This window comes from Nicotiana attenuata, unplaced genomic scaffold (assembly GCF_001879085.1).
Source record: "Nicotiana attenuata strain UT unplaced genomic scaffold, NIATTr2, whole genome shotgun sequence".
NCBI classification, from domain to species: domain Eukaryota; kingdom Viridiplantae; phylum Streptophyta; class Magnoliopsida; order Solanales; family Solanaceae; genus Nicotiana; species Nicotiana attenuata.
The window spans coordinates 141,194-213,282 of record NW_017671919.1 but is presented as its reverse complement, the minus strand read 5'-3'; the positions used below and the strand labels follow the sequence as shown (position 1 = coordinate 213,282).

The 72,089-nt window shown below is 38.4% G+C and overlaps 2 protein-coding genes across 2 annotated transcripts; one reads left to right on the top strand and one right to left on the bottom strand.

The window, feature by feature from the left end:
* Positions 1-20,655: 20,655 nt before the first annotated feature.
* Positions 20,656-43,285, bottom strand: LOC109210887 (prolyl 4-hydroxylase 1). Its single transcript, XM_019374364.1, has 12 exons — positions 43,071-43,285; positions 40,010-40,057; positions 37,359-37,424; positions 36,077-36,129; positions 34,874-34,939; positions 33,896-33,970; positions 28,730-28,804; positions 28,407-28,477; positions 28,260-28,311; positions 28,027-28,116; positions 21,930-22,022; positions 20,656-21,067 (listed from the first exon to the last, which is right to left on the bottom strand). Exons 1-12 carry the CDS (start codon positions 43,132-43,134, stop codon positions 20,960-20,962), a joined length of 861 nt encoding a protein of 286 aa, XP_019229909.1. The 5' UTR covers positions 43,135-43,285; the 3' UTR covers positions 20,656-20,959.
* Positions 43,286-48,648: 5,363 nt separating this feature from the next.
* Positions 48,649-49,721, top strand: LOC109210886. The gene is made up of 3 exons (XM_019374363.1): positions 48,649-48,706; positions 49,029-49,071; positions 49,181-49,721. Exons 1-3 carry the CDS (start codon positions 48,649-48,651, stop codon positions 49,719-49,721), a joined length of 642 nt encoding a protein of 213 aa, XP_019229908.1.
* The last annotated feature ends 22,368 nt before the right edge of the window (positions 49,722-72,089 follow it).

Sequence of the window (72,089 nt, the reverse complement as noted above, 5' to 3'; positions counted from 1 at the left end):
TGTGAAAAAGGTGGATCAAGTTTATTTTATCAGAAAATTCAGGCCAAGGGGGAGAATTGTTAGGTGTTTGCCATAATTTTCTTACCATATTTGGTTTTCCTATCTCTTGAAGGGAAAGGGCAATATAATTACCTTAACTGGGTTTTTCTTTTTTGTAAAAGGAAATTATAAATCTCCAATATTTAGCTAGTCCTTTTTCTTGTAGGGAAAGGTTTGGACTTCTATAAATTGAGAATCCTTCCTTCACATTCATTAGCATCCACAATGTAGCCATAGGGGGCTTGAGAGTCGTGTCTAGGGGAGAACTTTACGGGACAAGTGTTAGTGTGTCACTTGTGTTTGCCTCTTTGTGAGGTTGTTCTCTCGGTATTTTGTACTCTTTTTTATTATAGTGGATTGCTCATCTCCGTTGTGGACATAGGTCAGTTGACCGAACCACGTTAAATATTTGTGTCTCTTTTGGTAGATTTCTATTCTGTTATTTGATTTATCGTCGTTTAAGGTTTGCTTTGCTAGCTTCCGCATGACACCTAACTATTTTCGGTCCTAACAAAAAGTTCCCTCAATAATGTGTAAAGGTGCGTTAAAGAAATGAGCCGTTAAAGAAAGACTGAAGTTACTCTCTGCTAGAATCCCAAACCCAACAGTTTGTAACGACACACCAGTTATCATCTCATGCCGCTTCGGTACTCTCCGTAATGAAAAACAAATTAAAAATTGCAGACCAGTTATCGTTTACTAACTCAGGAATGAGTACAGTTACCATTACAAACGTATCTATAAATATTTCATGCAGTTTCTCGTCATAGGCATCGGTTCTCCTTTTGATCACAATAAGTCATATCCTCTCCTCTTTAGAATCACCACCTAAGCATCTACTTTTGGCAAGCCTCTAATTCACAGTACCAAGCGCAAACCGAAATTCATGTCACTATTTGTCTATTTCACATCTCCAGGCAACAAGCTTTTGCAGAATTAGAGGTGAGCCGCCGGAAAGAGAAGTAGAGAATCGGATCTTTGCTTTATCTCTAAATTCACATTTGTTAGGAGTTGTCATGATTTTCTTACCATATTTGGTTTTTAAACTTACAATAAGTAAGTTTAAAAACGCTTTCTCTGATGGTTGCTTTTTCTCTCGGTGCATGTTAGCCAAACCTGCGCCTACCATGGGTAAGCGAGCTCGCATTCCGTCACAGAAGGCATTATGGTGAAGGAAGCATTGACCTTGCAGAGTAACAACCAGCGAGGGCACAAATCACAATTAGAAATTGGAAATTCAGAGGGTTCCAGCTCAACTAACCCTAAAATCAATGATACAGTAACGCAACAATAGGAAATTGAGAAATTGGATCAAATTGAAGCTGCTCGTGTATAGAATGAGGACGTACTGGCCTCACCAAGTAGCAAGCAATCAGGATCAGCAAGTAGTGGGAAGAAATCATGGGCGGACGAGGTCGAAGAGGAAATAAAAGCACAAAAAAGTAGAATTTAGTCTGGGACGGCTTTGATATAGCAAAAATTGCAAATGCAGGTTACAAATTGGAATACGTTGCTCCTTAAAAACAAGGTGATCCCTCAATTAAAGAAATTGAATTGGATGACATTAGTTCTAAAATTGGGGGTGGGTGGATGAAATGGAGGTTAGCGTCTGGAGTGCTGTGTGACAAGAATGTGCCACCGAAACTAAAAGGTAAGTTCTATAGAGCGGTGGTGGTTAGACCGGCCATGTTGTATGGAGATGAGTATTGGCCAGTTAAGAATTTACATATCCAGAAGATGAAAGAAGTAGAAATGAGGATGTTAAGATGGATGTGTGGGCACAATAGGCTGGATTAGATTCGGAATGAAGATATTCGGGAGAGGGTGGGTGTGGCTCCCGTGGAAGACAAGATGCAGGAAGCGCAGCTTAGATGGTCCGGGCACGTGCGGAGGAGAAGCTTAGATGCACTGGTTAGGAGGTGTGAGCATTTGACTTTAGTAGGTACGAGAAGAGGCAGAGGGCGGCCTAAGAAGTATTGGGGCGAGGTGATCAGGCAAGACATGGCGCAGCTCCAGATTACCGAGGACATGGCTCTTGATAGGAACATGTGGAGATCGAGCATTTGGGTTGTACGCTAGGGGGTAGTCGAGAGTTCTTCCCTCATTTGTACCGGGTAGTCTGATAGAGCTTCGTGTAGGTTTGTTAGCGGTCTATGTTGTGTTCACGTTGTTGTTTTGCATAGTTTTGTGTTATTGTCCTTTCACTTCTTCGTTGTTGTTATTTTTTTTCTGGCATCTTTTGTTGTTAAATGCCTTTTCTTTTGTTTCTTTTCTGATATTATTGTCTCTGCAGTTGAGCCGAGAGTCTCCCAGAAATAGCTTCTCTACCCTTTTCGAGGTAGGGCTAAGGTCTGCACACACTCTACTCTCCCCAGACCCCACTAGTGAGAGTTTACTGGGTATGTTGTTGTTGTTGTTGTAGTTCTGAAATTATATATTAGGGGAATGCAGTAATTTGCTATGTCCTTGGGGCACATCCTCCTTTTGCGGTTATACAAGGATACATTTAGAGGTTATGGGAAAAGTATGGTATAGATAGGATTGATATGCTAAAAAATGGAGTGCTTGTCGTTAGATTTGACACAGAGATAGGAAAATATGAGGTGATTCAGGGTGGAATTTTCCATTTTGACAACAAACCACTTATAGTCAAAGCATGGACACCAGATTTGGAATTTACTGGAGAGTGATAATAGGTGAATTTGACTATAATCACACCTTAAATAATCACCTTCTTGTGTAGTTTTAATGCTAAAAGTGATAACAAAATGCTCTTATTAGTGCTTTTCATGATTTGCAGGTGATATGTGTACAAGGAAGGCTAAGGAGCAGTTTTGGAGTCAAAAAAATTGGAGAAAAGAGGCCAAATGTGTAAATTCCCAATGAAGCCACGCCCTGCCAGCCCTTAGAATTCAGAGAACTGGTTTGGCCGCGGTTCTACCGCGACCGTGGCAGAACCGCGGTGGAAAGCAGCTGCAGAACTTCAGTGATTCCGCGAGGGTGATTGGCCGCGGTTCTACCGCAAACGCGGCAGAACCGCGGCAGGCGCAGAAAGTTCAGGGGTCAAAGTGTCAAATACGGGATTTTTAGACCTAAACCCTATTTAAAACATTAGACTTCGCCCAAGAGAGGCATGTATGAATTTTTAAGGTTTCTTAGCAAGGAAAACCATTGTGAGAGAATACTCTAAACATCTTTCTTCTTTTCTTTTGATTTTTATGATGAATTCAATCTTAGTTTATTTTCCCATAGTCATGAGTAGCTAAATTCCTTGTCTAAGGTTTTGATGGAACCTATTGGGTGATGAACTTCTTATTTATGTGAATACAAATTGCTAGTTTAATCTCTATTTGTTCAACTTCGTGTTCGTTGTAGTTAATTGACAGGATCCTCAATTAGCTGTGCCTATTTAGTGTGCATAACTTGGAAAAGAGTGCATATTTAGGGTATTGTTGAACAACACCACTCCTAGATTATTAGAGGGATCTATAATTGCGGGTTTAAAGGCGGGATTAGGGATAACGAAGCCTTGGGTGTAATCTAAAGTGAATCGTGCTAAATAAAGTAAGCTAGTGTATCTCGGGAGAGTGCAATAGTAAATTACTGTGATTACTCGGAAAAGATTTGCGGTAAGATTAGCGTTCATGATTGATAGAGAGGTGTTGGTAAATTTGTATGAATATAAACAGAAGGGATTCCATCAATAGGGGAAATCATTGCCTTAGCTTTTCCTCATAATTGTTTACAACCTTATTAGTTTAGTTTACAGCTATTTAGTTACTTGCAAGCTAGTTGTTAAAGAACACTCAACTGAGATTTGAATATTTGGGAAGCTGGTTCTGAAGAATTAGTGGGTCTGAAGATAGTGGTTGATAGGTTAACTCTCTGTGGATTCGACCCTGGGCGTAATACTCGGGTTATATTTGCAACGTCCGCATTATCCTTTTTAGAAGGCATAGTTGGGCGTGATCTAATTTTGGCGCCGTTGCCATGGACTTAACGGAATTATCAATTGCCATTGACAGAAATACAAAGATTCTTATTGTAGTCAGTTTTCTCTCTACCAACTTTTTCATTGAAAATTTGACGGTTGTTGATCTGGGTGCACAGGTGTATGCCTAGAAATTCTACGAGGACTGGAGAACTACTTGAAGGACTTTCAGACCCCGAGAAAACATTTCGGGCATTGAATCGTGCTAACAAAAGACTTCAACAACCCCAACAAACACATACATTCGAAATTGACATGGGCGACATAAACGACCCCAACGTAAACGTCAGGAATGAGCAATTGGCACCTCCCGTGCCTGAGGGTGCACTATATGACTGGGCACAACCCACAGCTGACAATCTGGTCACTGCCATTGTTGTGCCCGCAATACAAGCTGAATCGTTCCAGATCACGAATAAAATGCTACACTTGTTGCAGAACAAGGGACTCTTTTCTGGGACACAAACAGAAGATCCTCAGCAACACTTAAAGAACTTCCTGTCTATATGCAAAACTCAAAGGCAACCCAACGTGACTCCGGAAGCAATCAAGCTATTATTGTTTCCATTCTCGGTGACAGGAGCTGCTCAGGTCTGGCTTAACTCGCTCCCCATAAACTCTATAGAAACGTGGGCTGAGTTGGTCAAGCAATTTCACAAGAAGTTCCATCCGCCCAACAAAACTGCTCAACAAATTGATGAGATTGTGAGNCTCTTTCCACTTCATCTCATCTGAATCAATGGCGAAAACCTCCAAAATCGTCCCTCAAAAAGAGAAAGCCACTTTTTCTTCTTCCCGGCCAGTTGATGACAAAACGCCGGTGGAGCCGCTCCTTCACGAGATTGTTCCCGGCCCTTGTGTCCTAAAACACGACGTCAAAGTCGAGAACCCTCCATTGGTCCCTGGCTGATGTGAACACGTATCGAGGTATATTTGCTCGATAACGACAAAACAGCTCGAAGACGTGAAGGAAGACTGCAACTGGGGGCCCGAGGTCGTGGTACAGATCCCCGCCCCCGAAGAATGTATCACCACTCATGTGGAGGGGTTTCTAAGTGTTTGCACTTACCCCTTCACATTGTGTCCTCTTGACCCAGTTATCATCGACTTTTGCAAGATGTACCAGGTTACCCTCGGCCAGGTGCATCCCTCGTTATGGCGCATAGTGATTATGCTCCGCTTCTTCTCTAGTTAGGCCGAGGGGTTGGAATTCACTCTCAGCCACCTTATACGGTTGTATCGACCAAAACTTTATCGAGGATTGATCAAGCTTCAACGCTGATCATCGAAGTCCTTTTTTGCAAGTATCAATGAGGACAAGGACCGAGGTTGGATGAACCGGTTCGTGCGGGTGAGGACCTGCAACCTCATCCCCAAGGAGAAGCTACCGTTCCCCGAGAAGTGGAACCCCGATCGTAAGTATCAGCCATTAATCTTCGTACTTTATTATTTGCCTTGTGTAACACTCTTATTTGTTATGCAGCGGTTTCCTGGATGCCTCACACGGTCCCCGACCTTGAAGACTGGGTTCGGAAGCTAGCTGCAACTTCTTCCCATGCCGAGCGCTGCTGGCGTGACTTGGCAAAGGGCAGATGGGAGGCTAAAAATCATGGTAAGTTTATCTCGTATGCTTAAGACGTCCCTTTCTGAAATATTTCCTTTCTAACATACTTGACCCCATTTTACGTAGGCCTCGGGGATATTGCTAAATGGAGGCGGGCCCCGCCCGGCGAAGAGGTGGTTCCAAAACCGGCTAAGGACAAGAAGAGGAGAAGGGCCTCGCCTTTTGATACCTCGGAGCCTAAGAAGAGTAGGACTCGTAAGTCGAGGGGCGACTCTGCTGCTCTTTCTGTCGACGTAGCCCAAAAGCTACGAGATGAAGAGGAGGAGGAGGAGGACGCCGGTAGTGAGCTGGTGCCTCGAAAGAGGGGGAGTGTTGAGGCTCCAAAAATAGTTAGGCCGGTGATGGTCGAGGATGATAGGTTTTCAATATCTTTGTTTTATGTTTTGATGATCTAACAAACTTACTGTCAAGGACCAGATAGGGATCCTGACACACTTGGACTACATTGCCAGTAAACGGATTCCAGCTAAATGTGAACTGCTATAGCTTCAGGAGATAGGAAACCAAATAAGGACCCGATACCCTTGTGGTTCCCTCATAGCAGTACAAAGTCAATTGGACACAGCTGGAAGCGACGTGACCGCCTTGCACTATTTTTGCCTGCATTGCATTGCTTCCAGTGCCCACTTATTCCTTGACCAACTAAAGTGCTTACATCATGTCAAGTGATGTCATCAAGGTGTATCAACAATGAGTTTATATCAAAACATCACTTGAACATTTCTGATCCTTATTCAAGCCTTTGCAAAACAGAGATATTAATTCTCATGAGCTTGAAGAACAAAGTTAAACGCTGCTACGGACCAGTTTCTAATGTTGGTATGTTGTTGTCCTTAGTTGAGTCGTAACTTTGTTATTGTTCTTATTGTATCTCCTAAACTGCTTAGCCAGAAGCGTTGATTAGGAATCCTCTTGTAAAATTCGTAAACTTTTAGAGTTTATGTTGTAACTAGGTTTAGTCATAAGTTAAAGTCTTTGTTACTAGAGTGTGGCAAAGTGGCTTGTGGTGAGAGTATCACAAGTTAGTCAAAACCTTTGTAACTAGAGAGTGACAAAGTGGCTTGTGGTGAGAGTACCACTAGTTAGTTATGTTGAATTCTTTGTAATGGAGTCATTATAAAGTGGCTTGTAATAGGTGTTTACAAGTTAGTAAAGTTGAAAGGCTACAGGTGTAGGTCGTGGTTTTCGTCCCCTTGAGTTGGGATTTTTCCACGTAAAAATCCTGTGTCTCATTTACTTACTGTTTTGTTAGCATTCTCAGCATAACCTTATAGAGGACCAGGTATTATATTGTTTAGTGGACTCATACAAACTAACAATTGGTATCAGAGCAGGTTCCTCCTATCAGGCTAACACCTAGGAAGGATCCTTATGGCTGCTCCACCAAATTTTGAAGAAGTTCAATCTACATATCGACCACCTAGGTTCAATGGACAATACTATGGGTGGTGGAAAACGAGAATGCATGATTTTATCATGGCTAAGGATTCTGGGTTATGGGATGTCATATGTGACGGTCCTTATGTTCCAACAAAGGTATTGGAAGAACTTCCATTTTCAATGATAAAAACCAGTAAAGAATACACCGACGTAGACAGGAAAGGTGTGGAGAAGAATTTTCGTGTGAAGAAGATTCTGGTATGTGGAATAGGACCTGAAGAATATAACAGAATCTCTACCTGCGACACTGCTAAGGAGATATGGGAAGCTTTGCAAACAGCTCATGAGGGAACCACCCAAGTAAAACAGTCTAAGATCGATGTGCTTACTACCGAGTATGAACTCTTTAGGATGAAGGACGATGAATCTATTCAAGATATTCACACAAGATTCACTTCCATCATAAATGAGTTACACTCACTTGGTGAAACCATTCCTAGAAACTAGTCAAAAGAATCCTCAGTATTCTACCTAGCCCTTGGGAAAGCAAGGTGAATGCTATTGCTGAATCAAAGGACTTGCAGGAGCTGACTATAGAAGAGCTAGTTGGAAATCTGAAGACCTATGAGATGAAGAGGAATATAGACATTGAAAGAAGAGAACCAAAGAAAGAAAAGAACCTGGTACTCAAAGCTGATAGCAATGACTCAAGTGAGGAAGACAGTGACATGGCTTACCTAACCAAAAGATTTCAGAAGATGGTTAGAAGAAATGGAGAAATGCTAAAAATGGGTAGCTCTAGAAAACCAAAAAACTATGACCTCTGTCATAAGTGTGGAAAGCCTGGACACTTCATCAAAGACTGTCCTCTCTTGAAGCAAGAGTTCTCCAAGAATAAACTTGAAAAAGCAGCTAAGAGGAACCTGGTGCCTTTCAAGGACTTCAAAAGAGAGAGATCTGCTGACAATGTGATGAAACAGGCTCTTGCAGCATGGGGAGATTCGTCTGGTGAGTATGAAGATGAAACTGATGCTGGTGATATCTCCATGATGGCAATTGAAGGCGAGGAAAATGTAGATGATTCAACCTTTGCGTTGATGGCCCAACCAGATGATGATGAAGATGATGACAACAAGGAGGTAAATTTCAGGGATGTTCAGAGAAATCTAAAATCCTACTCTCCTAAGAAACTCATTTCCTTAGCTAGTGTATTGATTGATGCCTATCATAGTCTTGTGGAGGATATGGATTTCGTGACCTTAGAACTAGGAGAAGCTGAACAAACTAGAGATGACTTAGTGGCTGTAGTTATTGACCATAAGAAAACCATTGAAAACATCAAAGAAGAAAGAAATGATCTCTTGGCGGTAATTGCAGACCTAAGGTAAACAGTAGAGAGACCAGGGATTAAGTCAAAACCTGGAAATTTTGGAAAAGGAAAAGAGATAGCCAGTGAGGAACACATTAGGCTTGAGAATGAGTTGAAAGCTGCGAGAACTAGGATATGTGTTGAAATTGAGAAAAATAAGCAACTCTAAACTGATCTGGAAAGAGTAAAAAAATGATCTTGAAAAATTCCTAACGTAAACCTGGTCCTCAGAAGCTATCACTGCCATGTACACTAATAATGGTGGATACAGGCAGGGAATAGGGCTCCAAAGGAAGAAAACTCCTTACAACCCTCACAGCAAGTACGTTACTGTCTCTGATAACTGGCTTTATACCCACTGTAGGAACAATGGGCACTTCAAAGAAAATTGCCAGGCCAGGGTTCAATCTGTTCAGAAAAACAAAGTGTTTGCTGAAAAAGTGACTACTAAAGAGGGAACAGGTCCCAATCACAAAAAATGCACATTACCTGCATGGACTAAGAGAGCTCTTATTTATCCTCTTGCCTACTACAAGGGACCCAAACTTGCTTGGGTTCCTAAAACTAACTCTTGATCTTTTTGTGCAGGGAACAGTGAAAGGAAGCGGTCAACAATGGTTCATGGATAGAGGGTGTTCAAAGACATGAATGGGAACACCATGGACTTTCTTTCACTAAAAGCCCTGCAAGGAGGGAGTGTATCCTTTGGCAATGGGAAAAAGGGGTACATTCTTGGAGTTGGAAAAGTCGAGAAGTCACTTACTCATTGTATCGAAAATGTGTACTATGTCAGTGGCCAGAAGTACAGTCCCTTGAGCGTCTCTTAGATCTGTGATAAAGGAAACAAGGTGGAATTCTTGTCCAAGATATGTACAGTTACTGATCTTGTAACTGGTAAAGTGGTACTTGTGGCTAAGAGATACAAGAACATCTATGTTGCTGAATTCGAGTCCTTACAAAGTGGTGATATAAGTTGTCTGAAAGCTGTTGATGACGATGCTGAACTGTGGCACAGAAGACTGGGGCACGCAAGCTTTTCTCTTCTGAACAAACTAATTCAGAAGGACCTGGTCCATGGTCTGCCTATGTCAAAGTTCAAGGTGCAAAAAAATTATGATGCATGTGCTAGAGGAAAACATGTGAAGTCCTCTTTTAAGTCTAAAAGGGATGTGAGCACCTCAAAGCCACTAGAGCTTTTGCATATGGACCTATGTGGTCCCATGAGAGTACAAAGCAGAGGAGGAAAGAGATACATTTTTGTGATAGTGGATGACTACTCCAGATTTACATGGACTCTGTTTCTTAGAACTAAAGATGAAACCTTTGAGGGGTTCGTGGCCTTTGTGAAGAAAATCCAGGTGAAGATGGAGTCTAGAGTAGCATGTATTTGGTCAGATCATGGAACAGAATTTGACAATGCCAAATTTGATGAGTTCTGCAATGAAAATGGCATTACCCACAACTTCTCATCTCCCAAAACTACCTAGAAAAATGGAGTTGTGGAAAGGAAGAACAGAACTCTGGAAGAGATGGCAAGAACAATGCTAATCGACGGTGGAATTGCAAAGAACTTCTGGGATGAAGCAGTCAACACTGCCTGCTACTTGGTGAACAGGTGCATGATTAGATACCTCCTAAACAAAACCCCATATGAGTTACTGAATGGAAGGAAACCCAAGCTGACTCACCTAAGAACATTTGGGTGCAATTGCTATGTTCTCAATAATGGAAAGGATCAGCTTGGTAAATTCGATGCCAAGAGTAATGAAGGAGTATTTCTGGGCTACTCTTCTCAAAGAAAAGCGTACAAGATATTTAATAAGCGGACTCAATGTTTTGAGGAAAGTGTTCATGTTATTTCTGATGATCTTATCCATCATGTGAGAAGAGTGCTGAAGAAGATCAAGATGGAGAACCCTTACTAGTCCATGGTGAAGTCATTGACATGACAAATGGCAGATATGATGGGCCAAGTAAAAGAGCTGAGTGAAGACAATACTGCCTCATCTTCAATGGAATCAGGTACTTCAATTACAACCACTGAAGCTGAAAAAGAGTGGTTGATGTAGTTCAGGGTACTCCACTAGCACCTGAGAGAAGAGTACAAGAAAACCAGTCAAATGTACCCACACTCCCTCTAAATGAACCTCAGACATCTAACTGGAGACACAAAAGCTCTCATCCTCTTGACAACATAATTACCCCTCTAGATTCTGGAGTATAAACCAGGTCAAAAGCCAGAAATTCACTTGTCTTCTCAGCATTTCTCTCCCAAATAGAACCCAAGAATATCAAGGAAGCCTTGAAAGATGCAAATTGGATTACAGCCATGCAAGACGAGTTACATCAGTTTGAAAGGAACAAAGTCTGGCACCTGGTACCCAGACCCTCAGATCGAACCATTATAGGAACCGGGTGGGTATTCAGGAACAAGCTTGATGAACAGGGAAATACCACAAGGAACAAGGCCAGGCTAGTGGTTCAAGGCTACAATCAGGAGGAAGGGATTGACTATGATGAAACGTTTGCTCCGGTCGCTCGCATGGAAGCCATTAGAATTCTAATCGCTTTTGCATCTCATATGGAATTCACCTTGTTCCAAATGGATGTCAAAAGTACATTTCCGAATGGACTACTTAGGGAAAAAGTCTATGTGAAGCAACCTCCAGGGTTTGAATGTCATGAACACCCTGAATATGTGTTTAAACTGGACAAAGCATTGTATGGGCTGAAGCAGGCTCCTCCAGCTTGGTATGAAAGGCTGTCAAAGTTCCTCTTGGAAAATCGCTTTAAAAAAGGAAAAATTGACAACACTCTGTTCCTAAAGAAATGGGGAAGGAACATGCTCATTGTTCAGGTCTATGTTGATGATATCATTTTTGGGGCAACAGCTGATTCTCTGTGTGAAGAATTTGCAAAGCTTATGGGAAGTGAGTTTGAAATGAGTATGATGGGGGAACTGAACTTCTTCCTGGGTCTTCAAGTAAAACAGTCCCCAAAGGGTACATTCATCTGTCAGCAAAAATACATCAAGGAGCTCTTGAAGAGGTTTGACATGGATGCATCAAAGGTGATAGACACTCCCATTGCTACGGCTACTCGACTGGACATGGATGAAACTGGGCCTCCTGTGAATCAAACCATGTATAGAGGAATTATTGGGTCTCTTCTCTATCTTACTGCCAGTAGACCTGATATTGTTTTCAGTGTGGGGCTATGTGCAAGGTTTCAATCAAATCCCAAGGAATCTCATGTGAAGGCAGCCAAAAGAATTCTGAGATATCTTAAAGGAACACAGGACCTGGTCCTTTATTATCCCTCGGGTGACAGTTTTAATCTCATTGGATATGCTGATGCTGACTATGCAGGTTATCTTATAGACAGGAAAGCACTTCTAAAATGGCTCACTTCCTAGGTTCATGTCTCATCTCTTGGGGCTCAAGGAAGCAAAACTCAGTGGCTCTTTCAACAGCTGAAGCAGAATATGTAGCTGCAGCATCCTACTGTGCGTAACTTTTGTGGATTAAGCAGCAACTGGAGGACTTTGGGGTACTCACTGAGAGTGTACCCCTTCTATGTGACAACACCAGTGCACTCAACATGGCCAAGAATCTAGTTCAACACAAAAGGACCAAGCATATTGATGTGAGACATCACTTTCTGAGGGACAATGTGGAGAAAGGGTTGATATGTATGAAGTTCTGTAGCACAGAAAACCAAATTGCAGACATCTTCACCAAGGCATTAAGTAGAGAACATTTTGAAAGAAATAGATTGAAGTTGGGGGTTTTAAAGCCTAATTGAGAACCTGATTCCTCACTAGTTGGCTATGAAAATCACATTCAAAAAAAAAACTGGCTAAAAGTATTTTCTAGCCATGTCTAACTCACTTCAATACCGTTGTAGGTAAACACGCATGATGAGTATAGAAGTTGTAGATGCCTTGAATGGATGATAAAAGAGGATTGATACTTTCAAATAATAGGTCAAGAACCTGGTTCTTGTACCAAAGGTTAGTAGTTCTGTGCATTCTTTAATACACGTCTTAAAAAGGGTACAAAACACAACTGCCATGTCATCCAACTTTTCAGACTCTGTTGTCACGTCTCTTCACTTCAAATCATTCCATCTCCCTCTGAAACCTTGCGCTTCTCCATGCCTAACCGCAGTTTCAGAACCGGTCCCTATCTCTCTCCTCATAATTATCCATTCTTCATAAAACCCTCCTCTGTTTTCCACAAACCATAAGTCCTCTATTAGAACTTCCCAAATCACCTTCACTCCATCTTTCCATGGCTGATACAAACCCCGACCTCTCTGCCTCAGTGATCCCTATTACTGAAAGACCTATGGAGTCCTCCGTCCCTTCTGAGTCTTTTATGGTCACTCCTACTTTCCCTGCTGAAATCACACCGCACCCAAATTCTCGTCTCTTTCCATTTCAGAAACCCCTAAAAATACTAATATGTCCCTTCTATCTTCTGCTATACCCACTAATCAAAGAACAAGTGGAGAACAAAGTAAAAGGCATGAGGTCGCAGAGGGTTCCACCATTGTTGCTACAGATTTCGTGGTGGCAGAAGTGCCGATTGAGAAAGACAATGTTGTAACCATCTTTGTGGTATCTGCTGACGGTGTCCTTCAGGAGATAATCACTCAGAAAAATACGGTACAGGGTATGGGGGATAAAGGAGCTATAGTGCCAGTTGAGGACGCTGCACTAGTAGACGCTACTAGGCTCTCACATAAGGAACCTAATCCCTCTTCGGAGGACCCAGGTCAGGATTCTCATTCCTATGATAGTTCTGCTCCTGCATTTGATGTTGCGCCTCTGGACATTCAAGCTCCTGAGATGAGGTTCAGTGATGACGAGGATCTAGATAACCTGGCTCTCGATACGTTCATAGTTAATCGGAGGGTTGTGTCCACTCCTAAGTCTTCCACCAAACGACCTACTACCAGGTTGTAGGCTAAGGTAGCATACGACTCTGCCCTTCAAAAGAGCAGAAAAAGTAATAAGAAGCAAAGGAGGAAGCTGGTGAAAGATAGTGTGCTCGTAAGTGATAAAGCAATCCCAGTGGTAGAGGTGGAAGAGGAAACACCAGATGAACCTGGTTCATTGGTTAGACGGTATCAGAAAAAGAAGCAGCCTACTTCAGTAGAGAAGGTTGCAACTTCTAACTCCAAGTTGAAGGATGTTGTGTGTGAGTCTCCATTAACTGATGAGGATATGTTAATCAGATCCAAGGGAAAAGGGAAATCAAGTGGTGGGAAGTCCAGCAAACGCAAGTCTGAAATTGATCAGGAACCTGGTTCTTTGAAGAGAATGAGAAGTGAAGTCAGCTTTGGTTCAGAACGCCTAAGACACCAAAAGGTTCTTCTGATGGGTCACACGTTTGACCCTACAATCTTTGAGATGGCTGGTATGCGCCAAATTCTTGAAATGGTTGAGTTTCAACAATGGGGGCATCTATTCCAAATAGATGCACCCGAGGTATATGAGGATGAGGTACAAAGCTTCTTTGCTAGCCTCTTTCCTGTTAAGACCGACCACATCTGCGCTTTGGTGAATGGCAGAGACATTGTGGTCGATGTAAAGTTGCTTGGAGAAATTCTTGAAGTTCCAACAGTTGGTGTGACAAGTGTAAGGGATGTGTGTCAGTTTAACTTCAGAAATGCCGTGGTCAAAGACAACTCGAACCAAAAGGGGGACCAGATCCATAAGAAGGCTTTGCTTCCTATCTATCAGCTACTTTTCGAATTGCTAAACAAAGTTCTCTTGCCTCGCGCTGAGAGGAGGTCCGTCACCTCTAAGTCTGACTTGTTCTTGATGGAACAACTGGATAGCTTTGCTCCTGTAAGCCTGCATGCCATTATGATTGAACATATGCAAAAGGTAGCCACATTCAAAGATGGTAATCATGGTCTTCCGTACGGGTTCTTGCTTACGCGAGTGTTTCAGTTCTTTGATGTGCCACTAGGGCAAGGCAAGGTGGGGACTAAGAAGTAGACTTTCTCACAGACTACTTTGGAAGAATGGAATGCATAGAGAAGAATGGGGGGTAGGAAGTACGTCAACCGTCTCACAGCTCATTAACGCTCAGAATAGTGCAATTGAAGAGATCCGCCAGTTGAAGCTAGGAATGCTATCCTGGAAGGTAAGCAAGACCAAGGGGCTCTTGTGTCAAATGATGAAGTAGCTCGTTTGACAAAAGAGAATGTTGATTTCAGGGCACAAGTAGAGAACCTGAAAGCAGAACTGCTCAATGAGCAAAAGTCGGCCAACGCCCGAATAGACTTGGTTCTTCAAACACTTGCTGCAGCATCGAAGCCCGCTACTCCTAGTGCCTCCTAAGTACCCCCTCGGTGATCAGTGTCTGGACATGTCCTTTAAGTTTGTTTTTTTCATTGTTTTGGCAGATGTTTAGTTTTCTTTTTTTTTAAGCAAAGGCATACTAAATTTTATTAATATCAAATCTATCCTCCTTTATTATTTTATTGCTTAAAGTCTATGTTTCTCTTCTTTATCATGATTGTGTGCACATATGTGGCATGAGTTAGCTCGGCTAGACTTATTTCTGCAGTTTATCTGTCTGTGTCTTTTTAATGATGCCAAAAGGGGAAATAATAAATAGATGTGTAGAGGGGAAGGCATAAATTCAGGGGGAACTACTTATAGAACTGGTGATGTTATAATGTTATATTTGTCATCATCAAAAAGGGGAAAATTGATAGGTTCTCAATGTCTTTGCTTTATGTTTTGATGATCTAACAAACCTACTGTCAAGCACCAGATAGGGAATCTGACACATCTGGACTACACTGCTAGGTTAACGGATTCCAGCTAAATATGAACTGCTATAGCTTCAGGAGACAGGAAACCAAACACGGACATGATACCCTTGTGGTTCCCTCATAGCAGTACAAAGTCAATTGGACACAGCTGGAAGCATCGTGACCGCCTGCACTGTTTCTGCCTGCACTGCACTGCTTCTGGTACCCACTCACTCCTTGACCAACAAAAGTGCTTACATCATGTCAAGTGATGTCATCAACGTGTATCAACAATGAGTTTATATCAAAACATCACTTGAACACTTCTGTTTCTTCAGCCAAGCTTTTGCAAAAATAGAGGAATTAATTCTCACGAGCTTGAAGAACAAAGTAAAACGCTACTACGGACCAGTTCCTAAAGTTAGTATGTTGTTGTCCTTTGTTGAGTTGTAATCTTTGTTGTTGTTCTTATTGTATCTCCTAAACTGCTTAGCCAGAAGCATTGATTAGGAATCCTCGTGCAAAATTCGTAAACTCTCAGAGTTTATGTTGTGACTAGGTTTAGTCATAAGTAAAAGTCTTTGTTACTAGAGTGTGACAAAGTGGCTTGTGGTAAGAGCATCACAAGTTAGTCAAATCCTTTGTAACTAGAGAGTAACAAAGTGGCTTGTGGTAAGAGTACCACAAGTTAGTTGTGTTGAATCCTTTGTAATAGAGTCATTACAAAGTGGCTTGTAGTAGGTGTTTACAAGTTAGTAAAGTTGAAAGCCTACAGGCGTAGGTCGTGGTTTTTGTCCCCTTGAGTTGGGATTTTTCCGCGTAAAAATCCTGTGTCTCATTTACTTACTGTTTTGCTAGCATTCTCAGCATAACCTTATAGAGGACCCGGTACTATATTGTTTGGTGGACTCATACAAGATAACACCTTTACTAACTTTCGTGTGACACGTGATTTTTTCGATCCTAACAACATTTTGTTGTAGTTTGCTTTTATTCCTATGGTCAATAGCCCTTTTATTTGGAATTCCTGTCATACTATTATTTTCATATTGACACTTTGGCTTTCATCACTTTCACTAACCAGAATTAGATTATATTAATGCAAATTAAGTTGGTATCTACTGTGTGGAAACCCTTTTCTTAGTCTAATGGGTTTCGTAAAGTATGCAGTTGAGTTCGTGAATAGGTGTCAATCAAGAGATTTTGCTAAGTAAGGATCAACTTTAGTTAAAATTACCTATTTTCATAATGATTGCGGTTACATTTTGCCGGTTACTTTTATCATAATCTTGGTGTGTTTGTCTAACTGTTAAAACATCTTTGACAGAATGCCATTTGCTATTATAGAAAAAAAGGACAGCATTTTGTCGTTGCCTCATGGAAAGGTTGAAGTTAACAGTTTATAAAACTGGTAATGTTGATTATGATGCGGTATTTGGGAATATGTTTTTACCGCAAAAATATTGGGCAGGCAGCAGAAAGTTAACATTTTATGATGTTGCGGTGTTTAGGAAAGCTTCTCATTAGGAAATGCAAAGAGTAGTAGATGTGTACTTACCAACACATAGTGATAGCAACAGAGGTGTTCACAGTAGTTGGGGCTTGCAAGACCACAATGTCAACTTCATATGATATCTTTTAAATATTGAATATTTTGTTTTGGGAATAAGTGTAGTTCGCGATCTAGCAATAATTATTCTATTACTCAAATGGTCACTGAACTAACCCAAATTATCTCTTAAAGTTACTTTTCTTTCGCTTGTAACAACAAAGTCACTGAACCGTATCTATTGCACTCAGAAGGTCACTCAACTAGATTTTCCAAATTTTGGATTGCCAAATACCTATTTTACCCTCTAAATTATAAACATTTATCTTCTTTTTATTATTTTTAAACTTTTTGATATTATGATTTTTCCCTTTTTAATTCATATTATGGACTTACCTATAGAATATAAATATTATTTATAAATTAAAAAATAAAAGTATTTAAGCATTATAATGCTGGAATAATAAAATAATAAGCATAGTAAAAAAATAATTAGAATAATTTGTTAGTAATAATAAGTTTAGTATTAACATAAAAGTTCAAAAATTTATTTACTCAATTCAGAATAAAAGAAAATAAAGGTTGTAAAATATATATTTCATGCACGTAATATAAAATAATTGTTTAAATAAAGGTACTTTTTAATATACATAATATATTCTTGAAATTATGCTCAATTATGTTGTATATATTCCATGCACGACTTAACATAGCATATTTTAACCTATACAGATAATCCTCCTGCTTTCCGATGACATAACTTTGTGTCGTCAAAAAGTTGGTAGAAACATAATAAAATAATTGAGCATAATTTCAAACATATATAATGTATATTATAACAATACCCTTATTTAAATAATTATTTTGTATTACGTGCATGTAATATATATTTTACAGCCTTTGTTTCTTTCATTCGGAATTGTGTAAATAATTTTTTGAATTTTTGTTGTTAATACTAAAATTATTATTACTAACAAATTATTCTAATTAATTTTTTTTACTATGCTTGTTATTTTATTATTCTAGCATTATATATGCTTAAATACTTTCTATTTTTTTAATTTATAAATAATATCAATTTATTCTATAGGTAAGTCCATAATATAAATTAAAAGGGAAAAATTACAATATTAAAAAGTTTTAAAATGATAAAAAGAAGATAAATGTTTGTAATTTAGAGGGTAAAATAGGTATTTGGCAATCCAAAATTTAGAAAATCTAGTTGAGTGACCTTTTGAGTGCAATAGACATAGTTTAGTGACTTTGTTGTTACAAACGAAAGAAAAGTGACTTTAGAAGATAATTTGGGATAGTTCAGTGACCATTTGAGTAATGGACTCGAGTACTTGATATTTTTTACTCTTTAAATTGTTTCCCACTATCTTTAATTCAATATACTCAACTAAATGTCTATCTCATAATGTCAATTCTTTAATTTCATTATTAGCTTACTATTTTTTTCTTTAATGTATTGATTTCTTCGTATTACCGCGAAGCGCGGGTAAATTTACTAGTTACATATATTTGTCTATAATAAGCAGCAAATAACCTGAAAAAGATAATGATCAAACCCCGAACGCTTGATAATTACCCGAACGTATTTTTCTGAGATCGTCTTTTTTTCTTAAGCAATTGTGAATATTACCATAACAAATAAATTAGGGCTTTTTTCACTTTTAATCCTCGCCGGAAACTATTTACATTCGGTAGCCAAAAAAGTGTGTAAAATCTGTATAATTCTTGAATATAACATACCTAATGAATATAAATACAAAAAATATATATATTTTCGGCTATTATTTTGAGAGCAGCTATACAATATCATTTTCCCATCAAGTTAATCAATACAGCTAAAAAGCACTTAGTTCCACAACCATCTTCTAGGAAAAGTAACAAAAACACTAGGCCTCTAATTGCAAGCTAATTACAAGTGATTCTTTGAATAATATTCTGACATCAACGAGCTTTTGACAATTGGGCACAGAAAATTATGATTTTCTTTTCCTCGTGTCAAATTATCAAAAATGCAACAATCACAAACTGAATTACTCAGATAAAGCACAAAACACTTTTGATTTTTGTCGAATTAAATATATATCCATATGCACAATTCCTGGAAATTCTGTGACATAGCATTGACCAAGTAATCACTTAAATCGGATGAACAGAAACACACTATTCAGTGCTTTCCTTCCTGATCTCTTTTTAGCAGTCAACCTGAAGTTTTAAATGAAACAGTTATGTGTAGTTTTATATGACTGTTGGCAATTTGGCATCCATTGGTTTGAGTTTCAGGATTAATCTGAAGTTGTTTGGTACGAGCGATAAAGGATAATTAGTCCCGGAATTACATTTAAAATGAGTTTATCCCACGTTTGGTTTGGATAAAATCGTGGTATAGCTAATCCCTGGATTAGTTATCCCGGGAATGTAGTGTTTTTTTTATCTCTATGTGAGGGTGGGATAACTAATTCCTGGATACTTAATCATGTGATAACTTGTTTCCCAACCAAAAGACTCCTCAAGGTGTAAAACATTTTTTTGATCAAAAGTTGGTGTGGATTATTGGATGTTTCTTGCTCATTTATTTTTCAAACACTTTCACAAATGCAGACTACAAAATACATATAGAAACAATCTTGTTGGTTCATTATCTACTTCACCATGTCATCATACTACGACTACACAATATACTCTTAATATTTCACATAACAAAATCTCCAACAAATTTAAAGTGTGTCAATATCTGTATATACATGCCACTCACTCTATCATGTATGATATTAGTTAGACCATACATAAAAAGTACGACTATATAAGTGAATTATCATGCCTAGCGTGGGCTAGCAGCTAGTTCAGAACTTGAAAATGTATTTTATATGAAGTTGATTGAAATGTTCTGGCTCAGGTTTCTAATAGCCTAATACCTAACACCAAAAAAATTCATTGAAATGTTGTTAGTTTTATTGAAGAAAAAAGTGAATGTTTTGAGACTTAAATAATTCATTGAACGGTTGCTAGTTTTTATTGAAGAAGTCCAACATCAACAACGTATAACTAACTATATATATATATATATATATATATATATATATATATATATATATATATATATATATTGCGACTTGAAAAAGTATGTAAAAGGATTGATGTTGACCAGAAATGAAGTTAAAAGTAGCCAGCAAAGGCATTGGCTTTACTCAGTTGAGGCCACTCTATTTAGGTCTTGGACACGTTCACACAACTTTGCCTTAAAGTTGGTATGATACTATGATTTGTAAGTTAGAAGAGGAAGTCATATCTATCTAGTCACTAGCTAAGTTAGCATTTGAGTGATAACATGATAATATGCTTCACGCTCGCAAATTTGAATGAGCATGAGAGATTTATGATACACACTTCCTGGTCACTAGCTTAATTAAAATGTCTTAAGTTACAATTCATGCCAACTTTAAGGGGGCTATATTGCCCTTTATATTACACAAGTTTGTCAATTTTGCACATATATCTTTAATGTCATGTATAACCTAGGCAAGTGAAATCACTCAATACTTGAAATTGAGTTACTCTACAAATAGAAGAAAAGAGCACTTAGGTTCATTTGCTGTAACAATCATTTTTTTATTTTATTAAACGGAAACGTAAGCTTCAAAATGGACTATAAGCATAAAGTACAGAGTGCGGTAAGCAAACCATACTCTAATTACCCTTTCCATATTTAACATTACATTTTCAATTACAACTTCTGTAATTTGTGATTGTGTTAAAGCAGAACAAAACATTCGATTTGAAAAAACTAAATTTATGACAATCGACTAAGGATTAATACTAACTCCCACCTTATCTTCGCTTAATATCATCTTAAAACGTTTTTTTAGCGTGTTTAGACATGAAAGGAAGGAAGAAGGAACAGAAAATAAAAGGAAATAGAGAAAATCAACAACAACAATTTTCCTTTCTTTGTATGGTATAAGGGACAGGACAGGAAAAATTGGCAACCTTTTCCTTTCACATGCAGTAAAAGCAATCTCCCTTGCTATCTCTCCCCTATTCTGCTAGTCATTTACCAGGATGGCTCAAGTTTACTTCAATGAGTAAACTATATATGACTGTATTTCCTAGTTCGTTTGTTGCTAATTTTACAAAAAGATATTTGAAGTCCCCTTTCTTACTTTTTTTTCCCCCTATCAAGATACACTATAGAACAAAAAAATTTTAAGATATATCAACAATTTAGGATACAAGTCTTTGCCTCATCCATTTAGTAGCTGACCACTTCTCTCCTGAGAGTACTTCACATCCTCCATGTAAACTCTCAGGGTCAGATTGTCCATCAAGCCCCTGCATTAAAAATAACACAGATACCATCGTTCAATCATGATTAAATGGAACGCATGGTTTCATACAACAAAATAATTTTATAAATATAGAAACTAAAGCACTTAATGTCCTGAATTTAGTGGCATGCACAAGTGTCTAGATGACACGCCTAATATCCACTTTTTCAGATTCCTTCTTTTCCTCCTTTTTTCTGATGAAGGAATTCTTTGTTTACGCTGGGGGATCAGCGATGCAGGAAAGCCCGGGGATGGGGAAAGGAGATAGTGAGAATTGAACCCCCACGACTTACCTATCGTATAAGAAACTTACACTCGTGCTATTTTTTTTTTCCAAGAACTAGGGAGATGCTATTGGGCTAAGTGATTATGTGGAGTCAACCATTTTACATACAAACATGAAAAATTATGTGTTTGTAATTTTGTAGGACTTAAAAGCACGTATGTTAATAAAATTCTCAGTTAAATTTTTAATAGCTCATGGTTTGGCTATAGATAACCAAAGAAACCTAAGGCAGAAGCTTTCATTAGTTTAATATATGTACAAAGATTTAGTAACCCTGTCACCTTCAATCAAAGATTAGTAACCCTGTCTGTATCCGGCAAATAAATGAAATAATAGTCTCATATCCCCTCATGTCAGGATGATACATAAAGGAACTAGATTCAACTAAGGAAAGTACCGCTCTAAATACTGGACATGTGACAGATTACGGATGCCAAGTCAAACGACTAACAGGATATGCAGTAATTAAAATCTCAAAAGCAACTAGGCCAAAATCTTTTGGAGTAATTTAGAGGGTTTCATAGACGAAATCTTTGTGAAAAGTTCCAGCAAAAAGGTTATAGTAGGTGAAGACACTAACCATGCTCCAAAAGAGAACAGCATCTCCTTTAGTAGGCTTTACACATAACCCTTTGATCATTTTGCCACCGCAGCTACATTCACCAGTGCCAGCCTGAAGACAGCATTGCCAAATTGAAACAGATAGCATGAAACTAGAAATGTGGGGGAAAAAAGTTAAAATGTGCAATAGAGACAGAAAAGGAACCAAATTTGGAAGAATCAACATGCATGGTCACAGGTGCACTGAAGAAATTGGAATAAGAAGCATGCATTGTCAGGTATCACAAGCAGTTTTATCTTAACAAATACAGAGGCGAGAAACTTAAGTTGACCTATCATCTTCATCGTCTTCGGAGAACATACATAACTAAGACAAACTCAGTTAAGGCATTTAGTCCCAAAATTATAGTTTATTTTTTTGTTATTCTCCCTGAAATACTATGCTCTACAGATTTTATACGCAGTTCTATCTGAAATAAGCCAATTTAGTCCTTTTCGAGATAGTGAACAAAATCAAACAAAAAGATAGAATCAAACAGTAAGTTAACTCAATAGAATTTTTACACCCTCCACCCCCTTCTTTCCTTCTATGCTTGCCTCTCTAGACCCTACAAATTACTCCTACGTCCTACAACCATTTCAGAATTGCAAAACCACCATAATCCGCATTAGCTATTAGGAATGCAATAATTTGTAGGGGGGGAGCAATAGGATTACAGGGTGCCGGAGAAGGTTAAAGGCTATAAATTTTGGTTTGATTCACATGGACGATTTTTAGAATCATAATTCATTTGCTCGGACAAAAAATGGTTAGATGTTCTGGCATAATAACACAAGGGCATAATTTTAGCCCAACATATTCTCTAAGAATTACATGATACAGAGTAATGCTAAAATTGCTAGTAGTTGAACTTTCAATTGTCACATCTTTCAACTATGAAATGAAAAGAAATCAAGTTTCCAAACGTTTGAGAACTTGGACAAAAGATGAACACCTACTGACTCTCCAACATAAGATCAACAGCAACTATCTTATAAAATAAAATTTAAAAAAAAAAAAAAAAAAAAAAAAAAAAAGATAAGTGAATCTATCATTCTTATTCACTGTAGAATATGCTGAAGAAAGTTGCATCCATTAGGGTAATTCTGCTGGAGAGCGATTTCATTATCCCAAACACTAACAGCAAGTTATAACGAGCGTTCAAGCAACATTCACAAGACATATTATCCTGGTGGAAGCATCATACATGGAACATATAATACAAAAAAAGACATTAATGGCAGCAGAAAGCTCTTGCAAAAACCCTTCCAGAAACTGAATATTAGAATAACTAATTCCTCCAGAAACTACTATTCAATTTTTCTCTTTTTGTAAAATATCTTCTGCTAATCATCTAATTGACTGAATATGATTGAAGGCATCCCATAATAGATACATTTCAAACAATCCAAGTGGAATACTCTACAACAGAAAATAAAGTGTCAATCATACAGGATGTTAAGATAGTTATATTAGTCCGAGTCCCATATTGAACAGGGAGTAGGATCTGTATTATGTATAGTAATAAATAGGGAATCATCGTATTATAATTAATTGAACAATAATAGATTTTTCTCTCATGCATTCTCACATGGTATCAGAGCTATCATGAGATATTTATCGTTGTGCATGAATTCCAGCGACTCCTGAAAGAAAAAAAGTCTTTTTTCTGGCAAATCAAGACTGTCCGCATAAAAAAAAAGTTCATATCCGTCAGTGTTGTGCTAAAACCAACACCAACACGAGGTAGATCAGTTTCCAGCGACCAACCCGTAAAAAAATTTCCGGCAGACCCCCTCCCACGCACCCTCACGCGCCACCGGAAGAATATTTTCCGACGACACTCCAACGTCACGCGCCGGCGCGTGAGGCTTCTTTCGGCCATTTTTTGGCCGAGCTTCTTCAAGACAGACTGTTCGCACAGCAATTCCGAGTCCACTAGTACTGGTTCCGACAGATTCCGACAACTTTAAAATTTTCCAGCGGCCTACAGTTTTTTCCGGCGTGACCAGTGTTCTCCCAGATTTTTTTTTTCTCTGGTTTTCTAGGAGTTACTAATTTCCACTATTTCAAGTTAACCCTACAACTTTTGGTGAAGAATTTGAGAAATTAATTGTAGCGACATGGGATCCAATACTATGAATAGTTGGATGGATTCTCTACCGGATTATATTGAGTTCCTTCAGTACAAAGCATGTAAACAGACATCTTAAAAGACAGCTTCCGTTGTTCAAACATGTAATAGCGTGACTTGTGTCTCCCAATCTTCATCCTCCAATTCATGGGTCATTGATTCAAGTGCATCTGATCATATTTCTGGCAACAAATCTCTTTTCACTACTATCTCATGTTCTCAATCTCTTCCAATGGTCAAGATGTCCAACGGGTCTCAAACCGTGGCAGCTGGATGATAGAAACCAGAAGTAGATAACAAAATAAATAGAACAAAGAAGTTAATATTATTGGCAATAGTTTGTGCAAGAATCTTAAACACAACTACACCAATAAAGTTGTCCGTATAGAGAGGACAATGCTCCAAAATATAGTAGTTTTGATTGTGATAATGATGCCTACACATTACAGGATCTATTACTTATATAATAGGCTGACCATAACTACTGCATAACCTATTAGGATAAAGATAATTAACTTCTAATAATCATAATAAAACTGCTAAACAGATAACTTCTAATAAACTTCTAATAACTGAAAGCTCCAGGAATTATCTTCTCATAAGTTCCTTTGCTTCTTCTGGAAGATACGTGGCTTATCAGTACACCCCTCCTGGAAAAACGACTTATCCTGAAGGCGAAGTTCGAGAAATTGTACCCATATCAGTAGGAAACATGTCATTTTTGTTGTTATCTTTCACAATCCGTGTGTCGTTCTCTTCTTGCATCAACTCCAGATGAGCAAAAGTCCCAGATTTGCAGCGATGACCAGGGCTAAACTTTTCTCCACAACGACAGCAAAGGCCTTTGTCTCGCCGAATTTGTTGTTCAGGAGTCAACGGGCGAGTGTTTGGAAGTGATGGTGGTTGAAAAGGACGTGTAACTGGTTGGCGGGATGACAGAAAATCGAAGGATTGTGTGGCTTTAGCTTTCCCTTTATTGTTGTGATCTCCACTGTGCTGTGCTTTTAATGCAGCCACATCAACGGCTAAAGCACCTATGACTTCCAATTTCGCTGCTATAGTCGTCAATTGTTGGGAAATCGGGTCAAGGGTAGGAATGGTGGGTTCACTGTGGGAAGCGTTGGTCCGTGTGTTCACCATGATGTGGTTCTCCCTAGGTTGTATCAATGGTATCAGAGCCATCCACCACCCTTTGTGCCCATCGTGCCTTGGATGGTGACGCCGCTATTGCAGTGTTCGCCCGGGGGCTAGAAATGTCTAGCGCACAGCCGTCGAGGACGACGTGTGCGGAGCGTGGTGATTTGTTATGAACTATTGCAAGGAATAGGACTTGAGTCCCACATCGGTACTACAAAGTGTTGATGTGGGGTTTATATAGCCGTGGGCTCTCCCACCTTAATAGCTAGCTTTTGGGGTGTGGTTCTCCCTAGGGTGTATCAATGGTATCAGAGCCAGCCACCACCCTCTGTGCCCACCGTGCCTTGGATGGTGACGCCGGTATTGCAGTGTTCGCCCGGGCTAGAAATGTCTAGCGCACAACCGTCGAGGACGACGGGTGCGGAGCGTGGTGGTTTGTTATGAACTATTGCAAGGAATGGGACTTGAGTCCCACATCGGTACTACAAAGTGTTGATGTGGGGTTTATATAGCCGTGGGCTCTCCCACCTTAATAGCTAGCTTTTGGGGTGTGGTTCTCCCTAGGTTGTATCAATTTACTGATAAGCCACGTATCTTCCAGAACAAGCAAAGAAATTTATGAGAAGATAATTCCTGGAGCTTTCAGTTATTAGAAGTTTATTAGAAGTTATCTGTTTAGCAGTTTTATTATGGTTATTAGAAGTTAATTATCTTTATCCTAATAGGTTATGCAATAGTTATGGTCAGCCTATTATATAAGTAATAGATCCTGTAATGAGTAGGCATCATTATCACAATCAAAACTACTTTATTCTGGAGCATTGTCCTCTTCATACGGACAACTTTATTGGTGTAGTTATGTTTAAGATTCTTGCACAAACTATTGCCAGTAATATTAACTTCTTTGTTCTATTTATTTTGTTATCTACTTCTGGTTTCTATCAATGGTATCAGAGTTATCCACTACCCTCTGTGCCCACCATGCCTTGGATGGTGACGCCGGTATTGCAGTGTTCGCCCGAGGCTAGAAATGTCTAGCGCACAGCCGTCGAGGACGACGGATGCGGAGCGTGGTGGTTTGTTATGAACTATTGCAAGGAATGGGACTTGAGTCCCACATCGGTGCTACAAAGTGTTGATGTGGGATTTATATAGCCTTGGGCTCTCCCACCTTAATAGCTAGCTTTTGGGGTGTGGTTCTCCCTAGGTTGTATCACTGGAATAGGCCAAGCAAGTTCACTTCCTTCCTTACCTTTAGATGAACGCAGTACGGGGCGGATTATTGGTACTGAACGTGAATCAAATGGACTTTATTACCTTATCCTTGCAAAATCACATAGATTCACATCTTGTCTTCCTTCAACAACTTGTCATGTTATTGATTCACCCGATTTATTACATAAACGGTTGGGACATCCAGTTTGTCAAAACTTTAGAAAATGGTACCTGGTTTATCTCACTTGTCCACTCTAGAGTGTGAGTCATGTCAGCCGGCAAGCGTACCTGCTCCTATTTCCCTCGGCGTCTTGATAATCGAGCAGATTCAACTTTTACTTTAGTCCATTCAGATGTATAGGTCCTAGTCGGGTCAGTTCTACCTTGGGATTCTGCTACTTTGTCAGTTTCAGTGATGATTATTCTAGGTGCACTTGGATATTTTTGATGAAAAATTGATATCAGTTGGCAATGATCTGGATGGTATTACTAAGTTGAAGCAACATCTCTTTCGGCACTTTCAGACTAAGGATCTGAGCAAATTAAAGTATTTTCTAGGAATTGAGGTCGCTCAGTCTAGCTCAAGTATTGTAATCTCACAATGGACGTATGCCTTAGACATTCTTGAGGAGACAGGAATGACAGGCTATAGGCTTGTTGACACTCCTATGGATCCGAATTCTAAATTTCTACCATGACAAGGGGAGCTGCTTAGCATTCCCGCAAGATATAGGAGACTGGCTGGTAAACAAAATTACCTCACAGTGACTAGACCTGACATTTCTTTTCCTGTGAGTGTGGTAAGTCAGTTCCTGGATTCTCCCTGTGATAGTCATTGGGATGCAATTGCCTGCATTCTTTGATATATAAAATCATCTCCAAACAAAGGATTATTTTTTGAAGATTGAGGCCATGAGCAAATTATTGGGTACTCAGATGCTGACTGGGCAAGATTACCTTCTGATAGACGTTCTACGTCTGGATATTGTATTTTAGTAGGAGGTAATTTGGTGTCTTGGAAGACCAAGAAACAGAATGTGATTGCTCGGTCTAGTGTAGAAGCAGAATATCGAGCAATGGCTATGGCAACATGTGAGCTAGTTTGGATCAAACATTTGCTTAATAAGTTGAAATTTGGTGAAATTAGCGAGATGGAACTTGTGTGTGATAATCAAGTTGCCCTTCATATTGCATCAAGTCTAGTGTTCGATGAGAGAACTAAACACATTGAGATTGACTGTCATTTTGTCAGAGAAAAGATACTCTCAAGAGATATTGCTACAAAGTTTGTGAAGTCAAATATTCAGCTTGCAGACATTTTCACCAAGTCCCTCACTGGTCCTCGTATTAGTTACATATGTAACAAGCTCGGTACATATGATTTGTATGCACCAGCTTGAGGGGGAGTGTTAGATAGTTATAAGTTAATATGTGATTAATCCGAGTCCCATATTGAACAAGAGTAGGATCTGTATTATGTATAGTTATAAATAGGGCTCATTGTATAATTAATTGATCAGTAATAGATTTTTCTTCCGTGCATTCTCACACAGGAAAGAAGTTTTCAGTCAAGGTTTCATGAGTAATTACCATAGGAAAGTATGTCTCTCCCCCCTCAACGCCGTCGCTCAAATACATGAGCATTGTTGCTATTCGTTGACCTCCACGCTTCACGTTAAACTGCAAAATAAAGTAAGTGAATCTCTCAGTTTGACAACAGTAAATTGATATGTGAAAAGAGATCTGTCCAAATGACAAATAGAAAACAGAGAAATAAGCCACTAGCAGAAATAACAAACTAATAAATTGGAGTAAGAACTTACTGAATCAGAGAAATAGTCGTGATGGGCTCTATAGAACTGATTCTTTTCATACCTGTGCTTCTGCAGATGTTAGCCTTGATACTTGAACATATCAGCTTTCCATCTCATTATGAAAAACAGAAAAAAGCAAATTCTCATAATACATACCTTAACACTTGAATGAGTTCCCCATTTTCAACTGGTATTTGAGAATATACAGAAATTCGTTTTTCAATTGCCTGCAAGTACAGGAATGCAAAGAAAATCACCAATGTAAGACCAATTTTTACTATCAATACCAGCCACCACATAATCGGAATGTTATTTTATACACAAGAAAATGCAAGTGAAAGACAGGGGAACCCGAGTGGGATAAAAGAACCTTGTTAACTCAGCAAGATATTGCCAAAGATAGTAGCATATCATGTTGAGCTTTGAATAAGAAGAAGAGAGAACAAGAGGAGTTGAAAGGACCACTGTGCTGTACAGACCTGTATCATGGGATACTTCCTCTCATCAGGGCTCAAAAACATTCCTGAACTTGTTCTGACATCACTCTTAATTCCCTAGCGAACAAAACAAAATTATCAGTCAAATTGGACTTCCATGCACATAACAACAAGGAGAGAAAATAAAAAATACCTTGCATAGCACTTATAAAAACTACAGCGATATAAGATCAGACCAGTAAGAAAGGAATTCCTAAAGTTACAAAGCATGTAGTTTGAATCTAAAGCAATAGCACGGAGGACGATTCATTATCTAGTTGATCGCCAAAGGTTTGAGGTGAACTAGTCTTCAGAGGGACATTCTTAAAAATAGAGGTCATTTAATTTTAGAAAAAAACATGTTTATCATCAGAAAATTTCTATCCATCAATTCCCGTATTCTTCAACAACTCGCTCCTTCAAATTAGAAGAGCTAAAAGCATGTCTTTTTTTCCGCTTGGGTGGTTTCTCCTTGTGACGAGGAGAGAGCTAATCAACTTTTTTTTTTTGGATTAAGTATAGGACTTCATGCCCCAGGGATTAGTTCAACTGACAAAAGTTGAGGGACTTGTGACTTAGGTCACAGGTCCGAGCCCTGCGCTATGCGAACTAAGCCAGATATTTAAGTGGAGAAGGGTAGACGGGCTGGCCCATTATCCCTGAGTTTCAAAGGCTACAATTGGTCCTAAGGATTGGCCCTAGACGGATTTCAGAGTTATCAAAAAAAAGAGTAAAGAATTTCACTAACAAGCATCCTGAGGATTATGTTACCATCTCAACAAACAAAAAAACAAGCATCCAGAGGATGCAAATAAGTGCAGAAAGGATATAGCCCTGTACAGTGATTCTGACACTAACCAAATTCATAAGATGATCCAAATTATTTACACTGCACAATTTGCACAATCAGAAAAGGCCCATCAGACAACTACGCCTTAAAGGAAGCTGGGAGTGATATTCCATCAGAACATGTGTAATTCCTCGGGTGGGACCATTTGCCAAATACCATTGATGGATTTCCAGCTATCTATTGTCCCCAACTAATTGAGGCATCTCAGAGCATTACCCAACATACCCCTAAAAGACACAAAAACATATGCCACATGTTTTTGGTTATAGAGCAGCAAAGAAAGAAGTGATTTCAATCTCAGCTTCTTTCATGCCCATATACAGGGGTGACAAACGGGCGGGTCGGTTCGGATATAGGCGGGTCGAAAACGGGTAACACAAAACAACAACAACAAATATCCATATTATCCATGGCTTCTTGAATATGATCACTTTGGGAGAATTCCTAATCCCCCAAACTTGAGGAACCCTCAATTTGAGGCTTTACAAATATAAAAGTTAAACCCATTAGTTATCGATTGGTTATCCATTTTCTAAGTGGATAATGTGGTTCTTTTCCATATTTGACCCGTTTTCAAAAAGTTCATTATCCAACCCATGTTTAAATGGATAATATGGGTGGTAGATAACTGTTTTCTTTTATCCATTTTGCCACCACTACACATATAGCATCTGTAGAACAAGATGACTCCTCTCGTCTTAAGATTGTCCTCTGTAAGGCGGGCTTCAAGAAATGCTATCTGACTGAAACAAGCTACCTTTATTGGGACTTGTTTTCCAATTATGGAGCCAATGTTCAACAATCTTGTTGTTCCTGTAATGATTGCTATAACATGTTTTCACAGTGAACTATCCATTTTCACTATTGCCCCATTTCAACCTGTCCTTCACCTGATATGAAGTCTTACATTCTCCAGCTTAGTAAATAACTCGATCATGCTGTTTATTTCCTAGTCTTAGCAGCTTCTCCTAAATACAATGTTCCATGAGTTGCATATCTAAATTGCATGTGTAGCCTGAGGATGTCTTACAAACTGAAATAATTCAGGTATTCCTTTCAAGGTGCAGCTTCATAACCATTTATCATGCGAAAAACTGAGCCATTCCCTACTGTGGAACCACATATTTGAGCTCGAGTCCTCCCACATTTTACTCCCAATGCACCATATTTTTCTTTGATTACCTTCTTCCAGTATACATCATTACACTACTATACCTCAGCATGAAGCCACACTATACCTCAAGTTTTTTCCCCTTTTTATATAATGGTGGTGTCTAGGCCGGCTTACACGCACCTCGACTATTTCACTGAGTACCAGCTACCTCTCACCAACATAGATGAAAAGAGATCGCCTAGCGTTTTTTGTCTCTACAAGGATTTGAACTTTGGTCTCCAAGGTATGCAATCAGTTTGACCACTAAATCACACCCTTGGGTGCCCAATTTTTCATCATAGTTTACTAATCAAGCTTAACAATCAAAAGAAGAAAAATATTCTAATCAAGCCCCTTACTGAGAAATAGTCTTACATGTCCCATATGAGCACTATTATTTCACCAATCAAAAAAATGTATTAACTTTATTCCCAGTCATAAACACTTCCACTTAGGTTTACGTTGCTCTTCAATTTTCTGAACGCTAAAAAAAGTATAAAAAGGATTAATTTCTCATTTGTGGCCATAACTTCACTTGAAATAGTAGTATGCAGGTGTATTTTTTTTAATATCATGATAACTTTTCATCTTCAAGTGAAGATTTTGACAAACAAATCTTCAATTTCCACTCACAAACTCTTTTTCCAGGTGAAGTTCTTGTCCAGAAACAACTTCATCTTCTACAAACTTTCACTTAACTTTAGCTTCAAGTAAACCTTTTTTCAAGTTCAACTCAAATATCACCCAAATGCATACCAAGTTTTTTGTTTATAGGTTTCTAAATGTTTATCGGCTCTTTTCTAAACAATTGGGTTTATTTTTGTCTCCACTCTTTAGAGATCTCAAAAGATTTTAGAAAACAACATCATAATATTAGAAACCTTAATAATGAATCTTAATACTTAGGGGTCGTTTGGTTACAAGGTGCGATAGAAAAGGATATCCCATGGGATTAGCTATCCCACCTTCTACATGGGAAGCTAATATTTTGGCATAAAATTTATCTCACCATTGCTAATGCTCATAACCAAATATGGAATAAATACAATCTCATATTCTATCGCGGAATTAGTATCCTTAAGCTGGTAACCAAACGACCCTAGTGAGACTAAGGCCTCATTTGTTTACACTTAATGGAGGTCTGAATCTTAATCATTCAGATCTCAGACATTAAGTGCGTTTGTTTTTAAAATCTGAATCTTAATTATTCAGATCTTAATCATTAAGTGCATTTATTTTTTTTACTTCACAACTGCTTAATGGGTCTAAATAGGTCTGTACGATTAAGATCTATAACATAAACTTAATTTCATTAAGATGCTATCACATATTTATTATTAACTGTCGTCACCACCTACCTTTATCAACTACCACCATGCCACCACCACCATACTCAACCACACCACCACCGCTATCTCCACCACCACCACACCACCATCATCCTCAATCATAGCCGCCACCATTATCGACTATCACCACCCACTATCCCTACAACTTCGACCACCATCATTCTCACCCACAATCAACACTCATCCACCTCAACTACCACAACTGACTACCCCATCACCCTCAACAACCACAGTCGGCACCGCCCATCATTATAACCTACCACCACCCACCCACCACCTTCTCAGTCACAACTACTACAAACACCCCACCACCACCATCCTCAATCATAATCGCCCCCACTACCAATCACTACTAGCTACTAGCATGAACCACCATCATCAACCAAAACTACTACCAACCACCGCCTCTAGTCGACATTCACCCGTTAGCCATCACCACCAACAACTATCATATTTTAAAAAACTATTTTATTATTAGAATATTAGATTAGTTAGTATTTAATTTGAATTTTATGTTTATTAATTTTCAAATAAAGATAAATTTTATACATTCAGATGCTAAAAATCAAACAATCTTAATTATTTAGTATTTAGATCTTAATACACATCTTAATATATTCAGATGTGTATTCAGATTCAGATGTCTTAATCTTAATACACATCTTGATATTCATATGTGTATTCAGATTCAGACGTCTGAATCTTAAAAAAAACAAATGAGGCCTAAGGTCTCATTTGTTTTTATTAAGATTAAAATGTCTGAATCTGAATACACATCTCAATTTAATGTGTATTAAGATTAAAATGTCTGAATCTGAATAAACATCTGAATGTTAAGATGTTCTATTATGATTTGAATACGGGTAATAAAGATTGTTTGTTTTCTTTACATCTGAATGCATAGAACTTGTCTTTATTAAAAATTAAGAAGTATAAAGTCAAATCAAAGAGTACTAATAAATCTAATACTATATCTAAAAAATAAAAATAAAAATTTTACGGCGGTTGGTGGTGATGAAGGCTAATAACAGTGGTTGTGAGTGCTCACTGGGTAGTGGCTAGTGGTAATGTTGGTTAGTGGGTATTATGGGAAGTAGATGGTGGATGACAGTAGTAATTAACGGTGGTGGTTGATGGTGGTGGTGACTGATAACAGTGATGAGTGATATATAGTGATGGTGTTGATGGTTGTAAACAGACTCAATGACTGAGATATGAATGATTTAGATTCAGACCTCCATTAAGTGCAAGCAAATGAGGCCTAAATCTATGTAAGACTGCGCTATTTTCTTAATGAAAGAATAATGCATACCCAGACTTATACAAAAACCTCTCAAGCATACAGGATTGATAAAATTTGCATATATTTTAGCACATATATCAACTTTCCCAGTAGAAAGACTAACTTAATTAAGCTGGAAATTAAAATGTGAGGCTTAGCTAGAAATAATGTCCTCGTTGGTATGAGATTAATGTATGAGAAACAGCCCTCTGTAACCTCCAGGCTGTTTTATATCTGATCTCTCCATGTCAAATGAAGAAAATGAGTAGAACTGTCAGATGAACTAAAAGGTGAGGTGGCATTTGAAAGTCATTGCTCTTCTAGAGGCAAACTTCAAAGCAGAAGCTCTAACTTGAACTTTAACCAGAAGTACTTGCATAGGCAAAACTAATTTGCTATTAAAAACTAGTGGTAACTCACAAGCACATTTCAACAATAGATGAGCACAACAGGGTGTGGAAAAAATTTGAACTCATCAGAAGAAAAATCATAGTAGATGCCGAATGTCAGAGAATCGTTTGCATAGTGTGCATACCTTTCCAGTTTTTGCATCAACAACAGTTGAAACATGAAGACGGGGCATGGCAACCGATCTAAGATAATCACATTCCTGTGAACGCAATAGAATATTAAATTCCCAAATTATCATCACGAACCCATGATGCTTTTAAAATTAACAGATCTAACACGATTTTGCAAAAGATTTACTAATACCATCTGTAAATTTGATCATGTCCAAAATATCAAGATTTAAGATTTTATTATTCTCTTCCAGTCTTCAAACACCCTCCCTGGCATCCATTCAAATTCGTATTAAGCACTCTAATTAACTTTTTACACATTTTTTCTTTTATTTCGCATTCGAGCATGAAACTTGACACTGTAGAAGGAAGAAAACCATGCGCAAGAGGCAATTTAAGCATAACGAAATTTGTCACTCATTACATTAACCCTAAATTGACTAAAAAAATTCACTTTTTAGGTATTAATGGCTTTGACAGTATTTAGTAAATAGGGGATCAAACCTCAAGCAAATATTAGCTTGAACACCAATTTCCTTAAAAAGATAAGTTGGTAGCAGTTCTCTTTTTGAAAGCGGGAAAGTTGGTAGCAGTTCTCTCTCTCCCTCTCTCTCTTTATAAGGGCAGCCTGGTGCACTAAGCTCCCGCTACGCGCGGGGTCCGGGAAAGTTCCGGACCACAAGGGTCTATTGTCGCAGCCTTACCCTACATTCTGCAAGAGGCTATTCTCACAGCTCGAACCCGTGACCTCCTGGTTCGTATGTACATATATGTATATATACACATACACAATATGTATGTATGTACATTTCATGGTAAAATTGGAGCAGAGACCACAGAAGAACCGTTAAACATTTTACAATCCAATATATTACCAACCAAAACTTCAATCTCATCACAGATATAGTAGCCGTATTACACAAAGAGGCCAAATTAACAGACAGAGATATGCAATGGTAGAAATGAAGGTGAAAAATATAAAACCGGCATACCTCTGCACTTAAGAAGTTGTGAAATAATATAATTCTTGGTTTCCAGCTAATAATTTCAGGCTTCACCTGCACGAGCAGTATGAGAAATTGACATAATTAAAATAGCAAAGCAGAAGCTAGCAGTTTGGCATTCATGCAGCTGCTCAGTTTAAGTTACAGGATAACATAGTCCAGAAATGCATGGATTTTGGTTAAGGCGTGCTCTCCTAGTTCTCAACTGAAGAAAAATTGACTTCTTTTATGTAAGTCTACAAGAATAACAAAAGAGATTCCCTATTTATTTATTTATTTCAGCGAATACCATTCAAATGCTCAAAAAAAGGGGGGCTTTGTGGGGGGTAGGGGGGGGGGGGGATATAAATGAACATGACTTTTTGCCCAGAAGTGATTCTAGCGGGTCCCCGTCTGGCACTTCTGAACCAAGTAGGCTTTATTTGTCAGAACATAAGATAGAACAAGAGATCAGTTCCATGAGAAAATGGGTTGGTTGTTTCCGATAACAGGTATTGTTGGAGATCAGAAAACTACACTTTTTCCATTTCCCTAAGACCTTATCTGATCAACATTCCACCATAAGATCTACTACTTGTACATTTACATACACAAAACTCCTCTCCAGTGCCAAAATAAGAACCTGCTAGACTAGCATGGATACTAGGAAGACCGGAAGCATAGAGAAATATGGTTTACCCTTGAAAATTAAGATATAATACAGCACAGTATTAGTTTCACCACATACATCTATAAAGTTCGGATCTTTCAACTAATTGATATCTACAGTCTAAGATTTCAACTTCACATCTATGAGCTATCTCAACAAGTAGCACTGTAGTTCTTCTTCTTGCTATATATACAGTAGAAAGACTTTTCTTGAATGTGGAAACCGCACTGGTAGGAAAGACATGTCTACCAGCCGAATTTACCAGTACCTTCTACTATAAAGCAAACAGTGGATGGCCTGGAGTTGAGAAAGAGAGGTTTTTCTAAAAAATGAAAGGGATCTTTACACAAATAGCCGGTTGAATTCACTATTTACTTTTTCTAGCCAGCACACAAAGATTATACAATGATTATACATGATTATACACATATTATACATGAATTATACATATATTATACATCCATCGGCTATTTTAAGTTTAGGCACATGGGTAGGGGCTATTTAAGTTAATTTTTCAAAATGGAACATAACTTTGGACTTACATATCCTATACGTAGTGCTACAGCTTCTTTGTCATAACCCCAATGAGAGATTCCTGAGAAAAAAGGGCAGAAAAGTCAGGATATCAGGGAAGTACACCATGTGCTCATGCTAAATCTCAGAGGGAAAGTGGACAAAAAGATTTTGCTGTAATGATAGTTGTTCAGATATTAAAGAAAATAAAGAAATTAAGATGCTTAGTCTCCCTCGAATTACCAATTGGTTAGTATTACTGCCTAAGACAATCAACAGTCCAACATACTCCTTACATGACCCAACCATCACTAAAGTAATGAAACCAAGATGATTTCCTGGAAGTTACCAATTGGTTACTGCTAATGCCCAAGTAATCAACAGTCCAGCATACTCCTTAAGCGACCCAAGCCAACCAACACTATACTACTGCTTAGGCTATTATTACGTCTCCAGACACAATATAAAAGAAGATCATGTAGACATCCAGAAACTAACTCATGTTTGACCTGATTACTATTATGTCATGCCATCTCTTTTGAGGGGAATCGTCCGATCAAGGATAAGTTAGTGCAAAGTCTTCTGAAGACTTTCGTATCAAAGTAGAAGTGGCATTTAGTTACAGGTGGAATGAAGGACAACTGTTTTCCTTTTTCTTCTGGAACACAGCAGTTGCATGCAAGATCAGCATCATAAAGAACTCAATGTAGGCATGTAATGAGTTTGTGAGACAAAAACTTAGGTCATGGTCAAATGTAAAATCTAAACGCAATGTTGCCAAAGGCGGTGCAAAAAAAGTTGAGCTTGTGGGAGCATTAACCCAAAGTGCAATTAAGTGCGAGCTTTTAGTGAAAAGGCAAATGAAAATACATATATCCTAACATAAACACACACGCACAGAATTTTTAACTCAAAAAAATCGATAAAGGAATTGAAAAGAAAATATTTGAAATGTAAGAAGTAAATAGTGTAAATCAAGTTCAAAAATAATTTTAAATTTTTGATTCAGATGCAACAATGCAGTTTTAAGTTTCTAATTTAAGTTTAGTAACTACTTTTCTTATATTAAATCGGAAAGTTCCTATTCTAATATTTAAACACATTTACTCATAATATTTTCCTAATTAGATCATTTTGCCAACAATACTTATTGTTTAGTACCACGCTCTTCAAGAAAAAAACAGTGGGAAGTATGCCGTAGATTCTCAGTGCCTAGTCTGAAGCAACGCCTACGCGAACGAAGCGCCCAACTCATGCTAAACAACATAAAGTATATTGCAGAGCTAAAAACAGTCAAAGAACAACACAAACCTCTTGCTAACAGATGTTTGTTGCCAGCTAGACTTGCATGCTTTCCGCCAAAAGACGATTCTCTGTCTGCAGGAAGTCAAAAAGGGCAGCCCGGAGCAGGAAGTCACTTACACAAAATTCCATTAGGTAAAGAGGAAAGTTTCAATGGAATACTAACAACATCCCAAGCAGTGATCACAATTAACAGCTGGATTGAAGCAGAATATGAAGTACTTAGACTCAAAGATCTTAATGTGTTGAAAGCTATTGTTTTTGATAAAGTACTTTCAAAGATAAACATAACATTAGAAGCTTGAATAGAAGTAGAATAAGCCAAAGAAAGTAACATCATTCCTGCTTAGTGTACGTTGACAAGCAAATCAATAACGATGCAAGAAGACAACTACCCCCGTTTCTGATCCAAGGTAAAAAAGGATGGTTGTTTCCTTGAATCTGGTGAATTTGATACTTATAAAACCAAAAGAAAGCATTTTCGTGAGTTTAGAAGGTTTATGGAATGGGAACATGAAGAAGGAATGAGTTCACAAGGTTTGTCGATTACATCAACCAGAGGCAATAGAGCACATTTTGGGAGGCGTATAGCATGGGGAGACGTTTGATTTCAACAAATGAATGCTATGGTGTATAGATATACGGGTACACCCCCGTGGAGGACAAGATGCGGGAAGTGAGGCTTAGATGGTCCGGGCATGTGAAGAGGATAAGCTCAGATGCCCCAGTAAAGAGGTGTGAGTGGTTGGCTTTGGTGGGTATGAGAAGAGGTAGAGGGAGACCAAGGAAGTATTGGGGAGAGGTGATTAGGCAGGACATGACGTGGCTTCAGCTTACCGAGGACATCGCTCTTGATAGAAGGGTGTGGAGGTCGAGAACTCAGGTAGAAGGTTAGTAGGTAGTCGAGCGTATTTATGATCCATACCAGTGGTATTAGGGCTAGTCTGGTAGTGTTTCTAATTTTTTTTCTTTTTATTGAAATGGAAAAAACATGTGTCCACTATTAGGGCTAGTTTGGTTGTTTTCTTGTTCTTAGATTGCTAATTTTACATGTTGTCTTCCTATTACCTTCCACATCGGTTTCTTAGTATCTTGTTGAGCTACTGCTTCTTTCCGTCTATTTTCTGGCTCTTAGTTTGCTTTACTTTCTTTCTGGCCCTTGTTGATGATATTGCTTGTTTCTACCGTCTCTTTCCGTCTTTCTTGAGCCGAAGTCTCTACCCTCCCAGGGTAGGGGTAAGGTCTGCGTACACACTACCCTCCCCAGACCCCACTTGTGGGATTTCACTTGAATTTTTTGTTGTTGTTGCATGCTATGGTGTATGAGAGATGCACAACATTGGTTAATCAGGGCAAGAAAATTTCATGGGACATAAGATTCAGAAAGGTTATCCAAGATTGGAAGTGGAAGAAGGCCCAGGAATCCGTTCTCAAAGTTTATAGTAAAAATAGAGGGGAAGGGCAATAGGAAGGTTTGATGAGGGTAGGCTACAAGGATTTTCACCGGAAAAAGTTGGGGAAGTAACACTGAAGAGTAGAAGGCAATATGGAGTGTGAAGGCACCAAAATGGTTACATTCACACATGGTGTGTGTCATGAAACGCAACTCATACACCCAATAATTTAAGGAGGTGTGGCATGAAGCAGAACTTCATTGCTGATAATATAAGGAGGGGAAAGAACTACGGTAAGTTGGTATCTGTGCAAGAGTGCTGAGAGGACAATAAGTCAATAACCCTCTCTTGTTGCATTGCATGTTGGCTATCCAACAGTGGATCTCGTCTCCTCAAGCATTTAATACTAGTTGGGTTGCTATCAAGAACACTCGGTGAGGTTGTAGGGTGCTAGAGGAGGGCATCAAAAATTAGAAGGGAAGGAGAGCAGTTATAAACTTAGCACCACTGCGCGTCCTTTACACAATATGGAATTAGAGGAACAGAAGATTAATTGGTAGCATAGAACAGCAAGTGAGGGAGAAAACCTTTGTGCATGGATAATTGGGTAGGACCAGTAGAAAGAGGAGAATATGTCTGTCATATACTTATTGTAAATGCTTCTGACACCACCTTGGTTCATGATTTTAAGGAATTTATTACAAGGAAAAAATGAAAGCGAAAAAAAATCTTATATAACATGTGAATCATCAAACCAATTTTTCCTCATTCTATTAACAACAAAGTACTTGTTTTCTCTCAAATTCATAAAAGTCTTCCCTAATTTTACCACGCTTAACCACAAAATGGCATGTCAAAATTTTCCAAATAGCTACTATATGAACTAAATCCCTCAAAAGTGAACCTTAAGTAGACATTCTTTTATATTGCACCCACTGGAATCTGATTGAAAAGTAGAAACCACAACTACAAAAGAAAGAAATAATTAGAGCGAGTATTGTGTGCTTTCACTAAGCTGAACGGCCAAAAATGTTCAAATAGTTAGTTAAAGGATCCGCCAATAGTGACCCTTATATAATAAGATCATTGATAATAATTACTAGTATTTGGTATTGCGTGCAGTGGAACATGGAGTACTGGTTTGATTATTTGATACCACAGCAACTACAAATGAGAAGAATGATAGAGCAAGTATTAAGCCCTCCAAATAAGATAAAAGAAAAAACAATCATTTTGAAATATCTACTATAAACCAAGAAAAGTTACCAAGTGAGTCCTCCATCCTATGAATAAATGCTAGTTGAATCAAAGCTCCTGCACATCACACAACAGAAACTAATCATTTCCATTCAGCAACAAATCCAACCAGGAAAACCAAAAGTCCATATCAGTAAAATTCAAAATATGTATTCTATTTTTTTTATAACCAAGAAATCCCCGCGGGCTAGTGGCATACGGTTTGGAACTCGGTGGATAATGGACCTGCCCCTCTACCCTTCTCCACTTAAATACTAGGCTTTTGTCTGCAGCAAGGCTCGAACCCACGTCAAAACATGTATTCTTTGATAAGAATACAAGACGGAAAACAGAGAAAATCAAAGTTTAAGCAAAACCACAAATTCTTTTGAAGGATAAGACTACGACGGTATGGTCAAGGATCAGGATCTTATAGTAAACACTTCGGATGCTTCTGTGGAAGATGTGTCCCACTAGGTCTTTTAATATAAAGTCATCTGATCTAGAAAGACAACTTTTACTTCTTCCAGCATTTTAAGAGGAACAGCAAATCAGAGACAATGTTGTCCGTCCACCCGAAAAACGAAACAAAAGAAAACAGCAGTTATCTTTTCCAAAAACTATCCAATATCTCACGGTTCATGTCTATAAGTTTCTTAAAGTACTTCCTTTTTAATTTTCTCTATTGCGCTTATTTTTTTGTCTAGGACTCTCATTTTCCGTATCAAATTAATGATTAATGATAGAAAAGTTTGTTATGCTGAGTCATTAATCCATGAAAGAAAAGAATGAAATTATGATCATCATGTAAGCTCCGGAAGTATCTCTAAATAGTACTAGACAAGATAGTGATGATATTCATCTCACAAAAGCACCGGTTTAGAGCCCGTTTGGATTGGCTTAAAAAAAGTGGCTTTTCAGCAGAAATAGCTTTTAAGCCAAAAAGCAATAAGTTGGGGTTGCCCAACTTATTGCTTTTGGCTTGTTTTAAACAGTTTTTAACTTATTTTAAGCACTTTTTGACTTTGCCAAACACTGAAAAAAGCTAAAAAGAGCTTAAAAGCTGATTTGACCAGCTTAAAAGCCAATCCAAACACCCTCTTAGTTTGCATTACTTCACCCTATTTAGTAAGAACATTATATCACCCGATTGGTGTTCATAAACACAACAAGTGCTGGTGATTATATTAGAGAATTAATTTAGTGTAATTATGAAACTTTCACTTTAGATGATCAAAGCTTAAAAGAACCCCCTGAACTAACTGCAAGACATTTTAGCTTCACAAGGGAAATAATACTAATTGCCTTATCCCGATTATGCCATAACCTGAACCAAATCAACGCAACAAAGCTAATCAAGACTAACCCCCCCCCCCCCCCACACACACACACACAAAAAAAAAACCCAATAAAAATTCTGTAAATTCATAGTTTTGTAAAATAAGAACGTAACCTTTCTTTTCTTTTTCTTTTTTTTTTCTTTTTTTGCTTTAGAGAACAACTACTGATTTTCCTAGCTTAACGTATTGATTGGATGGTTGTAACCCGTCGTATTGTATTGTATTGTTATCTCAAATACAATGTTTGTTTTGATTGTTCACAGAAAACTGATTGTATCATATTGTTAAATTCATTGTTCCGGAACAATGAAAAGCCCCATTTTATGAAACAACCAAATCGGTATGGTGGGACTGTTCCGTATTTCTCTTTCCAATTACGCCCACACTAATTATTCTATATTTCAATTTTACCCTTTATACTATTATTTATATTATACTTCACCCAACTACGTACTTTGTCTCCATCCTTCTGCCGTTTATTTTTTTGGTTAGTTTTCCCTCTCTTTTTTTCTGTATTTTTTATCTTATCTATGATCTTTGCTAACTTTTTGCTAATTTTAATTACATATATAATTTACTTAGGCTTCTGCCATACCAAACTACAGGAACAGAGGTCCGTTGTTCTCTGTTTTGATGGGGCTATAATTTTTTTTTTGTATGAAATCAGTTTGGTGTTTTCGTTACTATGGTAGAATGATGATTACCTGTGAGGAAGATGGGGAGATCAAATAAATAAATTATTTTTATGAGTAGTTCTTAATAAGCATCGTATTTAAAATAATTGAGGGTATTTTAGTAAATATAGCAGTATAGTACAGTACAATACAATACAGTTAAACCAAATAATAAAAATGTTATTTAACAACAGCAAACGATACAATCTATCCAAATGTTGTATCCATCAAAACGATACAATACGGTACAGTACAATACAATACAATACATTATAAAACGATTGGTAACAATGATCCAAACATAAGTGAAGTGAGTTCATTCAATAACATCCTCATAATATATCCTCAACCAAACTCAGCAATCAACAATGTGATAAAGAACTCAACCGTCCCACCACACTTGCACAAACAGTTCACATTAAAATCTACTATTAAACAAATGTTGACCATTTTCTTTTTTCTCTTTTTCCATAAGCCTCGAGATCATGAAAAGCATGACGATCAAGTATAAAACCGACCCACCTCATTAATCAACACTGTAGTAAAGAATCCAATTATCTCACCATCAAACCAGATCAATCTACTGTAAAGTCTTAATTTCAAAAAAAATGATCATTATAATTTTTTCGTTTTTTGCTCAGACTCTCCAAAATAGTTGCCACACCCTTGTCGGATCCTCATAAAATAGCTACATTTGAGGATCCAACATGCACTCACCGTCAATTTTGAAAAATTTGAGCAACATAGGTGATATCACAATCAAGGATCAAAACCAAGCACCCACTCCACTCCAACCCCAAAAGTTCAATTTTTTAGAATGTCCATTTCCAAATAAAATATATACATAAAGATCACCATTTTTTTTCCTTTTTCTTCTTCTATTTCCAAATAGGGTGTTTGGTTAGTCCAAATTAAATGCCAACCAAACCTAAAAACACCAGTGAGGATAATTATGATGATCAAAACCGCAAATGCAGGAGGAGAAAATTCAAGAATTACAAAAACAGCCACAAATTCAACAGATACATACATATAACAAAAATTGGGTAGATAAAAAAGATAGAAGAAATGTTTTACCGAGAATCATTCCACATGTGACAAGTGTAAGAAGCCCGAAAACAATTCTCATTGCCGAAGCCATCTTTTTTTGCAAGATTTTCTCGAGATGGGTATTGGTTTTTCCGCAGAAATCTGAACTGAAATGGAGGATTTTGTAGTTTGGGTTTTTAACTGATTTTTTAGGCAAAGTGTAAATTTGAGTGTTTCGGCCTTTCGGGGAGTATTAGAAAAGTGAATAAAGAGAGATTATTTGGTAAATTGCAATAGATATGTTGTACGTTCTGCATACAAGATTGCACCATCAGTTTTAATTCCGAGTTTGACGAAATCACACGTAATGTTTATTTGGGTACGTTGAAAGAGTGGACTAACCGTGTACCAGGGGACGAAGACTTACTGAAAGGAACAATAAAATAGAGCTTCTATACTAATTTGCTAGAAAAATAAATTTACTCTTAATAAGTCAAGGGATGCTATTATGTATAGTCAAATTTCTCTATAACAGCCTTGTTTCTTTCGTTATTTTTTTACTTTTAAAGTGAATGGCTGTTATACATCTATAACAGCATTAGACGTTTAAATATTTTTTGGTTGTTATAGCTAAAAATTATCCAAAAATCAATTATTTTTCCTTTTTTAATGTTACATATAAAAGATAAGAAAATTATTCAAATTTAAAATTTAAAAAAATATGCATATTTCACTAGTTAAATATTGAAGAAAGCTAATACATTATTAATAAATTCATAACTAAACATATAAAAATTTAAACTACTGACATTTTAAAGCTACCTAAAAAAATAAATTCTTTCAAGATTGATGGAAGGACTTTATAATTGTAGCTTGTTTCGTAGATTTCATTCTCTTATTTGCGTTATAACGCTTGAATTAGAGAAGGTTCGTGTCCAAATTTTCAGCAAAAAGATATCCAATAGTTTTTTCCTTGAAGACAATCTAAAAGCTAATCAGTTAAATATTCTATCTGGATATTTTTTGGAATTTGTCCAATGGAAAAGATATTATGTGCAAATCTTCAAATCTTATACTTTATGCAAGATAGGAACTTTGTTTAATAGAAAAGATTGTGTGCATTTTACAATTATTATAGTAATCTTAAATATTCTATATGGTTGTTATAGAGGGGTAATTTTACAAATAGCGTTTTGCTATAAATATGGTTGTTGTTATTATAGGTAAAAAGTTATTATAAAGAGGTAAAATATAACTTAAAAGGTTGATTTTGAGAAAAACTTGACTTTTGTAGTTAATGACTGTTATATAGGGATGTTATTATAGAGAGATATGACTGTATATAAAATTTTCATTTTCCTAGCTATTCATTAAATTTGTTGTTGATAGGCCTGAGTGTGTCACTGATACGAATTCAATGGGGATGAGCTTCAAGATGTGGTACCTTGTGCTTGCGCAGGTGGACGTAGCCGTTATAATCAGTTGGGAAGGAGGTTAGGGGAAGCTTGCACGATATGCAGTTTAGTCCCTTTTATTTTAAGTTATAGTTATAGTAATTACATATTGATCCCACACATTTGGGTTATCAAAACATATTAGGTCCAGCTCTGTTGCTAATACTGGGCAATGATAGTACAGTGCCATCTAAGGCATTTAGGATTGCAATACTATATATTGTAATGGTCTTCTCTTTCTTTATCAGTCAATATTCAAAACCCTTATTTTTGTTGCTCTAATCTAGCTTTCTTTCCTATTTTTTTCTTCCTTTCTCTTCTTTCATTTACTGTTCCATTGCTTTTCTCGCATTTCTTCTCATTTTCTGCTACTTAGCTCATCTCGTATCAGTGGTATCAGAGCAAAACTTGGCTCTGTGGGTACAATGAATATCAATATGGACGAGGTTATGGAGACACTCAAGAAGATATCCACAGAAGTATCGACTTTTGCAGCTAGACAGGAACAACTGGAGGTTGCTCAAGAGCAAACCTGTAGAAATCAAGAAGAAACTTTGTGTGAGATAAGGGAGGTACTTAATGAAGTTATACACGATGGAAAGAGGCATGAGAGAGACAAATCAGCGGCCTACAGTGGAGGTGAGCTTTACTCTCCTAATGACAAGCCTTTTGATTTTAGAGATTTGAATTCACCTAGCTCGCAAAGAGTTAATAGCCCTGCTGTGGTTATTTCTAACACTAGCAGTAACCCTATCTCTGTTGCTCCAATTAGAGCTACTTCTGTTCCTATGGCACAAGCTTCACTAATACCCTCAAACCCTAGCTCTTCTCCATACAATTTCCCTGCACGAACAGCCCCTATATAACCTGCTCTTTTTCAAACACACATTTCTCAGCCACACCCTCCTTCACTTCCTAGAACAACCATGATGCCACTTTAGCCTCCTTATAACCAAAATAGCTTAAGCATGAGCTATCCACAAGCTCCATTTTAGACCCAAGGATCACATATGGCTAAACCCCTATCATATAACCAGTATGCCCAACACACTCAGTTTCCACCTGCCTACTGTACCCAAACCACTCACATATCCCCTCCTCTGTACCACCAGGTATCTTACCTTCCTACACCACACCCTTATCAGCCCACTCCCACAAATGGACAACCACATAATCCTCCTTACACTCCCACTATTGCCTTACCTTTTGCTAAATATCACAAGGTAAAATTTTCTAAGTTCAATGGTGAGGACTTGAGGACTTGGTTGTATAAGGTAGATCAGTTTTTTGCTGATGAGGATGTTACAATTCAGCAAAGAATGAAGTTAGTATCTATGCATTTTGAAGGGGATGCCTTACAATGGCACTTAGGCTACATGAGGAGTGGGAGACAACTGCCTCTCCCTACTTGGGAAGACTACTTGTGGGCACTTTGTGACAGCTTTGGGGCTGAGTATTCTGATCCTATGACTGAGCTCATGATCAGAGAGATTTTGTTAGTGTTATCACCAGGATCAACCTAGCTAGCATCTTCTTGAATAACATAAAACCTGAGCTTAGGGATGCTGTTAGAATACGGAATCTCTACAGCTTGCCTCAAGCTTATTACCTGGCCAGGCTACAAGAGGCAAGTTTTGCTACTCAGAGTAAGGCCATCAAAGGGCAAACTACAGCACACTCTACCTTTAAGGTAGCTTCAGGATCAGGATTTAGTGGACCTTCTAAGGGAATCATGGCACGAAGCAAAGGACCAGTCACTGCCAGCTTTGATAATAATAGGAGAAGGAGACTCACTCTAGCTGAGATGGAGGAGAAAAGAGCTCAGGGAATGTGTTTCTTATGTGATGAAAATTTTGTGTCAGGGCATAAATGCAAGGCAAAAAGGCATATCTACTCTTTGGAAATTGAAGAGACAGATGCAGTTATCACTGAAGAAGTAGAACTTGAAGAGGGCACCACATATCAAGGGCAAGAAGAAGAGGCTATAGAAAGCTTACCTTATCTACTCTTTAGAAGCCTTGCATGGTTCCAAAAGATATAAAACCTTAAAGGTCCAAGGGTTCCTGAGCACAAACCAATTAATATCCTCATTGATAGTGGATCTATACATAACTTCATTAATGAAAAGGCAGCTCAGAGGATTGGATGCAAGGTTTATCAGATGAATCCTCAAGATGTATCAGTAGTTGATGGAAGGGCTATCCAATCAGAGAAAGGAAGCCAGGGATTCAAATGGTTGATTCGGGGTGTCATGTTTCAAGATGATTTTCTGGGGCTTCCCATAGGAAGATGTGATGTGGTATTGGGAATTCAGTGGTTGAGCAAGTTGGGGGACATTCAAATCAATTTTGAGAAGCTGTGTATAAGGTTTGTGTATCAAGGCAAGGAAGTTGCTTTACAAGGCATCCAGACTTCCTTCAAAATTATAGATGCAAAGGCTTTCAACAACATTACTGCTAATGATGCCCAGATTTTTATGATCAAGGTGTGCCCAGCATCACCTATTAAAGAGAAACAAGACAATAGTTTGGAGGAAAGACCAGCTGAAGTGCAAGCAGTACTGGAAGAATATCATGAGCTATTCAGGAACCAAGGTAGCTACCACATTCAAGGGGAGCGTTTGACCATCATATTCCATTAAAGGATGACAGTCTTCCTGTGAACTCAAGGCCCTATAGATACTCTTCCCTCCAGAAAGATGTGATAGGGAAGATGGTGTCAGAGATGTTGCAACAAGGCATAATTTAGTATAGTGCAAGATCTTATGCCTCTCCTGTAGTTTTGGTAGGGAAGAAGGATGGTTCTTGGAGACTATGTGTGGACTACAGAGCCTTGAAGAAGCTCACTCTAAAAGACAAGTTTTCTATACCAATTATTGAGGAGTTATTGGATGAGTTAGGGGGGGTCAAGAATCTACTCCAAGATAGATTTAAGAGCAGGATATCATCAAATCAGGATGGCACCCTCAGATATCCAGAAAACAGCTTTTAAGACTCATTTTGGGCATTATGAATACTTGGTAATGCCCTTTGGCCTCACTAATTCACCCTCCAGTTTCTAAAGTTTGATGAACCATATCTTCCAAGCACACCTCATGAAGTTCATATTGGTGTTTTTTTATGACATCCTAGTATTCAGCAAGGATCTGCAGGAGCATGTGCAACATCTCATAACCACATTTGAGCTATTGATACAACCTTAACTATTTGCTAAGGGAAGCAAGTGTGTATTTGCAGCAACAAGAGTTGAATACCTAGGACACTATATCTCAGCAGAAGGAGTAGCTACTGACAAGAAGATAGAAGTTGTCCAGATGTGGCCAGAACCAACTAATCTCAAGCAGCTAAGGGGATTTCTGGGGCTAGCGGGTTACTAAAGAAGGTTCATCAAGGGGTATGGAGTTCTTAGCAAGCCTCTTACTGATCTATTGAGGAAGGACAATTTTAAATGGTCTCCCAAGGCTACTAGAGACTTCAGCAACTTGAAGAAGGCTTTAACTTCTGCACCAATTCTAACCCTGCCTGATTTCTCTATACCATTTGTTGTGGAGACAGATGCTTACAGCATGGGAATAGGGGTTGTACTGATGCAGAAGGGTCAACCTATAACTCCACAGTATCAGACCTTATCAGTATATGACAATGAGCTATTAGCCTTAGTCATGGCAGTGAACAAATGGTCACAATACTTAACAGGAAGGCCCTTTACAGTGAAGACAGAACAAAATGCATTGAAATTTCATCTTGAACAGAAACTGCACACAGGATCCCAGCTGAAATGGATAACTAAGCTTATGCAATATGAATTTGTTATTGAGTACAAAAAGGGGAAGGAGAATAAAGTGGCAGATGCCTTATCTAGATTGCCATTGGTAGAGTTAGCAGCCTTAACACTCTCTACCATCAAGATTGATTTGTTAAGTCAGATAATGAGAACTTGGAGTTAGATGATGAGCTTGTGGCCTTTATTGAGAGTCTTAAGAAAGACGGGGGAGAATCAAAAGGGTACACCTTTGTGCACAATCAGTTAAGAAGAAATGGGAAGTTAGTGATAGGACCTGATGAGCAACCGAGAAAGGATATCATGAAACTATGGCATGATTCCCTTACTGGAGGCCATCAGGCATAAATCATACTTACAGAAGAATAGTTGCACTCTTCTATTGGAGAGGAATGAAGGAAGATGTTCAGACATATATGTCAAGGAATGTGACACGTGCTAGAGGAACAAGTATGAGACAATACCTTATCCTGGACTACTACAACCACTCAAGATTCCCTCATTGGCTTGGAGCAATATTAGCATGGATTTTATTGAAGGGTTGCCTAAAACTAAAGGGAAGACAATGATATGGATGGTGGTAGATAGATTAACCAAATATGCTCACTTCATAGGAATGGCCCATCCTTATACTACCACTGACATTGCACAGTTATTTATGGAACATGTGTTCAGACTACATGGCATGCGAGGATATAGTGAGTGATAGGGATCATGTCTTCACTAGTAGACTATGGCAGGAGTTGTTATCTATGAGTGGTGTCACTCTCAGCCTACCACCCACAGTCTGATGGACAGACAGAAGTTGTTAACAGGTGCTTGGAGACCTATCTTAGGTGTTTTTGCTCTGACTCTCAAAAGGACCGGTCCTCTTATTTAGCAGCTCAGTGGTGGTATAACATTACTTATCACTTCTCAATTCAGACCACCCCCTTATGAGGCTCTTTATGGCCAACCTCCACCACTTCACTTACCACATATGGCAGGTGATTTAGCTATGAAAGAGGTGGACAGAAGTTTGTTGACAAGAGAATTCAAATATCAGTTGTTGCAATATCACTTACAAAGAGCACAACAGAGAATGACTGACCAAGCTAATAAACATAGAAGTGATAGGCAATTTAAAGAAGGGGACTATGTTTACCTCAAAAAACAGCCTTATAAGCATGTGACACTTTCAGGAACTCACTTCTCCAAACTCTCAGCAAAATACTATGGTCCATACCAAATCTTGCAAAAGGTTGGTAATGTTGCATATAAGCTATCCATGCCTTCTCAGCTCCTACTTCATCACACATTCCATGTATCTCAACTTAAGCCATGTTATAAGCTACCTGACACCATTTCACACCCACCAATAATCGATATATCCAGTTCATATTGCCCTCAACCTCAGCAAATTCTCGATAGAAGGATGATCCAAAAGGGAAACAAGGCTGTTGCAAGTATTGGTTCAATAGGATAACCAATCTCTCAAAATCAGGTTTCCTACATTTATTCCTTGAGGACAAGGAAGATTTTAACGAGGGGGATCTGATACGAATTCAACGGAGATGAGCTTCAGGCTGTGGTGCCTTGTGCTTGCGCAGGTGTACGTAGCCATCATAATCAGTTGGGAAGGAGGTTAGGGGACATTTGCACGATAGGCAGTTTAGTCCTTTTTACTTTTAAGTTATAGTTATAGTAATTACACATTGACCCCGCTCATTTGGGTTATCAAAACATATTAGGTCCAGCTCTGTTGCTAATACTGGGCAACGATGGTACAGTGCCAGCTAAGGCATTTAGGGTTGCAATACAATATATTGTAATGATCTTCTCTTTCTTTATCAATCAATATACAAAACCCTCATTCTTGTTGCTCTAATCTAGATTTCTTTCCTGTTTTTTTTCTTCTTTTCTCCTTCTTTCATTTACTGTTCCATTGCTTTTCTTGCATTTCTTCTCATTTTCTGTTACTTAGCTCAGCTCGTATCAATCACTACTCTTGTACAATAGGGTCGAGCATAAAAAGAAATTTGAGGAATGAAAAAAATATTACGTTCAAGCAATCAGCGTAATTTACTATGTTAGAAAAGTAGAGCTGGAGTAACTTTAAACAAACACTATGCATATGCATCATCCAGCAAAAGTGCAAACACTATCTTATGTTATATAAGAATCTCGCCAATATTCATCAATTAATCACGAATAAGATTGATGGATATATGCAGACCTGTTAGCCCAGCAAAGTGTAAGTATTAATGTTCAGTACAGAACCACCTAAGACGAGGCCAACCATTTTATTGCTACAAACAAACAATTTACATGAGCCATGAGCCTTGTTTGCAGTGGAGTGGTAAGTACTAGTTCATCGGATGGCGAATCCAGAATTTTCAAACCGTGGGTGCTCAACTATATTTAATCTGAAAATTGCTACTAAGAATGGGTGCTCGGTTAATATATTTATATGAATTTACTAATTTTTTATACAAGTAATAATGTTTGGCTCTAAAAGTAATGGGTGCTCAAGCACCCATAACTCATAGAGTAGATCCGCCCACCACTGAGTTCATCCTTAACTAGAGGTTTCGAATTCTGAATCTTGGATTTGGAATCATCTTTGTTAGGGAGCGATTTATTCACATGTGGGACTTCTTCACGCAAATTCGGAGTCGGGCCCTAATGCGAATACCGAACGCCTAATGGGAAATCAGAAAAAACACTAAAAAAAGGGTAGCCTGATGCACACACAACGCACCCCGCATTCAATATGATCTGGGGAAGGGTCACACCCCTAAGAGTGTGATATAAGTATTAGTGGTTGGTTTTACGGTTTAAACCCGTGACTATATGCCACACGAAGAGAACTTTAACGCCAATAAGAGACAAGAAGATAAATCGCATGGAGCTAATAAGTCCAGCATCCAACTCGAACACAAACCCAGACAAGTTTCCATTTTAGACTCAAAAATTAATCATGTTGCTGTTACCAAAAGATGTGCTTTTATGGAACAGTAAAGAATTTCCAGTTATCACTTATCTCCGAGGAATTGATTAAAAGAAAACACAAATATTTAGATTGAAACATCTTTCAAACAAACACACACAAAAAAACGTCTTACAAATTGAACCATAATTATTCCTCATCAAGTAATGTAAAATATTAAAAATCGAGTGACATATAATGTTTCTCAAATTGAAATAAATTGAAACTTTTCATCAGATATCACATGGGAATATTGTGCCTAAAAACTCGGAATATGTACTCCTAGAAACGTCCGTATTGAGAAAAGTAGGAGCCGTCTCATACATTAGAAACAGGATCAAAAGAAGAATAAAACAGAGATAAAGAATTCCTTCAAATAGATAAACATTAAACATGTCAATATATTACTACAAATTAGAAAAATAATGAATAAAAAAAAATGCTAATACTAACTACTGGAAAAACTACTACCTTAACTGGTCTTGAAGTTTGACCAGTGCAAAACATAATTCTGATCCCTTTCTGAATGCCCATAATTGCACCAAAGTAGCAATTTTCAAAGCATTCCTTTTGGTGACAAGCATTCCAATACGTAGTCAACACATAACTTGAACTTGCTTTCCCATTACTTTTGTTCATATTCCACTTTTTCAGATTAATATCACATGTTTCAAGACAAGGCTCAATCAACTTCACTTTCTTCTCAGACACATTATTCCCATTCCGAGTATTCAAATATGCATCTTCTTCTTGTTTAAGAAACTCATTATTCATTTGCCTTTGTGGTATTGAAAGTCTGCCCTCTCCCGGTTTAATATCTGTCTCAAACAACCTCTTTTCGATGACTAATATTGCTGATTCAACTGAACCGCCAATCTCTGTTATTTTATTCTTGAATTCTATTGGTAATTCTCTTGGTTGGTCGTTAATTACAACAGGAGATGCAACCATAACAATAATATTCCTTTTCACCTTCTTCTTTTCCCTTTTAGCCTCTTCTTTATCTTCCTCTTCCTTCTTTTCTGGTTTGAAGTATTCTTCATTGCTTAAACCAAGTGGGTCGTAGTCTGCTTTTCCTGCTCTTGATTTTCCTATTGCAAAATTAGCACCAACGGCCCAATTGATTTTTATCGCTCTATTTTCCCCATCACCAACTTTTACTACTCTGATTTCTTTTTCTTTTAAATTTTCCACAGCTTTCTTGATCATCAATTCTTCACTGCAGATAAATTGTTCTGTAACTTTTCTTGGCCGTACGTTTTGCAGTGATCTTCTCCCCTTTGGGATGTCAATATCAAGAACATGGTTTTCTTGATTATTAACTGGGAAAGATGATAATATGGACTGAATATTGTGCATGATTTTTTCTTCTTTCTTGATGCAATACTCTTTATCTTGTTCAGCAACTACGTTGTATTCTTCTTCATACATGGATTTTAACCGAGCAACTTCAGCAACATCCACTAAATAATCCATTCGACTCATGTTGGGCTTAAATTCCATGCCCAAAAAATCATCTACCGTCAGCATTGTGTAGCACTTAATTGTTCGTCAAATAAACAAAACACAGCTTGAAGGAAATATAGTACTTGTATTCTTGTAACTAAAGACCAAAGAGAATTAGAGAGAGTTGAGGATGGAGAAACGTTTTGATCAGGAAAGCGAGTTTTATACAAGTAAGAGAATTCTAAACCTGAATTGTTTTGGTTTAGAACGAGAAGAAACTCTAAACCTGAACGGTTTGGGTTTAGAATGAGAAGAATTCTAAACCTAACCTGTTCGGGTTTAGAATGAGGAGAAATCCTAAACCTGTTAGGACGAGTTTCATAAATGTTCCCCACCCCAATCCCACCCTACTACTACCTCCTTGAATAAATAAATTTTAACGTTGTTTCTGTTTCTATTTTTTTGTTGGTAAATTGTAATTATATTTGGAAGAATGTGTCAATTGGGAATACTGCAAATATTGAAAAACTAAATTAAAATGAATTTTTAGTTCAAACACCACCGAATAATTTGCTGGTTTCTTTGATGGACATCTTGTATACATACAACTTTTGCAACCAAAAAATAAAATTATTAAGTTAGTTATTTCTTGAACTATTTAATATTTCTGTTAACATGTGATATTTGCCATCTTATATTTTTTTTTTTCTAAAGTTAAAACTTTCAAACGTGCACATCGTTATATAGTAACAAAAAATGACCAAAATAATTCGATCGAAAGTTAGTATTGCTCATTCAGTTTAGTATTTTTTAGAATTACTTATTATTTTGTCTTGAAAGGAGTCCTGGAGCAATAATAAAGTTGTTTTTGTGTGATCAGGTCACGGGTTCAAACCGCAGAATCAACCACATCATAGTAGGCTGCCTACATCACACTAGTTAGAGTGTCGTTTCCTAAACCCTGCATGAATACATAATACTTCGTGTAGCTGGCCACTGCCTTATTTTGTCTTGATTTATGCTGGACATCTTATAAATTTTTGTGTTACTATTTTTAATGCAAGAAATGAGATAATAAGTATCATTCACTTGCTTATACTCCCTCCGTTCAATGCTAAGGGCAAAACAGGTCTTGATATGCGAAAAGTGACAAGTAAAAATAAAAATTTAATTTTAAAGTACTTGACAACTAAAACTGAACAGAGAGAATATGTTTTTAAATATAATACTAAATTCTCTTTTACCCCTTTAATAAAATGAAGTATGTATTTTTTCTTTACATCAAATAAAATATTTTATTAGGCTGAATCAGCAATGAACAATTTTACAATTCTAATATCGAATTTATTTTTATCAACTCTAGCCTACCCGCTACACAAGTATTTTACTTGTGGTTAACAAAAGAATCACTAGCTATTGCCCTCGAAACATAGGCAAGCTAACTATGATCCTTTGGAGGGAAAACGCTATACTGGGATGGAGTGGTATTAATTATCATGTAAACATCATATCCTCTTTAGTAAGGCATGATTCCGTGTTGTCATGTATCCTACGAATAATGAAATGAATATATGTAGTCAGAGAATTGAATGGAATTTGCTCACTTTTAGTAATCTTTTAATTTTTTAAAATTTTTATTACAATTCGTAGTAATTGAAACTCATTTTTAACCTTTTAAAAGTACAATAACTGCCTCATCTTGACTGTTAATGATTCAAGATAAACCTGTTAGGACGAGTTTCATAAATGCTCTGATAAATGCATTTTACCATATGTTAACCACATAATTTCTCTCATAAAAAAATATAAATTATCATGTTTCCTCCATATTTTTAATTTTATTTTGTAGGAATAACTATAGAAGAATTGTTATGCGCAATATGAAAAAAGAAAATAAATATTCAAGGAAAATACAACAAAAAAGTGTAAGATCGAGCTATGATTCATTATTGCTGTGACAATGCACCAAGTCTCGATTTGCCATGATAAAATTGATGAAATCTAAACTTAGAAAGACAGAATTCTTCTCTGCAAATTCAAAATCTAGATTTGCCATGAAAATCTAGCATCAAATCGAGAATTCGAATTCTCATATCTGCAAATGCAAAATCTAGATTTGCCATGAAAATCTAGCACCAAATCGAGAAGTCATCATGAATTTTTCTTATATAAGAAGATGTTGCCCGATCAGAAGAAGGATCACATTTAGAGAGAAAGCTTAGAGCTAGAATCTGAATCCAAATTCTTAATAAGCTTCTCTGTTTTATTTCTTTCACTAGTGTCGGGCTATCTTTTATTTAAATCACAATAGTGGTTTAGTTGTTGTTTCTAATTAAATTTCAGTGTAGGAAATTATTCTAGTTCCTGCTTTTAATTAAATAGGGGGAATTCTTCTTCTTTAAAATTTCTTTCTATTTTCTTATTTAATGGACAAGAATATTTTCATTGTTAGTACTAATTCCAGTATGGAGTAACTTTTCTTGTGTTGGGAGAAAGACGGATCTTAATATTTCTATATAAGTAGATATTATTCCTTAAATTCACATGCTTGAGCTAAAACTTTTTATTTAACTTTTATCTGCTTTTACAGTTAGACGTTATTTGATTTATTAACATCTATCTATCTTGTACTACATATTAACTGTTTATTAATTCTGTAATCGAGAGAGGCGGAAGAAATAATATAGTTAATTATAGTATTGATAGATGTTAATATTTATTCAGTAATATCTATCTTTTTTATGTTATAATTAATTGTACACTTATTTGTAATCGAGAGAGGCGAATAGTGTAATAATCAGTTATAACAAGTAGGGTAACCGAAAGGGACATATTAACAAGAGCATGTTTTAGTTCAATCATATATTTCTGGTTCTTGAGTATTACTATTTTGAAGATTAATTTTGTATAACCGAGAGTAGTGCAATTAATTATTCAACTTGAGTAATAATATATATTTGTAATCGTGAGAGGAATTTATACATTTATGAGAGATAGAAATTGAGGAATAATAATTCTACCATATAAAAGAAATATTAAGTGAAGTCAAGATCCAAACACCTTTTTATTATATTTGTGAAAAACAAAATATTTTCTATTGCTCTATTTATGAATTTTTAGTTAGTTAATTTATAATTCAACTCTTTCTGATTTTCTCAAATAGCAATTAAAACAAGAAACGTCTGTAGAATAGATACACCAATCTCTGTGGGTTCGACATCTTTCTATAATATTATTTGACAGAGTACGAGTTAGAATTTTATATACACTAGACACTCGTCAATTTTTTGGCGTCGTTGCCGGGGATTGGCAACATCTACTTCAGATTAACTGTTTTGTTACTAATTTGAGAACTTATTATTATTATTATTATTATTATTATTATTATTATTATTATTATTATTATTATTATTATTATTATTTTCTTTTTTCTTGGTTACTACTGTAACTATTAATACTAGTAACGGTTTTTTTCTTAGTTTTCTCTTATTAACAATAATACTACTTACTGTTTCGTATCATTTTCTTTCTTCATCTTTTTAATTTATATTTTACTCTACAATATCATACTATTGTTTCTAGGATCAGATAGCTCTTTTCATTTTTAAAAAACACTTTATTTTTTGTTTTTAATTAGTATCACTAGTTATATTAAATACTATTACTATTTTATTTTTTTATATACTTTTTTTTTTCTTTTTGGTGTCACCATTACTATTTTAGGAACTAAGTTTGATTCTCTTTCAACAAAAAAAATAATTATTGCTTTAAGGATTGCAGGTAGTTTATGACCCGCTCTTCTGCAAAAGAGTTGGTGAATTACGACCAGAAATTGAAAAATCTTTGCGATTGTTGCGAAAAGAACAAACCTCACGATCTCACATTTTTACATCAGAGGAAATGGAGAACGAAGAACTCAATAACCAACTCCCACCACATCAAGTGGAAGAACAGTTCGACGAGGTGGCACCACGACGTGATAGAATACTCCGTGATTATGCAAGGTCAGATCATTTGAAGGAGAATCAAGTGTGAGGACCACCAATTGCAACAAACAACTTTGAAATTCGCACAGGCTTGATTCAAACCATTCAACAGTCATGTCAATTTACTGGTGATGCGAGTGAAGATCCTCACACCCATTTAATTGATTTTCTTGAATTAGTTGAAACTTGTATGTATAATGGAGTCACAACAGATGCTATCAGGTTGCGGCTTTTTCCTTTTTCATTAAAAGGTGAAGCCAAAACATGGTTGCGAAGTCTACCAAGAGGTTCCATTACAACATGGGACCAAATGACCCAAAAAAATTTTAATAAATATTTTTCACCTGCAAAAATATTTAAAATGAAGCAAGAAATCAATAATTTTATGCAGACAGATTCTGAATCTGTATACCAAGCATGGGAAATATTAGCAACAATGTTAAGAAAATGTCCACATCATGGTATCCAAGACCCTGACATTTTATATATTTTCTATCACGGTCTTAAACCCTCTACTAGAAATGTAATTTATGCAGCATCAGGAGGATCAATAATGGGAAAAGCTACTGCAGAAGCAATGCAATTGCTTAATGAGATTTCGGAAAATGCTGTTCAATGGCCCTCAGACAGAATGATTATCAAAAAAACGACAGGAGTAGATCAAGTTGAAGCTTTGAATTCATTGACACAACAAATTGCGACTTTAACACAAAAAGTGGAGGCTTTTCAGGTAGGTGCTCACTCATCATCCCAACTTGAGAATTGTGATGTTTGTCAAGGTAATCATCCGGATCATGAATGTCAAGATTCAACGCAAAATGAAGAACAAGTAAATGCTATTGGTTATAAAACCAGCTACTCATTTGGTAGTCTCATGGCACAAAAACATCCAGGATTTCAATGGAGTAATCCTAATGGTACTGACAATCCTCAAAGATGTTTTAATCAAAAGCAGCAGGTACAGGGACCAACTGGTTTTCAAAATCAAAATAGAGGGCGACAAAATTTTCAACAATATAAGCAGCAGCCTCAAAGGGATCATCAACAAAGCCTTGAAGACCTGATGTATAAATTTATTAAGGCTACTGATGAGAAGGTTGAAAGTCAACATTCATGTCACGACCCCATTTCATCCTCCGTGAACATGTCGTGATGGCACCTAGTCCCTACGACTAGGTAAGCTTAACAATTGCGGAAAAAGAAGAACAAATGCGGAAAAACTAATATAAAACCGAAGATAACAATATAAAAGTGTTTAAGATGGCGCTTGGCATACACAATACAAGATCTCAAAACCGAACAACTCCCAAAATCCGGAATCCCATGAATCACAAGCTATGAATATGACAAAATGCTCTAACTCCGGAATATCTAAATCAAAAGAAAAGATAGAAGGGCTATCACTACAAGAGAGAATGGAAAGGGACTCCTCGGTCTGCGGACGCGACAGATTATACCTCGAAGTCTCTGGAAACCGCCTCGCCTCAAGGGTAGTAGGGCTGAGTCGAAGTACCTGGATCTGCACATGAAAAACATGTGCAGGAAAGATTATGAATACACCACAGCGGTACCCACTAAGTGCCAAGCCTAACCTCGGTCGAGTGGTGACGAGGAAGGTCAGGGCCCTACAGGTCATATACAATAATATATAAGGAAAAAAAGCAGTATTAAAGTAACACAGGGTAAATAAGAACAACAACATCTACAACAGAGACAATTAATCACAGAAGGAATACAGCTCAACACAGAGATAACAACGGGGATCTCCTAGGATACCGTCCTGTAGTCCCAAATATAAATATCCAGTGGATCTCCCGGGTGTCGTCCCGTAGTCCAACTCATAATGCGCAAGGGATCTCCCGGAATACCACATCCGTAGTCCCAAATGTAAATACTCAGTACTGGGGGAATCTACCGGGTGCAAACCCATAGTTCCAATGTAAAAGTGCAGGGGGATCTCCCGGAATACCACATCCGTAGTCCCAAATAAAACAGGCAAGGGGGATCTCCCGCAATGTCGCCCGTAGTCCCAAAATAAACACACAGCAACAACACGAAGAATATTCAATTCAATCAAGTTTATACCAAGGAAAAACAGGTATTTCTAGCCTAGCATGCTGCACAGAATCCAAATAAGGCAGTTTGGGCAAGTAAAGCAGTTAAGTCACTTAGACATGCTTTCCTAAGCTAACAGTAGGCTTAAATTACAATTAGTAATAACAGGGAAGGAAACGAAATTATAGTTACTTAATGAAAACAGGATTTTCAATAATTAACACATGTACGGACTCATCACCTCACGTACATGGCATTTCATATATTACAGTACCAATTCCTAAGGAGAGTTCCCCCACACAAGGTTAGGCAGGCCACTTACCTCGAACCAGCTCAATCAACTCAATACTACGTTCTTGCCACGAGTATCCGACTCTAAATGGCCCAAATCTATTCAAAGTAATTGCATAATATAAATATAACTTCAAGTAACTAATTCAACTAAGTAATTCGAAGCTAATACGCAAAATTAGAAAAAATTGCCCAAAAAGCCCCCCGGGCCCACGTCCCGCAATCGGGTAAAATTTACAAATTCGAAATCCTCACAATCTCACGAGTTCATATCTACAGAAATTACTCCAATCCGACATCAAAATCTTGATCAAAACTCCAAAATTAGGCCTAAGAACTTTTCCAATTTTTTTCCTCCAAATTTTCACCCCAAATTCGAATTTAAAGGATGAATTTAAGCATAGGTACATAAACCGAGTAAGAATTACTTTCCCAAAACACCCAGGTGAAAATCTCTCCCAAAATCGCCAATCCCGAGCTCCAAAATCAAATTTCTAAGGTTTGAGACTAAACCCTTGTTTCTGCCATTTTTTCTGATCAGTGGAACCGCATCTGCGGCTCTGGGACCGCACCTGCGGTCCCGCTTCTGCGCAGACCAAGTCGCATCTGCGACTTTTCATTAAAGTCCAGCTTCCGCACCTGCGATCATTTTTACGCAGATGCGGTGCCGCTTCTGCGGTCCTTGCTGGCCCTCCCCTTTTCCGCTCCTGCGATGCCAACGTCGCTTCTGCGGCTACGAACCTGCGGTTATAACAGAAGATCAGCAGATGAAGCTGCTCCAAACAACTTCCAATTCTTCCGACAACCTTCCGAAATCATCCCGAGGCCCCTAGGACCTCAACGAAAATACGAACAAGTCATATACCACTATTCAAACTTGTACCAACCTTCGGAACACTCAAAACAACATCGAATCATCAAAACACCCTCGGATTCAAGCCTAAGGATTCCAAAACTTCAAATTTCCGCTTTTGATCAAAAAGTCTATCAAACCTCATTCGAATTACCTGAAATTTTGCACCCATGTCCCAAATGACACAACGGACCTACTCCAATTTCCAGAATTCCATTCTGACCCCGATATCAAAATCTTACTATCGAACCGAAAACTTCAAAAATTCGACTTTCGGCAATTCAAGCCTAATTAAGCTACGGACCTCAAAAAATAGAATTCGGACACGCCCCTAAGCCCGAAATCACCTAACGGAGCTAGTGGAAAAAATGGAATTCCATTCCGAGGCCGTCTTCACACTGCTCCAACTACGGTCCAAATTCTAAGGCTAACACTTTCATTTAGGGACTAAGTGTCCCAAAACACTTCAAAACACGAAACGAATCCTCCCGGCAACTCACAATAGCAGAAGCAAACACGGGGAATGCAGTTAATAGTGGATTGGGGCGTTAATTTCTTAAAACGACCGGCCGGGTCGTTACATCCTCCCCCTCTTAAAATATTCGTTCGTCGTCTAACGATATAAAGACATACCTGAAGTGGTGAAAAGATGAGGGTAACGGTTGCGCATATCCTGCTCGTCTCTGAAGTCGCCTCCGCGACCGGCTGACCCCGTCACTGAACCTTCACTGATGCAATGTTCTTTGACCTCAGCTTCTGAACTGAACTGAAATCCAACACGTGCGACAGATCACCGTGATACCTCTGGAGCATCCAAACATGAAATACCGGATGAACTCCTGCCAAGCTAGGAGGTAAGGCAAGCTCATAAGCAACCTCCCCAACATGCCGCAATATCTCAAAAGGCCCAATAAACCTCGGACTCAATTTCCCTTTCTTCCCAAATCTCATAACGCCTTTCATAGGCGAAACCCGTAGCAAGACCTACTCCCCAACCATATAGGAAACATCACGAACCTTTCGGTTCGCTTAACTCTTCTGTCTGGACTGGGCTATACGGAGCTTATCCTGAATCACCTTAACCTTCTCCAAAGCATCTTGTACCAAATCTGTGCCCAATAATCTAGCCTCTCCCAGCTCGAACCAACCCACCGGGGATCTACACCGCCTACCATACAAGGCCTCATACGGTGCCATCTGAATGCTGGACTGATAGCTATTGTTATAAGAAAACTCAGCTAGTGGCAAGAACTGATCCCAAGAACCTCCAAACTCCATCACACACGCACGGAGCATATCCTCAAGAATCTGTATAGTGCGCTTGGACTGTTTGTCCGTCTGTGGGTGAAATGCTGTGCTCAACTCTACCCGAGTACCCAACTCATGTTGTACGGCCCTCTAGAACCGTGATGTGAACTGAGTACCTCTATCTGAGATAATGGAAACTGGAATACCATGCAGACAGACAATCTACCGGATATAAATCTCTGCCAACCGCTCCGAAGAATAGGTGGTACACATAGAAATAAAGTGCGCGGACTTGGTCAGCCGATCCACAATCACCCAAATGGCATCGAACTTCCCCAAAGTCCGTGGGAGTCCAACTACGAAGTCCATGGTGATCCGCTCCCACTTCCACTCCGGAATCTCTTTCTGCTAAAGCAATCCACCCGGTCTCTGGTGCTCATACTTTACCTGCTGACAATTGAGGCACCGAGCTACAAACCCAACTATATCCTTCTTCATCCGCCTCCACCAATAGTGCTGACTCAAATCCTGATACATCTTTGCGGCACCCGAATGGATGGAATACCGCGAACTATGGGCATCCTCTGGAATCAAGTCTTGAAGCCCATAAACATTGGGTACAGAAACCCGACCGTGCATCCTCAATACCCCGTCATCACCAATGGTCACTTCTCTAGCATCATCTCGCAGAACCTTGTCCTTGAGGACAAGCAAATGAGGGTCATCAAACTGACGCTCCCGGATATGATCAAACAAGGAGAACCGAGAAACCACACAAGCAAGGACCCGGCTAGGCTCCGAAAGATCCAATCTCACACTGGCTGGCTAAGGCCTGAACATCCATCGCCATGGGCCTCTCCGCTGCTGGTAGATAAGCCAAACTCCCTAAATCTCTGCCCGGCGACTCAAAGCATCGGCCACCACATTGGCCTTGCCCGGGTGATATAGTGATATCATAGTCCTTTAGAAGCTCTAACCATCTCTTCTGGCGCAAATTAAGGTCCTTCTGCTGGAACAGGTGCTGCAAACTCCGTTGATCAGTATAAATCTCACAAGGCACACCGTACAAATAATGATGCCAGATCTTCAAGGCGTGCACAATAGCAGCTAACTCGAGATCATGGACAGGATAATTCTTCTCATGTCTTCAACTGTCTGGACACGTAGGCAATCACCCTACCATCCTGCATCAATACCGCTCCAAGGCCAACCCTCGAGGCATCACAATAGACAGTATAAGACCCCAAACCGGTAGGCAATATCAAAACTGGGGCTGTAGTCAAAGCTGTCTTGAGCTTCTGAAAGCTCTCCTCACACTCTTCCGTCCACTGGAACGGAGCACCCTTCTGGGTCAGCCTGGTCATAAGTGCTGCAATGGATGAAAATCCCTGAACAAATCGACGGTAATAACCCTCCAAGCCAAGAAAACTGCGGATCTCTGTGGCTGAGGATGGTCTGGGCCAACTCTGCACTGCTTCTTCTTTCTTCGGATCCACCTTTATCCCCTCACTGGATACTACGTGACCCAAGAATGCCACGGAATCCAACCAAAACTCACATTTTGAGAACTTAGCATATAACTTCTTCTCCCTCAAAGTCTGAAGCACTGTCCTCAAGTGCTGCTCATGATCTTTCTGACTCCGGGAATATACCAGAATGTCATCAATAAAGACAATGACGAATGAGTCAAGATATGGCGGAAATACACTGTGCATCAAATGCATGAAGGCTGCTGGGGCATTGGTCATCCCAAATGACATAACAAGGAACTCGTAATGACCATACCGAGTCCTGAAGGCAGTCTTCGGGATATCTGGCTCCCGAATCTTCAACTGATGATAGCCTGAATGCAAGTCAATCTTAGAAAACACATGAGCACCCTGTAACTCATAAATCAGGTCATCAATACGAGGCAATGGATAATGGTTCTTCACTATAACCTTGTTCAACTGGCGATAATCAATACACATACGCATAGAACCATCCTTCTTCTTCACAAACAAGACAGGAGCACCCCAAGGTGATACACTGGGCCGAATGAAACCCTTATCAAGCAATTTCTGTAACTGCTCCTTCAACTTTTTCAAATCAGGAGGAGCCAAACGGTACGGAGGAATAGAAATGGGCTGAGTGCTCGGTAACAGATCAATGCCAAAATCAATATCTCAATCGGGCGGCATGCCCGGAAGATCAGCTGGAAACATATCAGAGAAATCTCGAACTACTGGGACTAAATCAACTGTAGGGGTACCAATACTAACATCTCTCACGTAAGCTAGATACGCGTCACACCCCTTATCAACCATACGCTGAGCCATAAGGAACGAAATAACTCTACTGGAAGTATGATTTAAGGTACCCCTCCACTCTACTCGCGGTACACCTGGCATAGCCAGCGTCATAGTTTTCACGTGACAATCAAGAATAGCATAATGGGGCGACAACCAGTCCATGCCTAGTATAATATCAAAGTCTACCATGCTGAGCAATAATAAATCGGCTCTGGTCTCAAAACCACTAAGAGCAATCAAACACGATCGATAAACGTGGTCCACAACAAGAGAATCTCCAACAGGAGTAGAAACATAAATATGAGAACTCAAAGAATCCCGAGATACGCCCAAATGCGGGGCAAAATAAGAGGACACATAAGAATAAGTGGAGCCTGGATCGAATAAAACCGATGCATCTCTTTGACAGACCAGGATAATACCTGTGATGATAGAACCGGAGGCGACAGCCTTAGTACGGGCAGGGAGGGCATAGTATCTGGCCCGGAGTTCCCCTCTAGGGCGACCTCTACCTCCCCGACCTCCACCTCTAGCTGGCTGAGCAGGTGGGGTAGCAATTGGTGAGGTGATCATAGACTGAGAACTCTGCGGGGAGCGCTGTGGCTGAGAAGTTTGTGAAGGTGCACCCCTCCCAAGTCTAGGGCAATACCTCACCACATGGCGTCTGTCACCACACTCAAAACAAGATCTGGGAGGACGTGGTAGCCGTGACTGGCTCGGGCCAGGTCTGCTGGACTGACCACTGGAAGCACCTCGTGCAGGAGGCGCACTAGATACTGGAGGTGCATAATAAGGCTCCTGAGGCCTAGGAAGAGTTGGAATACCACTGGCTGCTGGAAGAGCTGAATGGACAGGGCGACTCATATAACGCCTACCATGACGAGCTGAAGCTGGGGCAGGGGCACCAGAATAATGGCCCGACTCTCGACCTCTTAGCCTCCCTCTCCTCTCTGTCCCGAGCATGCATACCCTCTACTCTCCTAGCAATGCTGACCACCTGATGATAAGAAATATCCATCTCCAACTCCTGAGCCATACTAGACCTGATGCTGGGAATGAGCCCCTCAATAAACCGGCGAACCTTCTCGCGAATAGTAGAAACCAAAGCCGGTGCATGTCTAGCCAAGTCGGTGAAACGGACAGCATACTCCGAGACAGTCATAGTACCCTGACGCAAATGCTCAAACTCTGCGCGCTAAGCGTCCCTGAGGCTCTGGGGAACATACTCTTTCGTGAACATATTTGAAAACTAAGTCCAAGTCAGGGAAGCTGCCTCATCCAGACTGTCTAACTCGTAAGCACGCCACCACTGATAGGTGGCTCCTCGAAGTTGGAAGGTAGTGAAGGAAACCCCGCTCGATCCTGATATACCCATGGTACGGAGGATACGGTAGCACTCCTCTAGAAATCCCAGAGCATCACCTGATGCCAGTCCACTGAATATAGGAGGCTGATACTTCTTGAACCTCTCAAGCCTCTTCTGCTCCTCCTCTGAAGCTACTGCCCTCTCCTCGGGCTAAGCTAGGGCTACAGGTTGTGCCGGTATAATCTCTGGGACCTGCTCAACATGCACTCGTTGCTCAGGAGTGCGGGCGGCGGGAGTCTGTACCCCTCCCCCGGCCTGGGATGTGGCTACAGCAAGGGGAAGCAACCCTGCCTAAGCTAGAGTGGTGTGCATACTCATAAACTGCGCAAGAGTCTCCTGGAGAGCTGGAGTAGTAGTAGCAGTAGGCCTGTGAGGCGCCTGGGATCCAGCTGGAACTGCTGGTGGCTCCTTGGTAGCAGCTTGCGCGGGTGCTCTGGCTGCACAGCATGCGTGTCCTCGGCTTCTACCCCGGCCCCAACCTCTAACGGCTCTCGCAGCGGGCGCGGGTGTCCGGTCACCTCCAGTAGCACGTGTCCTCACCATTTGTGAGAGAATAGAAGACAGAAGTTTAGAATTTTGATACCAAAATCTCGCACGACAAAGAATTCAAATGAAGTGAAAAATTTCTTAACAGTTACAAAGCCTCTCGTGGATAAGCACAGACGTCACCGTACCGATCCGCGAGACTCTAATAAACTGGCTTGTGATTCATGACTCCTATGAACCTAGAGCTCTGATACCAACTTGTCACAACCCTAGTTCGCTCTTCGTGAACATGTCATGACGGCACCTAGTCCCTACGACTAGGTAAGCCTAAAAATTGCGGAAAAAGAAAACAAATGCGGAAAAACTAATATAAAATCGAAGATAACAAATATAAAAGTGTTTAAGATGCCGCTTGGCATACACAATACAAGATCTCAAAATCGAACAACTCCCAAAACCCGGAATCCCATGAATCACAAGCTATGAATACGACAAAATGCTCTAACCCCGGAATATCTAAATCAAAAGAAAAGATAAAAGGGCTATCACTACAAAAGAGAATGGAAAGGGACTCCTTGGTCTGCGGATGCGGCATATTATACCTCAAAATATCTGGAGAATCGCCTCGGCTCAAGGGTAGTAGGTCTAAGTCGAAGTATCTGGATCTGCACACGAAAACCATGTGCAGGAAAGGGCATGAGTATACCACAGCGGTACCCAGTAAGTGTCAAGCCTAACCACGGTCGGGTAGTGACGAGGAAGGTCAGGGCCCTACCGGTCATATACAATAATATATAAGGAAAAAAAAGCAGTATTAAAGTAACACAGGGTAAATAAGAACAGCAACATCTACAACAGAGACAATTAATCATAGAAGGAATATAGCTCAACACAGAGATAACAACGGGGATCTCCCAGGATAACGTCCTGTAGTCCCAAATATAAATATCTAGTGGATCTCCCGGGTGTCGTCCCGTAGTCCAACTCATAATGCGCAGGGGATCTCCCAGAATACCACATCCGTAGTCCTAAATGTAAATACTCAGTATCGAGGAATCTACCGGGTGCAGTCCCGTAGTTCCAATGTAAAAGTGCAGGGGATCTCCCGGAATACCACATCCGTAGTCCTAAATAAAACAGGCAAGGGGGATCTCCCGGGATATCGCCCGTAGTCCCAAAATAAACACACAACAACAACACGAAGAATATTCAATTCAATCAAGTTTGTACCAAGGAAAAACAGGTATTTCTAGCCTAGCATGCTGCATAGAATCCAAATAAAGCAGTTTGGGCAAGTAAAGCATTTAAAATTTACAAATTCGGAATCCTCACAATCTCACGAGTTCATATCTACAGAAATTACTCCAATCCGACATCAAAATCTTGATCAAAAGTCAAAAATTAGGCCTAAGAACTTTTCCAATTTTTTCCTCCAAATTTTCACCCCAAATTCGAATTTGAAGGATGAATTTAGGCATAGGTTTGTGGAAATTAATCAAATCGAGTAAGAATTACTTACCCAAAACACCCAGGTGAAAATCTCTCCCAAAATCGCCAATGTCGAGCTCCAAACTCAAATTTCTAAGGTTTGAGACTAAACCCTCGTTTCTGCCCTTTTTCTAATCAGTGGAACCGCATCTGCGGATCTGGGACCGCACCTGCGGTCCCGCTTCTACGCAGACCAAGTCGCACCTGTGACTTTTCATTAAAGTCCAGCTTCTGCACCTGCGATCACTTTTACGCAGATGCGGTGCCGCTTCTGCGATGAAGCGTCCGCCTCTGTGGTCCTTGCTGGCCCTCCCCTTTTCCGCTCCTGTGATGCCAACGTTGCTTCTGCGGCTCCACACCTGCGGTTCCCAACCGCAGGTGCAGTTATGACAGAAGATCAGCAGCTGAAGCTGCTACAAACAACTTCCAATTCTTCCGGCAACCTTCCAAAATCATCCTGAGGCCCCTGGGACCTCAACCAAAAATACGAACAAGTCATATAACACTATTCAAACTTGTACCAACCTTCGAAACACTCAAAACAACAGCGAATCATCAAAACACCCTCGAATTCAAGTCTAAGGATTCTAAAACTTCAAATTTCCTCTTTTGATCAAAAAGTCTATCAAACCTCATCCGAATTACATGAATTTTTGCACAGACGTTCTAAATGACACAATGGACCTACTCCAACTTCTGGAATTCCATTCCGACCCCTATATCAAATCTCACTATCGAACCAGAAACTTCAAAAATTCGACTTTCGGCATTGCAAGCCTAATTAAGCTACGGACCTCAAAAACACAATCCGGGCACGCCCCTTAGCCTAAAATCACCCAACGGAGCTAACGGAACCAACAAAATTCTATTCTGAGGCCGTCTTCACACTACTCCGACTACGGTCCAAATTCTAAGGCTAACACTCTCATTTTAGGGACTTAAGTGTCTCAAAACACTCCGAAACACAAAACGAATCCTCTCGACAACTCACAATAGCAGAAGCAAACACGAGGAATGCAGTTAACAAGGGATCGGGGCGTTAATTCTTAAAACGACCGGTCGAGTTGTTATAATTCAGCTATCAAGAATTTGAAAATTCAGGTAAGCCAATTAGCAACCCTCATGTCTGGACAAATTCAAGGTGCTCTACCAAGCAACATTGAGAAAAATCCAAAAGAACACATCAAAGCCATCTCTCTATGGTCAGGTAAAGCTCTTGATGATCCATATGCAGATAGAGAACGAAAGCCACAAGAAGTGGAAAAGGTAAATGAATGTGAGAATAAAATAGAATCTAAGTTTCCAAAAGAACAAAAGAATAAAGGGAAAAATGTACAAGAAAATGAATTGATAACAAATCTTCACTGTGTACCTCTCCCTTTTCCCCAAAAGATGAAAAGAGAAAAGTTTGACAAACAGTTTTCAAAGTTTCTAGATATTTTGAAGCAACTTTACATTAACATACCTTTTACAGATGCTTTGACGCAAATGCCTTCATATGCTAAATTCTCAAAGCAATTTTGTCAAGTAAAAGAAAATTGGAAGAAGTTTCAGTGGTTAAGATTACAGAAAAATATAGTGCTATACTTCAAAATAAGCTCCCTCAGAAACTTGGTGATCCCGGAAGTTTTATAATTCCTTGTACCCTGGGAGGTACTCACTTTGAAAAGGCGTTATGTGATTCAGGTGTTTCAATAAATCTAATGCATTTTTCAATTTTCAGGAAATTAGAACTCGGTGAAATGAAAGATACTGGTGTGCCTCTTCAATTAGCTGATCAAAGTACTAAGAGACCGAAAGGAATACTAGAAAATGTCCTTGTTAGAGTTGATAAATTTATATTCCCTGTAGATTTTATAGTACTTGAAATGGAAGAAAATACTAAGGTACCATTGATTTTAGGCAGATCATTTCTTGCAACAAGAAGAGCAATAATTGATGTCCATCAAGGACAACTAATTTTTCGAGTTGATGAGGAAAGAGTAATTTTTGACATGCAGAAAATGATGAAATTTCCTGGGGATGAGTCATCATCATCTTGTTTTCAAATTGACTTACTAGATGACCTTGTAGACGAATACAAAGATAATCAGTTAATTACTGATTCATTGGAGAGATATTTGGCTAGGTCAGGTACCATAAGTGATGATAACCCCGTAATTAGAGAACAAGCTGAAATACAAGAAAAAGAGTGAGAAAATGAGAAAGTCTCTCAAGAAGGAGTTCAATTAAAAATTGAACTCAAAGAACTTTCTTCTCATTTAAAATATGTGTTTCTTGAACCTGAATTGTTTCCAGTAATCGTTTCATCTTCTTTGACTATAGAACACGAAAACAAACTGATTAGAGTCCTTAGAAAACACAAAAGAGCCTTAGGGTGGACTAAACCTGACATCAAAGGAATCAGTCCAGCTATTTGTATGCACGGGATTCTTATAAAGAATGATTATAAGCCGATAATTCAACCCCAAAGGAGACTAAACCCAGCAATGCAGCAAGTCGTCAAGAAAGAAGTGGTAAACTTCTAGCAGCAGGTATCATTTATCCAATATCTGACAGTCCTTGGGTAAGTCCTGTACAGGTAGTACCAAAGAAATGAGGTATGACAGTAATAAAAAATTAAAATAATGAACTCATACCTACTAGAACAGTCACAGGATGGAGAGTCAGTATTGATTACGGACGACTTAATGATGCCACAAGGAAAGATCATTTTCCTTTGCCCTTCATTGATCAAATGCTTGAAAGAGTTGCATGCCATTGTTTTTACTGTTTTCTTGATAGGTATTCTGGGTATAATCAGATACCAATTGCTCTAGAAGATCAAGAGAAAACCACATTCACATGCCCCCAAGGTACGTATGCTTACCAAAGAATGCCATTTGGACTATGCAATGCTCCTGCTAAATTTCAGCGTTGCATGTCAGCAATTTTCTCAAATATGACTGAAAAGTTTCTTGAAATATTTATGGATGATTTTACACTTTTTGGTAAGACATTTGAAGATTGTTCTATCATTTAACTTTGGTGCTTAAAAGATGTGAAAGATAAATTTAGTTCTTAATTGGGAAAAATATCATTTTATGGTAACAGAGGGAATTATTTTAGGACATAAAATTTCTGCTAAAGGGATAGAAGTTGATAAGTCTAAAATTGATCTTATAGAAGGATTACCCCCTCCTACCACTATTAAAGGCATTAGAAGTTTCTTAGGGCATGCAGGTTTTTATAGAAGGTTTATAAAAGATTTTTCAAAAGTTTCAAAACCTCTGACTAACCTACTGATGAAAGATGTGAAGTTTTTGAATTTTCAGATGATTGCAGAAAAGCATTTGAGATTCTCAAGGAACATTTGACTAATGCTCTAATTGTTGTTTCTCCTGATTGGAGCGAACCATTTGAAATAATGTGTGATGCAAGTGATATAGTAGTTAGAGGGATATTGGGACAAAAGAGAGACAAGATTTTCAAGCCTATTTACTATGCCAGTACAACCCTCAATGAAGCTCAAAAGAATTATGCTACAACTGAGAAGGAACTACTAGCAGTAGTATTTGCATTTGACAAATTTCGTTCCTATTTGATAGGAACAAAGGTTACAATTTATACTGATCATACAGCTTTAAAGTACCTCTTAGCAAAGAATGATGCTAGACCCATATTGCTAAGATGGATACTCCTTTTCCAAGAATTCGATCTTAAAATAAAAGACGAAAAGGTTCTGAGAATCATGTAGCTGATCATTTGTCTCGTTTGGAAAATCCTCCTACTTAGATAGAAGATATCAAAGAGGGATTTCCCGATGAACATATATTTTCAGTCACAGTCGTTATAAATCGACCACCTTGGTTTGCTGATATTGCCAACTATTTGGCTGGAGGATGGATTCCAAAAAAAATTTCTTATGAACTAAAGAAAAAACTTAGAAAAGAAACAAGACATTATTATTGGGAAGATCCTTACTTGTTTAGATTTTGTGCATATGACATAATCAGGAGATGTGTACCGGAGACAGAAATGAACAACATCTTAAGTCACTACCATGATGGGGATGCAGGAGGACACTATGGAGGAAGAAGGACAGAAGCTAAAGTACTTGAAGTTGGCTTTTTCTGGCCTACTCTATTCAAAGATGCAAGGAATTATGTCGTCACTTGCAATAAATGCCAGAGAATCGGTAAGATTTCAAAAAGGGACGAAATGCCTCTTAACTCTATTTTCGTGTGTGAAATCTTTAATGTTTGGGGCATTGATTTTATGGGTCTTTTTCCTCCTTCAAATGGCTATAAATATATTTTGGTAGCTGTTGACTATGTTTCAAAGTGGGTAGAAGCAACTGCTACAAGAAAAAATGATGCTCATATTGTTTGTGCTTTTCTTAAGAAAAATATTTTTTCTAGATTTGGAACTCCACGAGTTATAATAAGTGATCAAGGAACTCATTTTATAAATAAATAATTTTCTAGTTTATTGTTAAAATATGGAGTAACTCATGAAACGGGAACTCCATATCATGCTCAAACAAGCGGGCAAGTAGAAGTTTCCAGCAGAGAATTAAAAAGAATTTTAGAAAAAAACTGTTTGTTCTTCTAGAAAAGACTGGTCTTTAAAATTGGATGATGCTTTATGGGCATACAGAACTGCTTATAAAACTCCCATAGGCACATCTCCTTATAGACTAGTTTTTGGGAAAGCTTGTCATTTACCTGTGAAATTAGAACATAAAGCATATTGGGCTATAAAATTGTTGAATCTAAGCTTACCAGATGCAGATAAAATTCGTCTATTGCAGCTTGATGAGTTGGAAGAGTTCAGACTTATAGCATACAAAAATGCTTAATTGTACAAGGAAAAGATAAAAAAGTGGCATGACAAGCACATCTGCCATAAAAATTTTAAAGTTGGAGATCATGTTCTGTTGTACAATAGCCGATTGAAATTATTCCCAGGAAAGTTTAAGTCACGCTGGACAGGACCATATACAGTAACAAGAGTGACCCCCTATGGTGCCATTGAAGTACAACATGCAGATGGGGGAGAAAATTCAAAGTAAACGATCATCGTTTGAAGCCTTATATCAGCAGATTCTTCGACAAACAGGCTTCAACAATTCTTTTTGCCTAATTTTTAAAATAAGTCGAGCTAGCAACGTTAAACTCAGAAGTATTTTCTTTCTCTCTCTTTAATCTTTAAAGTGATTAGTAGTAGTAACATATTATATTTCCTTAATAGTAAATATATATAATAAAATTAGTTTTTTTTCTTATTTAAAAAAAGTAAAATAATAATAATAATAATAATAATAATAATAATTGCATGTTTGTATTATATTATATATATATGTGTGTATGTAGT

Coding starts and splice junctions, on each gene's coding strand:
- LOC109210887 (XM_019374364.1), bottom strand. CDS start 43,134: ATGGCTTCGGCAATGAGAATTGTTTTCGGGCTTCTTACACTTGTCACA. Junction 40,058..43,070: donor CACATGTGGAATGATTCTCG/GTAAAACATTTC, acceptor TGTGATGTGCAG/GAGCTTTGATTCAACTAGCA. Junction 36,130..37,358: donor CAAACATCTGTTAGCAAGAG/GTTTGTGTTGTT, acceptor CTTTTTTCTCAG/GAATCTCTCATTGGGGTTAT.
- LOC109210886 (XM_019374363.1), top strand. CDS start 48,649: ATGAAGGAAGATGTTCAGACATATATGTCAAGGAATGTGACACGTGCT. Junction 48,707..49,028: donor GACACGTGCTAGAGGAACAA/GTATGAGACAAT, acceptor TGTCACTCTCAG/CCTACCACCCACAGTCTGAT. Junction 49,072..49,180: donor CAGACAGAAGTTGTTAACAG/GTGCTTGGAGAC, acceptor TTCTCAATTCAG/ACCACCCCCTTATGAGGCTC.